Source organism: Physella acuta, unplaced genomic scaffold (genome assembly GCF_028476545.2).
Source record: "Physella acuta isolate Inbredline_101_S28 unplaced genomic scaffold, ASM2847654v3 ptg000809l, whole genome shotgun sequence".
NCBI classification, from domain to species: domain Eukaryota; kingdom Metazoa; phylum Mollusca; class Gastropoda; family Physidae; genus Physella; species Physella acuta.
Window position 1 is genome coordinate 324 of NW_026732327.1, and position 72089 is coordinate 72412.

Sequence of the window (72089 nt, forward strand, 5' to 3'; positions counted from 1 at the left end):
TCAACAATTGAAGCCACGTTCCATAGAAGGCAAGGGGGGGAGCTTCGCATTTTTATGATTGGGTTACTTGCGGGGGGGGGGGGTATAATGAAATATACCATTGATTCTTGGAAATGAAAATATCGAAAAATATATATTTTTTAAAACCGGTTTTGGTTTTGTAAAGGACGAGGGGGGGGGGGGGGGTTCATGAATTCATTTATAGACAACCCCCAGGTAGTTGTTGTTCAATATCAATTGTTCATTGTCAAGTATATCGATATGTTCAGGTGGGATCGATATTGTGAAATGTTTTTTCTTTAGTAAAGCTGACACTATAATTCGGTTGGATTAGGTCGTGGCTTAGGTTAAGCGATATGCAAAGGTTAGCTGTTGGCTTAGGTTAGCGATATGCTTAACGAGATGCATAGGTTACCTGTAATGCCCAGGTTAGCAGTGCTTCACTATGAAATAAGTCTGTTTAATGATGGCTGTTGTTTAAAAAGAATACCTATTGTTGTCTTTATTGTGTTAATAACTAAACGGGATAAATCCGTTGGCTATTTTAAGCCAGCACATTTTTTTTGTACCTCCTTTGTGGAAAGTAAATTTCATTTCCCGTCACTCCGCCATGTCTCGTCGGCCATGGGCGACAACTGACTGGCACCAAACAAGAGCAAATAACCCTGACACATCCCAGTTTGTCAACAAACCCTCAGCCTTCTGCGTGTGGGGCTGGCAAACAACCAACAACACAGGGACCACAGACACTCGTTGGAGATTTTTCTAACCCCCTTGCCACAACCCCTCCCCCCACTTCACATCCCTTCCCCACAATTCCTACCACAACCCTTCCTTCCTTTTTCAAACCCCCTCCCCCACTTCACATCCCTTCCCCACCACTCCTCCCACACCCTCACCATTTCACATCCCCCCTCCCACAGTCAGACTTAAACAAGAGTTGGCAGTGCACAATGACCTTATGCTATTTTCTTGGGGTGGGGACATTTCAAGAAACGTTTGAAGTTTCAAAAAACAAAGTTAGTCATTAAAATATCTGAACCAACACTTTGGGTGGTCCGTATCTGACTAGGATGTGAGTCGTGGTAGGACATTAACCCCCCTAACTGTGGTCCAATGGGCCGATATAGCAGGTAACTTCTGTTCACACACACACAGCTTAGAGTTTCTTTCAAACATTTAGCCTCGATGGAGGGAAAGTGAATAGGAATATTTAAAGTGTATATTTTCTATTTACGTTTGACATGCTTCATATTCGTCCGGTGTGTGTGGGGGGGGGGGGGGGCGTGTTTCTGAGAGATGCCTGAAAGAAACCCTGCCAGCGCCTCGCCCCAGTGCATTCCCCCAGTGCCTCTGCCTCTGCTGTTTACTCTAAGAGGGCGCGAGTTCAACCACCTCCAAACAATTTGTTTTCTGATTTCCGTGTCCTGTTTTGTTTTGGGGTGGCTGAATTGTGGCAATATACGATTGGCCTGTCGAACATTTCTTTTCGTAGTATTTTTTAAAACGGATCTTTTTTAATCGTTTGGTTTTGTTGTGTTAGGGTGTTCTCACTTTGGGATATTGGGCAGCCGTCAAACTGGGATATTGGCCGCCGTCACATTGGGATATTGGCCGCCGTGACAATGGGATATTGGCCGCCGTGACAATGGGATATTGGCCCGCCGTGACAATGGGATATTGGCCGCCGTGACAATGGGATATTGGCCGCAGTGACAATGGGATATTGGCCGCCGTGACAATGGGATATTGGCCGCCGTGACAATGGGGATATTGGCCGCCGTCACATTGGGATATTGGCCGCCGTGACAATGGGATATTGGCCGCCGTGACAATGGGATATTGGCCGCCGTGACAATGGATATTGGCCGCCGTGACAATGGTATATTGGCCGCCGTCACATTGGGATAACTGGCCGCCGTCACAATGGGATATTGGCCGCCGTCACATTGGGATCATTGGTCGCCGTCAAAAACTGGGATATTGGCCGCCTTCACATTGGGATATTTCCCGTCATTTCGATTCCTGGTGGCGTCTTTATAACTTGATGTTTTTGAGCTTTTCTTTTAGTGTGAGATTTTTTTTAATGGATTAGCGTGACGTCATCTGTTTGTTTTCTCCACAGTTCGACAGGTTTCTCAGCGCCAAGGGCGTTCACCCCCGAGCACGGGGGCCGCTCCTTCTGTCTGCTGACCGATGGTCAAGCCCACCTGCGCCAGTGCATCCACCACGAGTGCTGCAAGAAGAACATCCCCCCTGTCCAGCTACTTCTACAAGTTCTTCGACCTGAGGAAAGAGTTCAAGAAGTTCTACAAGACGGAGCCCATGCCATGCTTGAAGACGATGATTGATTGTATCCTTTCAGCTCAAAGTATGGGGGGGGGGGGGGGGGCACGGGGTGACACGCCCTAAATTTCTGATCACTTTGATCTTGTTGTTTTTTTATTTGACGCTCTACCGGCATTACATCCTGCTCCCAGTTTTTAATTTTCAAATATTAGCATAATATTTTTTTTAACTTTTTGTTTTTTATAGTTTTTACATTTAAAGGGAAACTATTTTTATAGTTTTTTACATTTAAAGGGAAACAATAAATATTTTGTTGGTGTGGTTCTCTCCCTCTAGATGAAGGGCAGTCTTCGCAATTGTCTAAAATTCTTCATGCGTTTTTTTAGCCCTGTGCGTGTAAAGAAAATAAAGTCTCTTAAACACATGCCCCTGACCCCGGAACTTGGAATGTTTTTACTGCACCGGTTAATTCGGATTAAAACCCGGGGGTGGGGTTCGTCCTGGTGGTGATTGAGGGGGGGGGGGGGGGGTGCTAGATTTGGTGAGGGGGGTTTAACAACCTTAGATAATAAAATAAAGCTTAGCGTTCTTGTTATAATTTAGTTGCCTCAGTGTTATATGAGCTCATACACGCCAATTGCTAGAACATATAACAGTATAGGGCTTTTATATGGATATATATATTGCATAAAAGGCTGTCAGAAAGAATATACCTCAATTCATTGTGACAATAAGGACTCGCCCTTTAAACATTCAAAATCTGGCAATATATTACTCTACAAAGTTATAATTCTCGCACAAAAAAAAAAAGATTTAAATAACAATTTTAAAAAAAAGATAACCCCATATAGATCCATTAAAAAATCTCCTTTTTACGATACATTCTACATTCTTGTGTGTATGTGCTTGTAACTTAACACAATTTTCAAAATTTGTTTCAGAAAAAGTAAGTTAACTTTTTAGTCTCCCCTACTTTAATATATGCTTACACTTTTGTAATAAATCCATGACTAAAAATAAACATGCATGTAAACTGTTTCCGGGGTCGCTGTATGCACATGATGTATAGTCGTAGCGGTTTAAAAAAAACGTCTACTTGATCTTGTTGTTTCATCTCGGCTGCCCACCATCTTTCATCAAACTGTCATATGTCAGCGTGCCTTATCTGTCATGTGATCCCCGTCCCTTCCCCCTGGGGGCGGGGGAGGTGTAAAGGGTCATCTTTCTTCTGGTCACATGTTTTTCCTACCGAAATTACCTTGACCTACAATCTGGGACCTTGACCTACAAAATGAATTATCTAAACGTTTATGTAATGGCCCCTAAATTACGCCTTACCGCCACAGCCCCCATCTCCTACTCCATCTACGTCTCTTGAATGGCCCTCACTGTCCATCATCTACGTCACTCCGGTAGCCCGACGGTCTAGACTTGATTTATTAACCTAATCAACTTTCTGACCGTTAGTCAATATCGATGTATGTTTGATGTTTTCTTAACTCTTCAACAACCCCCACCTCCCCCCCCCCCCCCCCACACACACATACACACATCGTCCGAAAAATCTGGAGACATTTACTTGATCGCCACCTTTTAATGCGAGGCTGATTTGTTATAAGTTTATATCTTGATTCTTTTTGGGTGTCTATCAAAGGTGACCCCTTTATTTTGAATGACCCACTCGTATAGATGATGACCCCTGTATATTGTATGACCCACTCGTATAGATGATGGCCCCTGTATATTGTATGACCCACTCATATAGATGTTGACCCCTTGTATATTGTATGACCCTCTCATACAGATGATGACCCCTGTATATTGTATGACCCACTCATATAGCTGATGACACCTGTATATTGTATGGCCCACTCATATAAATGTTGACCCCCTTGTATATTGTATGACCCACTCGTATAGATGATGACCCCTGTATTTTGTAAGACCCACTGATATAGGTGTTAAAAAATAAATCTTCGCCACATAGAGGTCTAGATCTCAATACAAAATTCACATCTTTGGCTCAACATATGACATACATGACATGTAATAAATGACATGACATACAATGACATAAGGAAAGCTTGGTTTTAAAGCTCTGGCTCAAATCATGGCACATTTGGTGTGAAAATAGATGATATTTGGTGTGAAAATAACTGACATTTGGTGTGAAAATAGATGAACACTAAAACCGGATGACAGATCTTATTTTTTTTCGTTGCCCGTCCAAATTCAGGTTTAGTTTTTTTATGTTGTCACGTCTAAATGCAGAAACAGGTTTCATATTGTATTTCCTAAATAGAGAAATGCCTATAGATTTTATCTTGTCTATTCTAAATGTAGATGTTTTTTGTCCAAATAGACGTATTCAATTTTTTAACCTGTCTATTGAGAAGAGTAATTATTATGTACCATATAATGTTTACATATAAATGTATGAAGTTTTCTGTGTTTATGTGTACGTTGTGAACAATTGATTTTCTATTTGTACAGTATGTGTGTACGCACATGTCTGTGTACACGCACATGTCTATGTACACGACCATGTCTATGTACACACACATGTCTATATACACGCACATGTCTATGTACACACGCATGTCTATGTACACACGCATGTCTATGTACACATACATGTCTATGTACACTCACATGTCTATGTACACACACATGTCTATGTACACACGCATGTCTATGTACACATACATGTCTATGTACACTCACATGTCTATGTACACACACATGTCTATATACACGCACATGTCTATGTACACACACATGTCTATATACACACGCATGTCTATGTACACACGCATGTCTATGTACACACACATGTCTATATACACGCACATGTCTATGTACACACACATGTCTATATACACACGCATGTCTATGTACACACGCATGTCTATGTACACATACATGTCTATGTACACTCACATGTCCATGTACACACACATGTCTATGTACACACACATGTCTATGTACACGCACATGTCTATGTACACACACATGTCTATATACACACGCATGTCTATGTACACACGCATGTCTATGTACACATACATGTCTATGTACACTCACATGTCTATGTACACACACATGTCTATATACACGCACATGTCTATGTACACACGTCTATGTACATCATGTATCCTAACGGGTCTCCCAGCCACATTCCCCCCCCCCCCCCCCGGTGTCTATAAATAACCCGCCCATCGATCAGATCAGGTGATGACGTAGACAGGTCTTAAGATTTCATATGTGATCATCTTCTAATGGCCGGCCTGGGGCAGGGATACGACATTGGTGTGATGGACGACCTGGGCATGCAGGTTTAGGGTGGGGGGGGGGGGGGGGAATGTGGGTTTAGGGTGGTGGGGGGCTAGATCATTTTGACTGATGTCTCGGTGATGTGAAGGCTGATGTGATGTACATTTATTGATCTTATATGGACATTTAAAATCACGTGACCAGTTACCAATAGCCTGGATTAGTTCAATGTATGTGTTTAGATACTTCCCCCCCCCCCCCCACACACACACACATACACTCCCCATCCCCATCGATAGTTTAAATAATCAGTTTCTATCTCATAAAAGCCCTTTTGTGTCCGTACCTGTCACTAACTTTGCTTTCATCTTTAGCCTTTCAATGTGTCTCGCAATCTGACAATAAAACACAGCTGCCTACCACCACATCCGTAAACTCATTTCCTTACATTAGAACGTGTGTAAACACCACCCTAGCCGCATCTTCTTACATCGAAACCTTACTGCCTACCACCACATCTCAAAACCTCGTCACCGTTTTTCTTCTAATTAATATTCCGCGCATCCCAAATTCTCCACCCCCCCCCCCCCCCCCCCCCCCGTATTTGCTGACGTCTACTGCCATTTGGACAAGTGCAAGTGACTGAACCTTCCAGTTCAAAGCGTTCCAGGTCAACTTGTTGTCCGGGGTCAACTTGTTGTCCTTGCACGTCATTGTCTGTTTGCCTGGTTCAAGTCCGGCCTACCGTGAACGGGCCAACGTTCCCCCCAGAGTGGCCAACTTTCACCTTTCTGGCCATCGAGAATGTCTTCACGCCATGACAAGTTTGCTCGCCCCCCCCCCCCCTTCCCCCTCATGTCAATATTTAGTCGGTCTCGTGTTTTTTTTTTCTAGTTCGCCAAGACTAGCCGATACCTCCCTGCTCAACGTTTTCATCATTCGGTCGTGGTGTAGGGGATGTAGGTTCCCATGTATGTAAGCAGGTGACTGGGGGAGGGGGGGGGGGGTGATGGGAAGAAAGTTTGACACTCTTGTTTCTGTAGATTTGGGGTGATCGACAAACAGGGCCATATATGGTATGGATGAGAGAGTGGGCGGAGCCTAGGGCATTTAACGTTACTTATATACTTAGACCTTTAAACATAAACGCAATGATTATATGTATATGTATATATATATATATATATATATATATATATATATATATATATATATATATATATATCTTAAACCTTTGTAAGTTTTTGTGCCCGTTTAAGAATTTGACCCAAGTTTTACCTATGTCATTTTAAGAACCGTCTACCAGACTATGGGTGGCCGGAAAGAACCGCAACGGAAAAAAGCGCAACGGAAAAAAGCGCAAATCAAAAAGCGCAACGGAAATAAGCGCAAACGGAAAAAAGCGCAAAGAGAAAAAAGCGCACACAGAAAAAAGCGCAAAGAGAAAAAAGCGCAAACGGAAAAAAGCGCAAAGAGAAAAAAGCGCACACAGAAAAAAGCGCAAACAGAAAAAAGCGCAAACGGAAAAAAGCGCAAAGAGAAAAAAGCGCACACGGAAAAAAGCGCAAAGAGAAAAAAGCGCAAACAGAAAAAAGCTCAAAGAGAAAAAAGCGCACACAGAAAAAAGCGCAAACAGAAAAAAGCGCAAACGGAAAAAAGCGCAAAGAGAAAAAAGCGCAAACGGAAAAAAGCGCAAACAGAAAAAAGCGCACACGGAAAAAAGCGCAAACGGAAAAAAGCGCAAACGGAAAAAAGCGCAAACAGAAAAAAGCGCAAACGGAAAAAAGCGCAAACAGAAAAAAGCGCACACAGAAAAAAGCGCAAACAGAAAAAAGCGCAAACGGAAAAAAGCGCAAACGGAAAAAAGCGCACACAGAAAAAAGCGCAAACGGAAAAAAGCGCAAACAGAAACAGAAAAATGCGCAACCAGAAAAAACACAACGAAAAATGTGCAAAAGAGAAATTTAGCACAAAGACCATATGGACTAGATGTCACATTTATACATGACTGTTAGGGCTGCTGTGAGAGTGTCGTGTTTGATCACGTGATCTACTACCATTTAAAGCGTACCACTACCATCTGCATTCCCATCACCACGATACAGGCGATAATCACTTTACACAATGCCTATTATTTTCTTGGTCAATAATTATTCAACTACTATTCTCGTATAAACATAAAACTATCGACATTACACGAAGTATCTTTCACATTCTCCCTAGTCCGAACTACCTAGCTTGCATACTATAACAACCCGTTCCTATGGCAAAACTTCACTCTCTTTCATCCGCGTCATCAAACATGCATTCATCATATCTCTCGTAACAACATTCATTCGCACCAAAATAACAATTTTGTATTTAATATTTTTTCACATCATGACGCACCTACCTACCTACCTACTACCCACCTACCCACCCACCTACCTACCTACCTAACTACCCACCTACCCACTTACCCACCTACCCACCTACCCGCCTACATACTTACCAAACTACCCACCAAAAAAGTATCGGCGAAGTTCCTAAGTTTCGTAAACTGTACTAGACATCATTTTTTTAATGAAAATTCATTGACATCATTGACATATGTTACATATATGTTACATTTTGCGACAACCTTAATTAGTGCGTTGGGCTTGTATGAAAACTCACTTCGAACTATATATATACCGAGGGGTCTATTGGGGGGGGGGTTATGACCCCCCATAAACCCCCCCCCCCCCCCGCCTACGCCACTGCATATAAGTATTCGCATAGATTTAGAGTAGCGTCCCTTTTGTTTACATGTTTTCATTACCCTTCAAACAAAAGTCTATTTTAGATATATTGAGATTAAAGAATGTAAATAATTAATAGTATACACAATTCTGTAGAATAGGAACGATTGGGAGGGAAGTGACATTTAGCGCAGTAAATTTAGAGGTTAGGTAGGGTATAATAAATGGTGGGGTTAGGAAAGTTAAGGGGTCCATTCTCTAATAGGCAATCTATGTCTCTTTCGTACTTTCGTGTTGGTTTATTGTCGAACCTGTCCTCACCTCACATCACAACAGTTGGGTGACGCTTACCGTGTAATGTTAAAATAAATAGCATGTAATTGAGTTAGTTCGAAGTGAGTTTTCATACAAGCCCAACGCACTAATTAAGGTTGTCGCAAAATGTAACATATATGTAACATATGTCAATGAATTTTCATTAAAAAAATGATGTCTAGTACAGTTTACGAAACTTACGAACTTCGCCGATACTTTTTTGGTGGGTAGTTTGGTAAGTATGTAGGCGGGTAGGTGGGTAGGTGGGTAAGTGGGTAGGTGGGTAGTTAGGTAGGTAGGTAGGTAGGTAGGTGGGTAGGTGGGTAGTAGGTAGGTAGGTAGGTGCGTCATGATGTGAAAAAATATTAAATACAAAATTGTTATTTTGGTGCGAATGAATGTTGTTACGAGAGATATGACGAATGCATGTTTGATGACGCGGATGAAAGAGAGTGACATTTTGCCATAGGAACGGGTTGTTATAGTATGCAAGCTAGGTAGTTCGGACTAGGAAGAATGTGAAAGATACTTCGTGTAATGTCGATAGTTTTATATTTATACGAGAATAGTAGTTGAATAATTATTGACCAAGAAAATAATAGGCATTGTGTAAAGTGATTATCGCCTGTATCGTGGTGATGGGAATGCAGATGGTAGTGGTACGCTTTAAATGGTAGTAGATCACGTGATCAAACACGACACTCTCACAGCAGCCCTAACAGTCATGTATAAATGTGTCATCTAGTCCATATGGTCTTTGTGCTAAATTTCTCTTTTGCACATTTTTCGTTGTGTTTTTTTCTGGTTGCGCATTTTTCTGTTTCTGTTTGCGCTTTTTTCCGTTTGCGCTTTTTTCTGTGTGCGCTTTTTTCCGTTTGCGCTTTTTTCCGTTTGCGCTTTTTTCTGTTTGCGCTTTTTTCTGTGTGCGCTTTTTTCTGTTTGCGCTTTTTTCCGTTTGCGCTTTTTTCTGTTTGCGCTTTTTTCCGTTTGCGCTTTTTTCCGTTTGCGCTTTTTTCCGTTTGCGCTTTTTTCTGTTTGCGCTTTTTTCCGTTTGCGCTTTTTTCACTTTGCGCTTTTTTCCGTTTGCGCTTTTTTCTGTTTGCGCTTTTTTCTGTGTGCGCTTTTTTCTCTTTGCGCTTTTTTCTGTTTGCGCTTTTTTCTCTTTGCGCTTTTTTCCGTGTGCGCTTTTTTCTCTTTGCGCTTTTTTCCGTTTGCGCTTTTTTCTGTTTGCGCTTTTTTCTGTGTGCGCTTTTTTCTCTTTGCGCTTTTTTCCGTTTGCGCTTTTTTCTCTTTGCGCTTTTTTCTGTGTGCGCTTTTTTCTCTTTGCGCTTTTTTCCGTGTGCGCTTATTTCCGTTGCGCTTTTTGATTTGCGCTTTTTTCCGTTGCGCTTTTTTCCGTTGCGGTTCTTTCTGGGAACCCAGACTATGCTGTGAATTATCTTTCGCGAGAATATTTTAGCGACTTCACTGTGCTGACTTATCTCCTGCAACTAGCTCATCCTGTGGCCAGGATTTTCTCCCGTTGCCGGTGAAATCCTACGAACAGAATCGGTTTGCACTGGGTCTGTGATCGAACCCAGAGAGCTGGGTGACCTGATCAATACTAGGCTGATACAGGTGGGGCAGGTGTTGAACGTTTACAAATGTCGTTATGTTTTAGTTCCGCATCATTGATCCCAAGAAATACGTTTACACACGATCGAATTGGTTTGGTTTCGCTTCACTGGCTATTGACAAATTAGTTCATGTTCGAAAATGTTATTTTTAGTATCATCTGGTTATGTTAAGTATATCTGGAATATATTCACTTAATCTTTTTTTTAAGTTAGGGATTAAGTGCAGTAGTTGTTTTTTTTTAAATAAATAGACTTACAGCAATCATTGGTAGAGAATAGTTGATAGAGTAATTTAATAGTTAGGTAAAGTAGATTTAGTACCATATTCACGACTGGCACAGACTGGATTTGATTTGATCTGGGACTAGCAGACTTCATGGTTACCTGACGATCACAGTGTCAACTTTGTTTGTCGTCTCCTAAAGACGGGATTCGAACCCACGAGATACGCGAAGAGCTGACCATCGCTAGTGATCAAATGTAGGCTTAAACAGACGCTGAATTAAATTCTGATCTCGCTGTGACGGACATTACAAAGTTTCCATTTAGCTCTACTTAAAAGTCTTCTCAGAATTTGACCAAAGCCTCCATTTCACCGTCTTAAAAAGTCTTGACAGACATTGATCGTCTCGATTTATTAACCCGACTTCATTAACCCTAACCCGTGTTACGCTAATCCCAGTCGGTCGATACAAAACCAGTTTTCAATCCTCGCACGGCGATAAAAAAGCAAAAGTGAATAGTTGACTGTCGCAATTAACCGTTTCTGATACCCGGCCCGAAATCTTTTGTCTCGCCGCATTCATTCAGCCGTGGACTGCCGGCGTGGGTCACGCTTCACTGGTTTCCCCTTTGTCTTGTGTGTACAGTGTGTCAACGACTCGGCCCTCTGAAGAAAATGTTCGAATGTCTGAGATTTTCTTTTTGTGTATGTAGGAAATGGTTTGACATACCCCGATCACAAGCAAACGATGACAGGTCCTTTGAAGGGACGGGGGGGGGGGGGGTGTCGTGTTTACGTCTGGTAAAGACATGAGAATCTCTTTATTGTGACTTAAGTTTAGGCCACTTGACAACTGTAACATTGAGATCGATGCACCTGTGGCGCAGGTGAAGTAGAGTAGACGAATTTCAAGTATATGAGCTTGTTTTGTGGACAATTGAATCAATATATCTGACCAGACGGGACGTAGCATTTAGGATTTGAACCGTCCGGGTACAGTTGAGAGCTTTACAGCTTGACCACAAACATTTGAAAAGTTAAAATATTTGAGTGAATGTTTTAAAAAGTTCAAAAAAAATATTATAGTGAATGTTTTAAAAAGTTTTAAAAAATATTTGAGTGAATGTTTTAAAAAGTTAAAATGCTTTAGTGAGTGGTTGACTAGGTATGTCACCGCAACTTAGTGTGTGAAAATGTTAGCACCTGTAAAATACCTACTACCTGACAAACTGGTTCTAGTTAAGTGCCAGTGGCGCGAGCCACCACACACACACCTCCATCCCCCCCCCCTCACTAACCAACAAGATGAAAACGTGCACTTAAAATTCCCCACAGCACAAAGTGTGTCCTATTTAACAGAAGTGCGTGTTTGTATGTATGTGGGTTTAATATGTTGTGTTTGTCGCTCACGCGTTACGGTGTTCGTATGGTGGATGTATTGTGGATGATCCTGTAGTGTGGATGTTTTATGTGTGGTTGTGTGTATAATAGGGGGTATGTGTTATTATATTCACTGTATAATCATTGACGCTGACCTGCGTGAAATCATTGCACTAAATAATCGAATATCGTGCCAAGTTAATTACAACAAATTATGTGTCAATGCTTTGAAAAGTTATCGAATTTCCATCGGATCTATTTCAGTTTTAAAGAATATGCATGATCTATCTTCAATTATCATTTTCAGTTGTTGTTTTTTTTTTTAATATTCTTTTAGGAAACCCTAAAAAAATACTCAAAAAGAAAAGTTGCTTCCCTTGTATGTTATACAACTGATGCCCTCAGTTATCTCCCTGCGCAAGACGCGTCTCAATCATTAAAAATCTGGCCATCTGTAAGTAGCCAGTTTGGGCGACAGCTCCCTGATATTGACGTCTCTTGCAAAAAGTAATAACACAAACGAAAATCTGGCCAGCGGAATAATCCGTGTCACAAATGTTGCACGCTGAAACCAAATTAAACCGAAGCCGTGGTTGTCCGTGGTATTTGTGGAGACCAGCTTGGCATTTCTGCCTGGTCGCATCGATTCCTCCTCGTTTCATGATGACCAACAGTGCACGAGCATTTCTAAGACTGGTCTCATCTACAATAGTTTCATATCGTTCAACTTTTCTTTGCCCAAACATTATTAGTTTTCTTTTTTCTTTTTTTTTTGTTACTGAAATGAAAATATTTCAAAGATAGTTTTTTATTGATTTCAGAGCTTGTGTTTGATTAAATTGCTGTGTTAATTTTAGAAGAGTAATTAAATATATTAAATCTTGATGACCGCTAGGCATTTGATTTTTTTAAACGCAATGTTCTCTTAACCCATTGTTTTTACTCTCTGTTCTGTATTTGTCATGCTTTTTAAAATTAGTAAGGGCCCTTTCATCACACCGCGGCAACAAAAGCCCCTCAACCACACCATCAACCACCATAACCAACTACCACACCACCGACCATATCACCCCCACCAACCACACCACAGACCATATCACCCCCACCAACCACACCACAGACCATATCACCAACACCCCCACCAACCACATCACCAACCACACCATCAACCACACCACCATCCATACCATCAACCACATCATCAACCACATCACCGACCATACCATCAACCACACCACCAACAACATCACGAACCACACCATCAACCACATCACCAACCACACCATCAACCACACCATCAACCACATCGCTATCCTGCTTTAAGCTAACCAGCTCGCCTAATCCCCCCCCCCCCTCCCCACCCCCTGAATCGATTATTATCCCTGCAGACACACGCACGCACTCACACATACACCAAACCCCATCGTCTTGGCGCCCCATCTCTATCCCGTTAGCTCCCCCCGTAGCCCTCCTCCCTATCCAGCTGTTCATCCCATAATCTCTCTAATCGGTAAAAAAAATCACGTGACATCTAACTTGATTGAAGACCAACTACCGGAGATTTCTCCATTACCATCCTTGTTTGTCTTTTATATTCTGTTCGTTGTTTTCCCCGTTAGTTGTCAACACAATTGTTGTTTACAAGTCTCAGATTGTCTTAAACACAATTTTAGGGTCATCTCCCTCATTTGTGTTTTCCAAACGTTATAATCTACTTAGTTTTCTCCATTGTTTCGGCTACCTCATCTTGTCCCCACTTATTTTGTCCCTCCCCCTCCCCCTCACTCATCTTGCTCCCCCCACCCATCTTGTCCCCACCCATCTTGCCCCCCCCCCTATCTCATACAGCTTAAACACATATGTCACAGGCTTATATTGATTTGTCTACCCCCCCCCCCATTGTTCAAACTACCACCATCCCCTTCCTCACTCACCAGTTACCTACCTTGTTCACGTGTTGTCCTGTTGCTCTCCCTCCCCCTCCCCCCACTAATATATTCTCTACATTGTTCCCTACCCACAACATACCCTCTATATTTTCCACCCACCCCCTGACCAATACCACGTGTCTCACCCCCACCCCCAATTCACCGATATCCTACTATGTTCCACCCCCCCCCCCCCCCGCCTTATTGTATCGACCAATCTGTCTAACCCAACGAATGTCACCATTACACGTGTCATCACCCTCCCTCCACACACACACACACATAAGAATGTATCATGTGTTCATGCCCCCCCCCCCCCCCCACAACCACACCAGTACACGTTCCACCACCACACCCAACACACGAATGTACCCTGTGCCACCAACCCCCCTCCACCCTCCCCAACCCCACATGTCGACAAATCTCACCCCGACTGATGTGCTTTGTGCAACAGCTGGGGTAAATGTGGATCCCTAATAGACGTTCACGTCAGTACTCACCAACACACGTGCACACCAGCACATTCCTTCTTTCCTGTTCAGACCTGTTATAATATTTACACTTTGATCACATGAGATGCCTTTTTAAATCTTATGAGCATATATGAGTTTAACAGCCAAGTATTTAAATGGTATAATATATCACATGTATGTGTGAATAGTAACGGGTTTCTTCTATTTATCTGGGCATCCTATTTAAATTATCGACATAGGACATACATACTATATTGTAGCGTCAAGACTTGCTATTCCTACATTTAACTATCAACCCATATACACCCATCTTTAATAATGTAAGTAACTCTCATAAATATGACATAATAAATATAACGGGTTTCTTCTATTTATCTGGGCATCCTATTTAAATTATCGACATAAGCGTCAAGACTTGCTATTCCCATACCTATCAACCCATATACACCCTTCTTTAATAATGTAAGTAACTCTCATAAATATGACATAATAAATATAACGGGTTTCTTCTATTTATCTGGGCATCCTATTTAAATTATCGACATAAGCGTCAAGACTTGCTATTCCCACACCTAACTATCAACCCATATACACCCTTCTTTAATAATGTAAGTAACCCTCATAAATATGACATGGCGCCACTAAAACACCTCCTGTTTTTACACAGTAAAAATTATTGTCTAACCTGCCACAGACCTGATATATCAACAGACTTCTTGTTTTTATGATGCTATCTTGATGTAAGTTCCTTGACCTTGGTGCCTAGACCTGGCCCTGGAAGAAGATGGTTCCGTGGAGTATGGCGTCAGACAGTGCCAGCAGATGGCCAAGATCCTCACCAGACTGGTCAACGATGGTCAGTATGTTAGAGTAACATAATATATACATAGTAACATACACTTACATGCACGATATGTTAGAGTCACATAATATATACATAGTAACATACACTTACATGCACGATATGTTAGAGTCACATAATCTATACATAGTAACATACACTTACAGGCACGATATGTTAGAGTCACATAATATATACATAGCAACATACACTTACAGGCACGATATGTTAGAGTCACATAATATATACATAGTAACATACACTTACAGGCACGATATGTTAGAGTCACATAATATATACATAGTAACATACACTTACATGCACGATATGTTAGAGTCACATAATCTATACATAGCAACATACACTTACAGGCACGATATGTTAGAGTCACATAATATATACATAGTAACATACACTTACATGCACGATATGTTAGAGTCACATAATATATACATAGCAACATACACTTACAGGCACGATATGTTAGAGTCACATAATATATACATCGTAACATACACTTACAGGCACGATATGTTAGAGTCACATAATATATACATCGTAACATACACTTACAGGCACGATATGTTAGAGTCACATAATATATACATAGTAACATACACTAACAGGTACGATATGTTAGAGTCACATAATCTATACATAGTAACAAACACTTACAGTCACGATAGAAGCTATAGCAAAACTTCATTATTTTTTTTTTTAATTCGAAATTCTAAGCTTTGTTTACCCGAGTCCTTAGCCTTGAATGTTTTAATGCCCTTTTAAAACAAAGAGTTAATCGAGAAAATATAACTAATCATCGATCTCATTGAACCTAGGCGACATATGTTGGACGTACGTTTATGTGTGCTTGTTCTTCCTGCTAGAAAGATGGTCTTGTTGGCGTAGGTACATTCGTGGTTTAGATTTTTTTTAAACGTAATATGCTGCTGCTGTGTTGGTATACCAGTTAGGTTGATGGTGTTATAGGTACCATTGTTGTGTTATATGTAATTTTGTGTTTTGGGTAACAGTGTAGTGTTTTAGGTACACCAGTGGTGTTTGGGTTTTAAAGTACTTTTGTAGTATTTTACATATACCAGCAGTACTAAATTTCCCGATTATATATAGCAAGTTTTGGAAGACACGTGTATCTCCTAATAGGATGAGCTACCTAAACATATCATGTATGACATCTCAATTTTTTAAAAAGAAAAATGGGACTTTATTGTAAAAAAATATAATTAACAATTGGATTTTATTGAAATAATCATAAAATATTAAACTTCATTCACAATATTATTACAAACGGGACTTCATTCAAATAATCATAAAAATATTATTCAAATAATCATCTAGAACCAGTGAGGGATAACCTTAAACCTTTGTTGCGAGTCCCCTGTATCGGTGGTGTACCTTGTTTGATCCCAGCCTTAGCAGGGGCTTTTTTTTTTAAATCAATAAGAACATAATTACTTAATAAATGAACTTTGAAAAGAATCTGATTGCAGCAGAGCCAGATAAAACATTTGAATTTAATGACTGCGTCCAACAAAGCGTGACACCTAATTCTTTTATTTAAAAAAATTAAAAAAAAAAAAACAGCGGCTATACTGTAGGTTGGGGCTTGCGTTCATTTTAAAAATTGGGTCAATAGGGGCCATAACTGTTCTTTTATTTTTATCTCCAATCCACCCGGTGCCGCCCCTTTTCTTTGATCATCCACCCAGAACGTTCTTCAATTATTTTTTTTCAACGGTAAATTGAAAAGCTATTTGTTGAGTTTGTTGTGTACGTTTGAAATGGGGACATAGATTTGGTACGCTCTAGGCTGGTTTATAGAGTTGAAGAATGTTGAACAGTTACCAAAAAAATACAAGCTTATACTATGTTGTTAACATAGGCGTTTCCAAGGTGTGGGGGGGGGGGATTTCAAAACTTACCCTGCCTGTCCCTCCGGTAAGAAAACCCGTGGACTTGAAACGCTCGCCGCCTTTTTAAAAAAATGTTTGATTACGCCCACGAAAACACACCTCTCTCCCCCCGCCTTCCTTTGTAGGTCTCCTTTCGTCATTCTCTGATCGTGGAGGTAATGTTAAGAAATACAAGACTATTAAAAATAGCATGGCGGTCTATATGATACTATAATTAGAACTAGGCGGCCTAAAGAGAGGCCTGATATCACACGTGTGTTATGGGGCTACGTGTAGCACAGTGGGTATGTTGATGTGTTGGTGAATCACGCTATGTTCTGTCGGTGAATTATGCAGCATAAATTGGGCAGTCGGTGAATTATACAGCATAAGTTGAGCTGTCGGTGAATTATACAGCATAAGTTGGGCTGTCGGTGAATTATACAGCCAGCATAAGTTGGGCTGTCGGTGAATTATACAACGTGTCGTGGTCTATTGGTGAATCCCATTAGTAGTGATGAGCTCAAATAACGATGGTGAGTTTATCTTTACAATTAAATCTGGTGTTGAAATCATCTATGTATGTTAGCTACCTTACTGTGTCAGACGGTTGGTTAGTTACCTCAGTAGTCTCTATATGGTAGTTACCTCAGGAGTCTCTATATGGTAGTTACCTCAACAGTGTCTATATGGTAGTTACTTCAGCGGTCTTTATATGGTAGTTACCTTAGCATACTAGTAGGCTACTTTTGCCTACAGATTCGTTAGCTCAGGTTAATTTGTTTCCTCAACAGTGTGTATATGGTAGTTACCTCAGCATTGTCTATATGGTAGTTACCTGAGCAGTGTCTATATGGTAGTTACCTCAGCAGTGTCTATATGGTAGTTACCCCAGCAGTGTCTATTATGGTAGTACCTCAGTAGTCTATATACGGTAGTTACCTCAGCAGTTTGTATATGGTAGTTACCTCAGCAGTGTCTATATGGTAGTTACCTCAGCAGTGTCTATTATGGTAGTTACCTCAGTAGTCTATATACGGTAGTTACCTCAGCAGTCTCTATACGGTAGTTACCTCAGCAGTGTCTATATGGTAGTTACCTCAGTAGTCTATATACGGTAGTTACCTCAGCCTACAAGTAGGGTACTTAGCTCAGGTTAATTTGTTTAGCTCTGCAAGCTATAGCCTTGTTATACACTAAGATCTGCTTACGTTTATTACAATCCACTGGGGAGTATAGAGAAGTCAGGACCTGAAACAGCTCTAGCACTCGAAGAATTCATGTTGATATATTTACATTCCAATAAACTATTGCTTCATTTTCAAGCTGCGTATTTACAATTTCACAGTTGTTTCTTTTAAAATGAAAATAGTTCTTTTTTAGAGAGTTCAATTTATAAAACACTCATCCCCCCCCCCCCCCCCCCCCCCAATCCATTAGGTGTCAAATCGCCAGGTTTTGTTCCATAGCTCTATTGAGAGTAATTTAAAATTCTATCAGTCAACAGCCCCTCACTCCCCTAGCCCTGAGCCGCACTACATTATAATATGTACATGGCTAAAACCCTTATATATTGCTATCTACTGGCTGCTCCATTATGCTAATGGGCTTCATTAACATAGAAAACAAAGGAACGTTTTAAAATTATTCTGTTGATATATGCGTGGAATTAAAGGGTGACAATATCTACTTAATTTCTGGCGTTTTGAACAGCCTTGTATGATTTGATCTATTTTTAGATTACAATGTTACCATAACAAACTGGTTGGTAAAATTCCGTGTGAACGGTTTGCTATACTTTACCAAAACAAAACAAAAATTTTAAGGTCAAGAGAAATCCTGCGTCGTCGTCAAGGACTTTAAAATAACTTTGTCCGTTTTTGTCGTCTGCTAAAATATTTTACCAGCTTAGTGGCACGAAGGTTGCGGATTTAATTTTAAAAATATCTTGTTGTCATTGGCAGAACTAGTTTTCAAAACACTACTTCTTTAAAAATATCTTCAAAGGGGGGTAATTAAAACAACGCCCGCTTGGCAATGTCTTGTTTGTGTATAAAAAGACAACTCATTAAATGGGTCCAACAAGGGGAAGAAACTGGGCTTATGGAATAGGAAAGAGGAATAATTTTTAAATAAAATGTCAATTTAGTAAATACGTTAATCTTTTTAAAAATCACACGTGGAGGCAGAAATGCCGGTTATTGCAGCTCAACTCATACATTCGGTCACATGATCACTCACATGACCACTCAATGATGATTGGATGAAGTGCTGGAAATTTAAATAAACTGGGTGGTGGGGGGGAGGGGGATAAAATTATCATATACGTTATGATAACCATCAAGTGTGCAATAAAAAAAAGGGCTGTTTAATATGCATAAGGTAAATAGGTAAATTTTGTAATCGCAATCTTGAACGACCGAGCTTTTAAATTATTTTAATTTTTTTTAAAGGGTGTAATGCTGTTTCGGAAACATTTTCTTTTTTTTATGGGGTAGGCCTAACTAAGGGGTGGTAATAAAATGATGTCAAGGTAGACAACCTAGTAAGTATCCGAATAAATTATGTAAAAACTCGCGACTATGACGTTGTTTAGCCTAGCGGTGTGACAGTGTAGTGGAGGTAAAGTACATGACAAGACCGGATGTTGATTTAATTTAGTGCATCTTAAAGTGTGTAGGGCCTACTGCTCTACGTCATGGATCATTGTATTCTTAACCCACCCTACGTTTATGTATAGAATAATTACAAAATGGCAGCTATAGACTCAAAGAGCTAAGCAGCTTATGAAAAAATAGTTGGACCATATTCCGTTGTCATTATACATACATACAATCTCTAACGTCATGATTCTAATTAAATATTATAAAGTATCAAATTATAACAATTATCAAATAATAATAAATTAAAATATTAGATCTACATCTTACTCAAAAAACTTTTTTTGTTATAGGTCATACTTTTGGGGAGCCAGAAATCATCAACGAAAGACTGGAAGGTGGAATATGGTAGGTCTAACTTCTAATTGCACATTGCAAGAGTTGTATGGTCTACTTTTTGTAAATAAAGGGAAGTAATTACGTTTAATATGTGTAAACTACTGTGCATTGGCTGAGCTCCCTTTGTAATATAAATCTGATGATACTGTATTTATTTCTATATGAATTTCTTATATATAATTTGCAGTAGTAAAAGTGAATACGTGAGTGATGGCCTTGTAGTTAGAGCAAGAGGACTACCCTGGCAGTCTTCAGATCAAGATATAGCCAGATTTTTTAAAGGCTTAAATATTGCCAAGTAAGTAGATCCACTTGTTGGCCAATGAAATTTTTGTTGCATTTAAAAAAAAATTATTCTATTAATTTTGTTGTAATCTCCCTAGGGGCGGAGTAGCCCTGTGCCTGAGCCCACAAGGCAGAAGAAATGGTGAGGCCCTGATAAGATTTGAATCAGAAGAACACCGAGACTTAGCCTTGAAAAGACACAAACATCACATTGGTCAACGATATATTGAAGTGTATAAAGCTTCAGGAAAAGATTTTATCAATGTAGCAGGAGGTAAGTGAAATCATTTATCAAAATGATGACTCACTATATTTTACCAAACTTCTAAAAATTAACTTATATTTGCTTTCTATTTTTTTTAATAATATTAAAAAAAATGAATTAGAAAGTTAATTACTATTTCATTGCTTCATTTTCACTTAGCATTACTATTACTACTAGGTGTATATTATTATGCAACAACACAAATTTTAGCAGTAAATATTATTTTTTGTATCTAAAACAAAATATTAAAAAATGTATCAAAATTTTGTTTTTATTGAGCACCTAAAAATTCAAGTAGCAACATTAAGCATATGAACAATTAAAAGCTTTGTTTCCAAATGTTTGAATCAGGTAACAACTCTGAGGCTCAAGCTTTCCTGTCACGCGGTGGTCAGACCATCATCAGGATGAGAGGCTTGCCGTTTACCTCCACCACCCAGCAAGTTGTAAGTTGTTTTTTATTAATTCACCAACTTTCATCCTATAATTTTTCTTCTCTCATTATTTCAGGGTTCATCTCATACGACCCCTACTCCAAAAAAATCAATGTACCAAACACATGTCATCTTGCTTCAGTAAAATGTAATGAAGTTGTATTTTTATAATTACATTCTTTTTTCAATGATTTTGGTTGATGATATCAACTCTGAACTTGGGCTAATTTGAGAGTTTTCTTTGAGAAGTTCCGGATGATCGTGTAGATATTTTTTCTTACCAAAACCAATAGTAATTGTCAATGAGTTACAGTGTTTTTCTTCACTTGTTGACTGATGATGTGACTGCAGTTTTCTGCTAGTAGCTTGTACAATTGTATCTGGTACCATCTACGTGAGCTTTCCCCATTGTAAAACACACCACAAAAAGGCATTATATAATCATAGCTGTCCCAGGTTCAGTTACATCTTCAAAGTGTAAACAAACAAGGATTTTTTAATATCCTTAACAAACAAATTCCAATTTTATCTTGTTGAGAGCATCTTAAATGGCATGTCTCTATAAAGAGCTGTGGAGAGCTGTGCATTGATTCTGTTTCAAGAGCTTTAAAAATTGTGTGGTGGAATATTTATAAACCTATTATTTCCATGTTAGCTGCATTTTGGGCAAAAAGAAAAAGTTTGTCAATGTAATGCTTGTGCCTCCCCAAACTAGCAGCAAGAATGTAGCAAGCATTTACAGGTTTTTCATGTTTTCAGCTCAGTCTACCATTCACAAATTTGCCCGTAGTTGGGAGCGTAATTAAACAGGCAGGAAGGTAAGTGTACCATTGGACAGTAACAATTCAACTTGGCCTGTGGGTCTTATGTGGCGGTCGCATCGGGATTGACAGGTTTATTCTTTCATCCAATTATCTTGCAGGTGGATTAGCTGGTTCGGGATGATGGTTTCTGGACTGCATATATTTACATATCATTATCTCCTTCTTCATTACACCTCAGGCTTCTTTGCTCAAACTACAAAAAAAATGGTTGTTTTTTTTTTCTCCCACAATCAAAGAAAAAAAACAGACTTTAATTTGTCATACTTTGTTTATTAATTTTTAACAATAGTTCTATGTTTTTTTTTTTGGATATTTTATTTTGGTAAAGGCTTATATATGTACACTTTACTTGGGGCTCTGTGCATTGTAGGTGCCCAAATCTTAAACAAGCTGATACCCAGTAACTACAACATGTATGTGTATTAAAAAAAATACTCACATTAAATGTGATTCTTTTCCAACCCACCTTTTCTGTCCCAATTAATGGTAAAAGGAAAACTACTTTCTAAAATCAAATTATCTTGTGCTTTTTTATATTGTTGGAGTATTTGAAAGTATAGAGGTGCAGTTTGGCATGAGTGGGTGTGGTATATCAGGATATGGGTGTGGTCTCATCTGTTGATAAACATTTCCATGCAGAATGTAAATGTTCTTTTTTTTAAATTAAACTTTAAAAAATGGTACTGCAAAAAAAAATAATTCTTTTTTTGTAAAATTTGTAGTGTAGTATTGTAGCTAATTGGTGATGGATAAAAGTGGACATGAAATTAACCAAAACCAATTTAAGCAAAAACATCTTTGCATTCTCGTGAGTGGTAGGTTTGTGAATGTCATAATGAGATATAGAATTTGTGTACATTCTGTCAGTACTGAAATTTTTTTCAAAAATTTACATTTAATGTAAATTTAAAAAAACGAAACCTTTGAATTGGCATTAACCAAGCTTGTGTTGTTGCACCCTGTAAGAAATAATGTTCTTTAATAACCTGCACCACTATTAACAAAAAGGTTAGGGGGACCAAATAACCAGTCAACATGATTGAAATCTGTGTACCTTTACAACCACACTTAGAATAGCTGCTAGAATTTATATGCTGGCAAAGTTCAACACCAATGCCGTTAAAATCATCCAATGCATGTACTAAACTGGCCATTCAGTCACAATTTGAAACATTTTTTTTAAGACTTCATTCATCGAAAGCACCTTGTCTTAATTTTTTCCCTTTTTTTACATTTTATTAAAAAAATTACCCAGAAAACATTAATCCTCTTATTTTTAACTATGTAATAATGAATTAAGTTTATAAAACTATCTATACTTTATCAATGACATCATTTTCTCTCAATCTCATCAAAAAAACTTAGTATACTTTATATTTGACTCATGATCAGTGCCAAATTTTAAGTGATCTAAATGAGATTAACCTCTAATTCATTGCCTTAAAATTTTATCTTTCCCATTTCTTTATTTCCACAGTTGGAGTTTTTTACCCGTGAGCCCAACTCTTCCCAAGTTTTAGATGGGGAGGAGGGAATCCTCTTTGTTCACTACCCAGATGGGCGCAGCACTGGCGATGCTTTTGTTCTCTTCGCTACAGAAGAAGAATCTGCCAAAGCCTTGAAGAAACACAGGGAAATGATGGGGTCCAGATACATCGAGTTGTTTAAAAGTACAACAGCTGAGGTCCAGCAGGTACGCCATCTTTTCAATTTTGTTTTCATTCCAATTTTAAAGTTTAGCATTGTTGAATTAATTTTAATTTTAATCTTGCATTTAGGCCCAGGAAAAAATAGCGAATTATCAAAATGAATTTTATTTTGACATTTTATACTGCTACTTACAAATGTGCCCCTTTTTGTGTCCTCTGTTCACCCAGGTGCTCAATAGAAGTATGGATCCACGCAACCCAGAACAACCAGAGAGTCAGCTGACTCCCTTAATTGCACAGATACCAGCAGGCATTCCCATCATCCCTCAGAGTCTCATCACAAGTGGCACTCGCAGGGATTGTATCCGACTCCGGAACCTGCCCAGTGCAGCTCAAGTCACAGATATACTCACATTCCTTGGGGAGTTTTCCCAGTTTATTATTTATCAAGGTGTACATATGGTTTACACTGCAACAGTAAGTCCAACTTTTTATTGACTTGGTTTAGTTTAGTACTAGCCGTTATATACACTTTTTATTTTTTCAAATAAAAATAAAATTTGAAAATCTACATTTTACAAGCAAATGACCAAAGTTTAACTTTAACCATTTACTTTTATGTAACATGCTTAACTAGAAAAAATAAATTGTATTTATATAATGTAATTCATCAGAAAAAATAAATTGTATTTATATAAGGTAATTCATCAGACAAATAAATTGTATTTATATAATTTATTCCTACTTAACTAGGAAAATAAATTGTGTTTATGTAAATGTCCTTGACTAGAAAAATAAATTGTATTTATATAATTTATTTGACTAAAAAATAAATTGTGTTTATATAAAAGTCCTTTACTAGAAAAATACATTGTATTTATAGGCTATAATGTGCTTGACTATAAAAATAGTGTGTTTATGAACAGGGTGAGGCATCAGGAGAGGCCTTTATACAGCTGGATTCTGAAGATGCTGCCACTCTGACTGCTTTAAACAGAAACAGGCGGCACATGATCTTTGCAAACAAGAAGCGTCTGATTGAAGTCATTCAGTGCAGCGGAGAGGACATGAGCTATGTTTTAACTAATGGGATGCCCCAAATGTCCATCACAGTGCCCTCTGCCCTCTCTGCTCCTGCAATGCCTCCTCCATCACCGCTAACACTACAGAGACCCATCTTGTCACCAGGTATAATCAGAATTTGTATTTATCTGAATTTTTAAAAAAATGAAACTACCTTTTCAAGTACTGCGCATGACACAAAAAGTCTTTAGATTAATTTTGAAATGTGTTAAAGTTAGTGCATTTAAATAAGTTTATTCTATTAATGATTAAGTCTGATTGTATTTTTTTAAGAATTTATATTAGTTTGGCTAAACTTCATTCTGTAAATTAGTAATAAGTTTTAATCTAATTATTGTGCTGATATTCCCAACTATTTTTTTTACTTTCACAGTGACACCACAGACCATCATGACTTCAACAGCCCTAACAACAGCGGGGACCTTCCCCTACATGTCACTCACACAGCCGATCCCGGCCGCCTTCACCCCCACTGTGGCGCCTATTCAGCAGAGGCCAGCCTACTACCCGCCAATCCTCTACTGGTACCCGAGCCCTCCAGTGTCACCTCCTACACCACAAACTCCTGCCATTACTTACTATACCACCACCACAACAAACACTGCAGTGGGGCCGTACACCGGCCCATGCATGATCATAATGAGAGGCTTGCCCATTAATGTAACAGTTCAGGATATAATGAATTATTTTCAGGGTTTTCCTGAGGTAGGTCTAGGATTCTGTAACAAGCAAGCAAATATTGAAAAAACTAGTCTTGATATTATGGTGCTTGTGTCATTAAACCTTAAAGTTTTGTTATTCAGTCAAGTACTTTGCTACATTTTTTTAAGTGAGCAATTTCTTGAAAATGGGTGATGGAGATTAGATTTTATTTTTTGTTTCTAAATTTCAAAATACTAGCATTTTGATAAAATCCAAAATATATGTGCATTTTTATATATTTATTATTTTATAAAGGTCATTATTTTAAAAATATAGGCCTATATTTTATGTTATTGATTGTTTTTTATTTGCACGCTACAAAGTTCAACTTGGTCAGATCAATTTATGCATGCTAATTATAAAAAAGTTTAAATTATAATTAAGTATAAGCATAGAGTTGCATGTTGGCTTTATAAAAGAAATACTATTTTGATATACATTAAAAAAAACTTGCTTGTCTGTGGATTAAGTTTATATTAAGTTTTATTTTTTTATATTTTGGCTTGGGCTCTCATTATGTTCATGTGCTGCATTTCAGTCTCTCCTCATTTCTTTTCTGTATCCTATTTTGTTTTGTTGCTGTTTTAAATTACACATCTAAAATTTTAATTTTCTGTAATTTTTTTTTCAAGTTTAATTTTAGTTTCTTACATTTTTTGGTAAGTCAACATCATGTTAAACCTGAACTGAATATTTTACTAAATATTCACAATGCTTCAATGGACTTTAAAGTTGAAATACTATAAATATATTAAAATAGTATGAAAATACTATGGAAACTGACTGGATGAAAGAACCAATTATTTAACAACATTTATACACATCATCCTCTGATCATGAAATATGTGGCTATGGGTATGGATATGACATTGCGCTATAATCTTTACAGGTATGTACCTGATGTTGAGAACATGGCCTCAGACGGGAACTGGTTTCTGCGGTAATGACCCACAATTATGTCATCTCACGTCCTTGAACTCTTGCCTTACCCACAAATTTAAGAGGAAGAAATCCATTTTTATAGAAATTAAATTTTGATTCTTTAAATACATTTTTTATTGTGAATGTACTTAAGGCAACAGGTGTGCTATTAACTTCAGGATGTAAATCAGTTCAGGTTTGACAAAAAAAAACTGTCACCTCCCTAATAGAATCTAGGTTCATTCACCTACAGACTGATTTCAGCTTATTTATTTTCTTTTTTTTTTACTATTTATTTAAGTTTAAGAATTATAAACCACAAATAATTAAAAGCATTTAAAAAAACAATTTGAAGTGTTTAAATATATCTAGATTTTAAAATATCCTTAAAAATGAATAATTGAATTTTCTGCAGTATTTTAAGATGACCTAAAAAACAATTTTTAAATAACCCTAACATTATTATTTATTACAGATTGCATTTTTCAAGGTGAAGGGATAAAATATGACATTGTGTATGATTATTTTAAACTTCATTTTCCAATTTTAATTGCAGGTAGGACCAGAGACAATCAGCATTCAAACAAATTTGGAAGGCAGGCCAAACGGAGATGCCTTAATCTCATTTGCATCCAGATTAGAAGCTGAACGAGCTATTGTGGAGAAAAACAGACGACACCTAGGAAACAGATTTATTGAGTTGTTCATGGCTTAGCATCATTAAGATTTTACTATGGAAATATTTATATCGCTTCAAATATACATTTTTTTCTAGAATATTATCGACAAAAAGATCAGAAATTTCTGAAAAAATAACTAGAAAATCAATAAAATTATTCAGGTTTAGAAAACTTTATTTTAAAAGTTGTAAAGAATCTTTACTTGGGTTAATAAATAGTTTATAAATGTTAGGTTCAAATAATATTCTAAATTACATGATAATTGTAACCGTTTTATTCAAAGTTACTCAATGAGCTCATGCCATTTTTAATTTCTCTCGTAAGAGTTTCAGTTCTTACCAGCAGGTTGACAAATTATTTATTTTTTCAATGTTGAAAAAAAAACTTTATCACTTCTTTAATCTAAGCAATTTTGCTTTTAGAATGATCTTTATTCCATGAACTTTTAGTATTTTGTTGAGAAAATTTTTTCTTAAAGTGCCTGAACATTTGATATTATTTAAGTGCTTTAAGTAACGCATTTTTTAAAAATTTGATTTTATTCAAAGAGATGACTCTTAGCTGGGCACCATTTGCCTATAATGAGCTGCTTGGGCCTATAGCTGAGTGCCTTATGCCTCTGAGAGCCACTTGTGCCTCTAGCTGAGTGCTTTATGCCTCTAGAATCCTTTGCAACTTCTGTTTAAAGCTAAATAGCTTGCCGTTGTCTGAAGATTTACACTATTGCATTTAAATTGTTTATTCTACTCATGATGGCTTTTTCTTCCATTCAATAGCAAAACTCATATTAAAGCCATAATATGTTAACATTGCTTAAACTCTTGAAAGTATCAGTTAGTATGACATTATTACATATTTTAGTTAATGTAATGCAATAAGTTTTAAAGTACTGTGTTCTGTAAAGCAATAATTTGTTATAAGCAATTAGTAAATTCCTGAAGGAATTTTGCAATTTATACTTAATAACTAACAGTACCATAGGTGCCTTTTATTGAGTGGAGCATTGACAAGAATCAATAGCAACGAATGAAAATTTAAAAACCAATTTTGAAATCTAGCAGTTGTATTTACAACTGTCACTTATTAAAAATCATCTTTTTTTAGAATGATTCCATTCTAAACAATAGAAAAATATGACAAGAATTGCTCCAGCTGTACATTTTCTTGAAAATGAAATTAAGAATATACTGTATAAAAACCTTTAAATTTGATGTGATCTTTTTGTATCATGTGCAATGTTTAAAGTGTGGGGTATTTATAAAACAAAAAATTATTAACAAAGCCATAAAAAAGGTAATTAAATGAAATTGCTAAAAAAAAATTTAAGTTTGATATATTTTCCATATGCTGGAAATAGTCTAATAACTTCAACTGGCTATAGTTTACTTTTAACTTTATGAAATACATATTTTAAAATTTCCCTATATATTTTTTTAAAGATTTGAACTGTTTTAATGATCAATATTTTCATGATCGTAGCAACATTCCTTTATTTACTAGATCTATATACATTTCAGAAAGTTGTTGTAAATAAATTTACGATTGGACCTGTTAATAATATTAAAACTTTGTACAGTTATTTTATTTTTTAATACTGTCATGTATTAATATTGATCATGTAAGTTGGATATTTAATAAAGGTAAATTCTTTATTTTTTTCCAAACTTATGAAGAAAATGGTATATTCACCTAAGGTGCCTTATTATTGTATAAAATGAAATGGAAGTGTATTTGCATGAAATATGTATTTTAAATTATAAAAAGATTATTTTTAATTAATTTTAATTTAAAATTGCTTTATATCATGTGCACATAAAAAATTACACATTTTAACAGTTTAACCAGATCTCTTTAAAAAGAAAATTTAAAAAATCAACATACTGCTGAAGCATGTGATAAATTGTCTGTCTGCAATAAATGCTCACCATTGTTTTAAAGCAAACTTTTTACCATTTTTATTTGAATGGCAAGCAGCTATTTAATGTTTACCTAATAAATGAAGAAGAAAGATTTTTTTTAATGAAAAGTGTGTACACTCCTTATTAATTCTTGCTGTCGTTTTTCCTTGCAGCTTAGTGTATGGCTATCTAAATTTTCTTAGACTAAAGAAGACAGTAATCATTAGATTGTTTGTATGGACTATTCTAAACTCAGCCAAACAATAAATGTTATTCATAGTTTAGTATCACTCACGTTTTAGATATTAGGACTTGCCTAACATACAACTGTTGTTAACGCTATATTTTAATTGTAGAGTAACAACTTTAACCATCATTAATTTTCATTAAAACAAACCACAATGTTCATGTTTTATTTACTGCTGCACTCATTCCATGTGATTATGGCTAGTTATTTTTATAATCACATATTGTTTATAGAATTGTAATTCTTATCATATTGAAAATGTATAAAAAATGTTACATGCTTAATTTTATAAAGTATAATTATGAACTAAAATATTTCAGCAATGAGGTTTTAGAATCATTCCAATAAAAAAGTACTTTTTTTTATCTTTCAGGAATTGTGGTTTAGATAATTTTAGAAAACTTTAAAAAAATATTTTTTTAATGAATCAGAAATATATTTTGATTCAAAATATTATCTGAATGAAACATTAATTACCTTACACAAAATATGTAATGTTTTAATTTGTATTTTTAAGTAAGGCATTACATAATCAAAAGGATCAAGTTCATAAAAAAAAATTCAGATACTAAGATGATACATATTTTACATTACTATAAAAGCTTGTTTTTATTGTCTTTATATTATTTAAAGAAAAAGAATTTCTATTATTTTTCTATGTAAATACCATGTCATTTTATAACTAATGCATTTCAACAAAAAATTGTAGATTTGCAAATGAGTTGTAAAATAGTTATTATTCTTAATATATTACTTGGTTAATCTAGTCAAATGTTTCTTGGTATAACCAGTTGTGTTGAGCCTTAAAGACGATGCACTGCTTTCTTGACAAATGTACACACAATAGACACCATAAAAATGTTTTATTTTATTTCTTTTTACTCAGCCTCATCTTGGTTGTGAAATTATCATAAAAAGCTGACAGAAATACTTATTCTTGTATTTGTTTTTAAGCTAGTGAAATCATTGAAATCATGTATTGAAAATTGAAAATCTTTAATTGCTCATAAAGGACAGGTTTTTTTTTTTAGATCAGTGCAGCAAAAAATCCTTTTAAGCGAATCTGTAAATAAAAACATATCATGAATTTTTTTTTTTACTAAAATGTTTGTTGTTTTCAAGATCACATTCCAGCACATCTCCCTCAACTGGAGCGTATCTGACTTCATTCTGTTATTATATCATTGTATTATTTATTCATTATTTACTTTTCTATTGAAATTTAATCTGTCCTCTTGATACAATTTTATTCTTCGGTTACTAATTTTATTTTCATTTTCTTAAAAAGTTTTTTAAAATTTTAATTTAACAATCCTTAATAATAATTTTTCATCCCTCTTTTTTTTTTTCCTTGCTAAAGCTAGTTTTTTTTTTCAATCAAATTATGTCAAGAAGTTTATCAAACTATGATGAAAGAAGATTGACTTTACATGCTCACAATATATAGCCTTCAGATATTACTCTGTGAAATTTCTTGTTTAGCCAGTTTTAATGCTGTCACCATGTCTAGCCTTGAGTTTTCTACATGGTGTTCAGTATTCTGACACTGTTAGGCTTATTGCCAACAACCATTGTGCATTAAAACTATAGGGTGTTGTTCTTTTATTCAGAGCTTGTGCATTTCCTATTCAGGTAGGGATAAAATAGCACTGATCTAGCTAGCCATTGATTTAAAGGCTTAATTCAATCTAACTTTACAAAAATAACTGTCTTTGGATCTGACTGCTATTTTTTTTTTAAAGACCATACACTATCTTAAATTTGATATTATGTAATATCATACATGAATGTTAAAATTTTCATTTTCTTACCTCCCCTTTTTAGATATGTACAACTTCCAATTTTGTGTGCCTTATTTATAAAGCTGCTACATTTCATTTTAAATGTTTTAAAATTTTGCATTATATTAATCTAATATCAATTCATTGAATTATCACTCATGTATAAATTTAAGTAACTTTTTTTTTCAAGAAATGAATGCTTGTTATTGAAAAGTCTGGTCAGTCATTGTAGAAATCTCAGTTCAAGCAGTCAAAAAGTGTTTTCTGTCTCATTGTTTCAAAGGCCTGGCTGGCTTACTGGCTTGTTCAATTAATTTTGCAATAATTTGGTGCTGGGTTTAACTGTGTCCAAAAGCAGTGCTCCACAAACTTCTAAAAATAACACATACTGTGCCTGAATTAATTAAAAGCTATAATAATAATGGAATACCTTAATTATGATGATTTAATAAAATTGTATAATTTAATATTTATTTTAAATGAGCATTAATAGCCTGAAACAGCTGGAATAATATCAGTGCTGACTGCTGCTTTTGGATACTAAGCCATTTGAAGCCATCATAGTTTTCTGTATTTCTGGCAAAGCTTTTGAATGAAAAAATAATTTCTTAAATAGATGAATTTTTTTGTGGGTTGTAACATACCATTATTTTAATGTATGGAACTTTGTGGGTTGCAAATCTGATTTTTTTTTTTCTTAAACTTTTCTTTACATTAACATGTTCTGCTCATGATAACAAAAACAGACAGATCTAAGATGGAATGTTGCATGTAATTTAACACTATGCAATTTGCAGAATAAAAGACATTTTCATTTATTTTTGATTTGGTGGTGGTGCTTTATTTACCTTGTGTTATTTCATTTTCTTCCTAACATACCTTTCTCTTCAAACATGTGTATTATTTCTAGTGTTGCCAGGTAGGCCAGAGTTGATTTTATACACTACTAAAAATTACTTCTAATTAACATACTGGGCTGTGACTACCTTGCAAGCACTTGGTGTGGGATACTAAACTTTCTTTTAAATATATCTTCTTGTATTTAATATATATTAGCTGCTCCCTACAAATAATACAAAAGGGATGTAATCAGTGCAGTTCCTGCACATGTCTAGGCATTATTTATCATTATTTAAAATATTTATTAAATTTAACTTGTGTGTATGAATGCAATATTGATAATAATACTCCTTGTGAAAGCGTGTTATTATATAAAATAAACAGGATCTTTTAAAATTGACGGTTACTATAGTAAACCTAATACATAAACCTGTAATTATTTTTATAGGAAACATTTCAACACTTAATTAAAAACCGGTTCAAATCTTAAAAATGATTCCACCATGACTCTACTTAAAAATCAATATTATTATAAGTACTAACTTAAAAAGTAAACTTATAGGCCTACATAACTTCTTTTAATGAATGCATTTTAAAATAATTGACACAGACTACAGATTAAGTGGGAAAATTTAATTGAAAGAAATAGGATAGACCTAGATCTATATTTTAAAAAACTACCCAAAAATAGCAAAATAACACATCTTATTAGCAATGTGTACAGTGTACAGTATTCTTGTGTAAAAAAATTATACATCATGTTTTAAAATTGCAAATAACCACATTAAGAAGATGCATCTAGCCTCTCTTTAGGGTTGTGTAATTACTTTGTAAATGAATAGTAGATATATTTCATTTTAACATAATATATGTAAATTAATTCATTATATTGCATTCAACTTTGATTCACTCACTGTGTCATCAGTTTATAATTTATTTATACCAGTTACACTGGAGTTTTTCTTTGGTATCACATGTGCCTTTAATAGGTTTTAAGCTAATACACTTTAGCTCTTAACAAGCCTTAAATCAGGTGCTACAAAGTACATTTTTATTGCATAAGCAGTCAAAAAAGAAATTGATGTAGGCTTATGCGAAATCTACAATTATTCACTTTCCTAAGTAACTATTCAAAGCATTTTATTTTAAAAAGAAAAATCAGGATAGTTTGATATAAATTTAAAAAGTGTTTAAGGCTATTGAATAATATTTTTAAAATATATTTTTAAATTTTATATCTGTTTTAAAATTATTTTTTTAATCTAAAAGATAGTTATATCAAACAAATATTTTTGTGACAATATAATCTTTATAATCGATTTCTGTAAATTTTTAAGAATACAAATTTATTTTATAAATGTAAGATATTCAACTATAAGTACTCTTACAAAGTTTATTTATCCCTACGTTTGAATAAAATTAACATATGTGAAATAATATAGGAAAAAGGTTCTAATAAAATAAAAAAACAAAATTTAAATCTTGTAAAAACATGCACCAATACCAATCACACTAAACTAAATTCAGTGATGGACCATCCTCTGTGTTAACTGATTAAACTTCGGTAATTTTATTTTTAAATTGTCTGTAACTTGTACTATTATAACCAATGAGGACTAGTTTCAGTGTGGTTAGAAATGAAAATTTATAGGGTTTTGTTTTTCAAATAAAGATATCTACCTGATCTTTCTATATTTCAGCAATTTTAAGTATTTAAAATGTATTTATACAGCTATATTGCAACATGCAGCATATGCACAAGTGTTATGTATTTTAACATTACCTGTTGTATGTCTCAAGTATGCTAAAATAAGCTTTTTTCCTAGTCATTTTGTTGCTAAAAGGCCTCACCTTTAATATTTTTTGTTTAATTATAACTAGATCTATACCTATAATAGTTTGTTAAAGCAATTCAGTTATTGCTGTTGTACATACATTATTTGTGTCATCACCACATGAATTAGAGAAAAAGTAATTACAAGACAAGACAAAATACTTTTTTAAATTTAATTTTGGATGTAGCCTCATTTGCAATGATGAGTGTGTAAAGGAAATCAAGCTTACCTGTATCTTAGTTAAATGAATTATTTATTAAAGATAGCCATATTGAATATATTTTTATTGTAAAAAAAAAGTAATATCTAGTCCAGTTACATAGCAATGTAAGCATTTAAAAAAAATTATTTATTTATCTTTTTTGTTTTACATTCTGATTTAGAAATTAATGGAGTGTGATCTCTATTTTCAAAACAAATATATTTTATAGACTATGTCCTTTTAATGATATCCTATTGTATATTCCGTTCACTATTAATCACATCAAGATATCCATGACAGACAAAAATAAGCTTTTCTCCTGTTATAGTTTTTTTTTAATTATTCATCCACTTCTAATTTATTATGATTTGCCTTTTCTCCTTTCATTTTACTCACTTGTTACTAGAACCATTAAATCAAGATGAAAAATAAGTATTATAATTAGTTACATTTATTCATTGAAAAACAAAAAAATCATGCTTCAATTACTGTATTTAAAGGTACTACAAAATCAACAAGTACTTTACATTCAGTTAATAAATCTAATATTGATTGCCTGAGTTATATACTGAATGCCCCTAATTTTGTTGTTAAGCATACAGACTTTTACATAAGATCTGACAAATTCTTAATTGATTCCTTTATTTTTAGGCATGCTCATCCACTGCATTTAGTTTATTAAAATAAAACAGCAATGTTTGCCAAGAGTTCTATGTCTCAACTCAATATCTACACTGCCTTAATAAATAAAGTAGTGCCACACTATCAATGTCATTTATTTATTGTTTTCACCATTTTACATAAAGCTTACAACTCTTCTGAATGTGTAAGAATGAGTTTAAAAAAACATTCATCTTCTGCAAATCTTGAAGGGTTGTATTTTTAATGAACATAATCCAGACCTAACATCAGACAAGTTTGATTTGGCAAGATTAACACTTATTGAAACTAAGTTTGTTTTCTAATTAAGTGGCTTACTCAACTTACTGTGACAATTTATTAATGGTTTAGAACAGGGGTCTCCAAACTACAGCCCACGGGCCGGATGCGGCCCGCGATGTACTCTCATCCGGCCCTCGGAAATCTTTTTGTCCACGGAAAAAAACGTTTGTTGATGATGGCTGAGGAACTTTGCCCAGAAAAATCAAATACATGCCTGAAAGAACCTGCCCCCCCCCCCTCGAACTAAAATTTGATAGTTAATGCGGCCCTCGGACTGAAAAGTTTGGAGACCCCTGGTTTAGAATATCAGCTTTTCAGAAAATACATCTATTCATCTATTCAAGGTACACTTAGAAATACTCCAAAAGGATAATTGTCCTTGAATATAATTTTAGGTCAGAGAGTTTAGTTGGCCATACATTAACACTAATCAAATTACAGATTAAAAATTAAAATAGTGAAGTTCGGGAAAGCACTAACAATGGAAACTTCAATGGTTTCCTGCATGGAGTAGATAAAGCTAACTAGACATAGTTACTTGTCTGAAAGTAATCCACCCTGCCATGCTATATTTCATGAACAACAAAGCCAATACCCTTTTATTTTTATTTTATTGTTCAACCATTGAAATAAATAAAATGCTTATACATGTTATATAACTATTATATATTTCCAATACAATAAAGGCATTTTGGCAGCTGTTTACATTAACACTTTCTCCTGTCATAATTTAAGTAGTCCAGCATTTGTTTTCAGTCACTAAACCTTTTTAATTAATAATTCTTATTTAAAAACAAAGTTTCATGTTAATGGATAGTTTAATATTTGCCGAAATATGGTGTGTAAAAATTAAATTATTTGTACCAAACAAATACACTTGTGTAAAAAAAAAAGTAGTATATTCTAGAATAAACATTGTTAACTAAACCTTCAAAATGTGTAATATACATATGCAAGTGAATTAATAATTTAGTCTTAATATGAGACTAACACATATACAATATACATCAGTAAAAATAAATAGCACTTCATGTCTTCAATATCCTAACCAAACGTGGGTGCATTAGAAAGACTCAACTGAAAGACATCAGCTACTATTCATTGGAGTTTGATTAAGCAACAAAATTAATATTTGACATTTTCACACAATGTACATTCGTTAGTTACAAGTAAAAAATATTTGCTAATGAGCACTGTACAGAAAGATTTGCTCAGTGGTTATTTGAAATAGCACTGAGCCCAATTTTCAGAAAACTATAGCCACCCCCAAATATCAAAGATTGGGCCAGCCATAAAACACTGCACCTCCAACACAATTTGTTAAGGTTCCTAAAAGTGAATAACTTAAAATTCTTATTGATAACTTACTAATAAAAAGCACATGTTCATATCAATAGGTTTCAATTAAATATCCATTTAAAGAACCAACAAATAAAAGAAACTATGATGCAATTAAAACAAATTTGTTAATTATCTGTAACATAACTTAGGATAACAACCCATCCATGGTTTCTAATCAACTACAGTATTCAAACACTGCTGACAATTTTGTAGATATGATTTTTCTGCACTCAGAATATTTCTCATCTCAGCCAAGAACAAAACAGTAAGTCATTGTTCTCTCCCCCACCCCCGTAATGTTATCTCTAGACAAAATCTAAGTCTACTGGTATTATCAACTAATTACATTTAACAAGGCCAACAAATGCATTTATAACAAGTTTTAATATTTAAATTGGTGTATTGAGTATAGAGGTATTGAATATGTACAATTGAATCATTTTAATAAAAATCTATACCTGAAAGATAAAAGAAACTAATCATGCAATACTTAAATGTATCACAATCCTCTAGTGCTATTAGTTCCAACATTTGTTGGAGACCAATTAAAAAAAAACCTGTACATTACTGCACAAATAAGGCACCATAAATCACAGTTTTATTGCAGTCAGGCAAGTAGACAAGAAAATAGGGTAAAGAAGTCAGGTGTTTGAACTAATAACTTCTAATTGAAAAATCAATACAAAAAACAAACCAACATTGGAAATTAAAATGGAATTTTTAGCTGTGTCAATTGACATAAAAAGCATTGATAATATAAAAACAAATTATGAATTAAAAGACTAAGAAATCAGTTTTAACTTCATACTTTATTGTAAAATATTTGTTTTTTAAATACAAATCATACTTTCAATAGGGATACTAGTAAAATAAAAAATTTAAAATGTTGTTATGCATTGTATAAAAAAAACTTTGAAAGAATACTGAGATGTTTTAACTTTGGAACCATACTAACTTCAACAAATATCAATGGAACTTCAGACAGGTACCTGAAAGAAATAAAAAATCTTTGTCAACTTTTTAAATCATAAAAATTCGAGCAATACACCTGCCTTCTCAGTAAATTACTTTATGCAACATTAAAAAATATTACCAAAAAAATTTATATATATATATATATATATATTTTAAGGTAGCCTCCACAATTTTTTGCTGAGAAATTGAAGGAACTGATCTACTGCCACTTTATCAGACTTAACTGTTTTCATATGATCTGATATATTTCTTTAAGTGAATATTAAATTTATCAACTCCTCTAACCCAACTTTTGAAAACCCTTGACACCATACAAATTAAAATACCACTCTAATTTGTGCGAAATAAAAAATATGTGGTCCACAATTACTTATCAAGACTTCATTAAGTGCGTAACACAAGATAGTGGGGCAACTGGATTATAAGGCTATATTGGGGGGGGGGGGGGATTGGTGAATTTAATAATAAGGGTTGAGCCATATACATGAAAAGCATGAGATTGAAAGTTACTATATTACAAATTTTTTTTTTAAAAAGATTATTAACCTTTTTACTTTTCACTGAAGGGGCAATTTAGAAATAAATGACTATTTTAACCAAATAAAATGCTTTGATAATCAATCATGCTTCATTTTCAGGACAATTAGTGATAATTTTTTTTAAAAGCAATGTGTGGCAGTGTTGATATTTTATAGTAATAGAGAATTGTTTTTTGTCTCAAAAAGGAATACATGTAACTTTTTTACTTTCTCGTATACACGAAGTATAGAGAAAGTATTGTAATCGTGCAAAAATAAAAATCGAGATTTGATTTTTACAAATCTCGACGTGACGTTTTACACCTCACTGATATGGAGAAACAATTTTGCAATCTTGTCCATATGTCTGTGTGTGTGTGTGTCTGTGTGTCAGTATGTAAACACGATTACTTAAGTACTGTTACAGCTAGGTTGATGAAATTTCATATATAAGTATTTTATCAAAATCGTAGATCCGTATCAACTTTTGAGCGATTTTCGATAACCGGAAGTGGTACTTTTCCTACTTTGAATTTTTCAAAAGCCTATAACTTGAGTACTATTTCAGATAGATACATGAAATTTTACATGTAAGTAAAAGATCTAATTCTCTACCTTCTGTTAAATTTTGAGTAATTTCCGTTGACTGGAAGTAGTAATTTACGCTACTTTCGATTTCTCAAAAAACTAATGTAAATTTTAGAAGTACTAATAATATTGCACACTATTATGCGCTTTTTTATTTGGCGTTCACTTGGTGTGCAATTAATTTGTCTACGAGATTTTATTCTATTTTTAAAACTTTAAGTATTTAAAATGGATCCCCTGTTATTTTATATAAGAATATTCGAGAAAGTTTAGGGGAGATCACACCCGGTTTATTTAAAATCATGGTTATATATACCATGGACTGGCTATATCAATTTTTTTAAAAAAAAGGCTGAAAAAAACTGCACCAAACAAACTTGGACTATTATTAATCTACTACAAGTGCCTCAAAATATCTTAACTATAATATAAAAAAACTAAATGCGTCCTACCATATCATGATCATGTGTTATTTCACTTCCAGGCTGTAATGTAGCAAAATATCGAACATCTTTATCCACATCAGACTGAAGTTTTTGCTGAGTTTGTACCAAATCTTCATGGTAAGGATTTTGTTGTGTTGTAAAGTAGTCTGAAATGTAATAATAGTAAGCATGTCAGAAATGTAGGTGCATTTAATTATTTTTAAATTAATTTTAACATGCATGACATAAGATAGTTACCTAGAGGCATAATTCTCTGAGACATCACCTTCGCCAAGGAAATTCTAACATTGGGTACAGGGTCTAAGCTAAGTGCTAGCAAACTTGGAAGAAAATTTTTTGCAAAAACATCAGGAGGAAGACTGTTTTCTTCTAATATCACATAGCATAACTGTGCAAATCTGTAAGAGAAGATATTTTTCTATTATTAAAATGCTGTTTAGTAGCTGATTGATCATAATCATTATGATAAAAAATATTTATTGGTACATGTATAAAGTAATACGTTTTTTTTTGTAGAATATAAGACAAAATTTTCATTGTCATGGTGATATTGTCACCTTAATATCAAAATATTTTCGCAGAATTTTGGCTTTTGAAGTCTTGTCTAATGCTTCATCCGATCAATTTCAGTGAGGAGATAAATAGATGACTTGCCAATCATGTTTGTTTTCTTTGCTCCACCGACATTTTCAACAAAAATTGGATTTTGTTTTTAAATTTATATTTACAAATTTGTCTTTTTTAAAATACTATTTTGGGAAAGAATGCAGTAAATAAGGAAAAAATGAAAATATAGCGTTTGTTTTGACAATATTCTAACATTTCGACATTTTTATTAAGTCCAGTGGATAAAATGGGACTAAAATGGGTAGAGCGCAAGATATAAGATAGCTAGTGGATTTGACATTGAAGTTTATTACTCTGTCCAAAAGCCATGTACGCTGTTTAAACTCATTAAAACGATTTTTTATGCAGTAAGACATTTTATTATTCAGAAAATACAAGCCCAATACTCTGAAAATGTCTAAATCATAGGGTCTCAGATTTAATTACATATACAATAGATATTTTTAACAAGCATATGGGACGGTGTGGTTTAATGGTGGAGCTTTCGGCTACTACTTCGAAAGTTCTCTAGTTCAAATTCAAAAATGTAGGACATTCCTGACCAGCAAAGTTCTAGGGTTAAAATTCCCAAAACTATAAAAAAAAATTGTATGAATGCATGATCACTTACGTTTGCCTTGACAGCCATCGATAATCATTAGCGAATTGTTCAATAATATTGTTGCACACTGAAGCAAGCAATTTTTTTTCATCATCTTGATAAGTCTTCTTTAAAATTGCACACAACTAAAACAGAAAAGTTTTTAATCATTAGGAAAAATTTACACCAGACAAATTTATTTTCAGATTAAAATTTATTTCTTCTGATCATCTGATTTTACCGATTCCAAATATTAAAAAACTAAATTAAATTCACACTGACCTAAATCAACCTTCAGATTTTTTTTAGGCAAAAGATTAAAGTAATTGAAATTTAACCATTTAAAATTTAATGGTTATATAACAAAGTAACTTTAATGATAACAAGGAATCATTTATCAACAAAAGCACAGGTTTATAAAGAACAGCTTCGTAAAAACAGTACTTGCCAGTCGTAGAGTAACAAGCCGGACCTGAGCTACCTTGTCTGTAAGCATTACCATGGCAAGTGGGACGATATTTGTAACAATGTCTATACAGTGGAAAAGGTCACACACTGGTATAAGCTGCCTATATAAAAGAAACAGAAAATAGAAGTTCTTGTTCACACAGTCAACATGTTCAACTAATATTAAAAAATTTAAACATTTAAACGTACTCTGCCAGTTCTTCCCGAAATCTCCAATTTCGTTGATTATCTGTCTTCATAAACTCCTGAGTTCTTGCTAAATATTGCAGTCTTACTTCTGGCCTGAGTAACTAAAGAAAATATTTTAGGTTATAAACAATTCCATCAACTGATGCAATCAGTTAACAATGGCTTAACATTTGCAGAACTAAAGCTTACCCGAAAAATGTCTGCCAAATGTTTTAACACCCCAATTCTCACTTCATCTAGATCTTTCAAAAAGCCATCAAATATAGGTACTAAATCTTTATGTGTTATTTCTTCTCCAACAATCATTGCAAGTTCATGCATAGAAAAGGCCAGAGTTCTGCGAACTTTCCACTGAAAAAAAAAGTGTGCTGAAATTCAGTTTCGCATTTTTTTACAGCACTAAATCGTATTAAAAAATTGTTCAATTTTTCTAAGTAAAAATTATAGGAAGTTTAAAAAAAATAATAATTTATTGTTACATTTTGATACAACAAATTATAAAATGTATTTAATGTTATATCCAAAAGAAAACTATACCCTATGCTGTTACTTCAAATCAGAACTATTGAATACATTATTTGCCTAAAACTAAACTTAAGACTACATGTATATCATCTATATCAGAATGTAACTAATGATAAACATATTGTTAATGTCACAACCCATATTTCAATGAGCAATTTTCAGCTAATAGAAAATCAAGACTTTAAAATCTTATTATTTTAATGTTTAGTAGACAACTATAGTGCCATTGAAGCAATAAAAAGTTTTAACAAATGCATAGTTGTTCCAGGAGTTACATATTTTTTATAAACCTTTTGTTAAGGTGGTTAATGTTTGCATCTTTGACAAAATTGACTACCTGCATGTCTTGTGCCAGTGTTTCGTACAAATTTTTAATGCAATGCCAGTTCTGTCTTCCAAGAGTGTATGCAACAGCCGGTAAGTTATAGGCACAGTGTTTAGTGATCTCTCCATCAACTGTTTGAGCACGAGAAGGATCGACCATACCCAAATAATTTTCCAAAAGCATCTGTGGGACAATGCTCTAAAAATAAAATACAAAAATAAGATTAGGTCTGCTATCTCTGCACTAAAATTAATTTATCAAACACCCCATAAGTGTATATAAACGTGGACCATTTTGTCATCAATTTTAATAAAATATTTTCACTTTTTACTACCTCTTATATTCAAAGTGACATCTTTAAGATGTAAATTTACCAGCTAGGCAAAAAATGCTCTGACATGTAATGGACATCGAGTTGAAAAGAATCCTTTCAACATTTATTTTGAAATAACTTTTTATGGCTACATTGGTTTTCATTTTACTTTTGTAAGACAAGAATTAATGGCTGTACTGATACACCATGATTGATCTAAAATTGCAACTTTCTAGCGATATGTACTTTAAACGGCGATAAATTTGTGAAAAACATTTTACTTTTTTGAACCACTTGGCCATATTTATGTCCATTTACTTTAACAAATTAAAAAAAAATATTTTTTATTTTGTTTGTACTAGGAAAAAAAACCAGCCAATATTAAGATAAAAAAAAGTCTCTTTAACTATTTAAATTCTTAATTCAATAACATTGTGCATGATTTTTAAAATATTTAAGGGACCTATTGGTGTCTATTACATATTAAGCCAGGGCTGCCCAAAAACATTCAGTAATAACAGATTATATATTCCCTAATTATTCGCTTTTAAAGAATAATACTTTACACACTTTTTTAATTTCAGGGTTAATTTGTATGTATCACAAAATGTATCAGGAAAAAGATAATTACACATGACTGTTTATATGTGGGAAATGGAACCATAGTAATATTGATTGCTAATAGCTATTAAAAAACCAACCTGAGCCAAAAAAATTTAAAATTATAATTATTGTTGCCTCAACTTAAAATATGATTAGATCTATGGGAATAGTGTTTTTTCTAATGGCTAGAACATACGGTAAAAAAAGTACATTTTGAATTAATGGAGAAACATGTCCATGTCGAAAGTGACCTACAAAAAAATTATTTATGCTGGTGATGATTTCAATTTTACTATTTAGCCATATTGTGTTTATTTTAAACTCAGTTGTATGTCAAAATTGAAAAATCAACGCCAAAAATCATACATGTTAATGGTGCTGTTTACTCTAAAAATGACCTAACAAAACTTAATCACTGCCGCATAATGTAAAATACCCTTAAGTTTAATTTAAAATTATTTGGACTTTATTCAATACTTAAGCACAGCTATGACACAGGTGAAAATATGGTACTAGAAAAAGTAAAATACTCGTCAGCAAACTAGCTTCAGCTAGATTTGTTGTGATTTTAAAATTTTTTTATTTGTTAAGTCAGTTTATCTATCCCAAATAAATACAGCTGAACAAAAGCAATTACATAAAAAAAGGTGTAACTGCCAGCTTAAGCATACCTGTTGCTGGGCTAATGTAGCATCATCTACGCCAAAATCCATTGAAGGCAAGTCATCCATGAAATTTATGCTACTACTGCTTAGATCTGCAAAAATTTTAATTTAAGATTTTTAATTATTTTCATTTACAGGGGCAATGTTCAGTAACCAATTTATTTGCTAAAGCTGTATGCTTTAGCTTTAGAGGCATTGTCAGACATGTCTACCCAAGGCTACCAAAAGTAGAAACAGTCATACACAAAAAGAGTAATTGGAAAGGAAAAAAGGAATATGTGGACTGGTACTACTGTGTTTGGGGACGGAATGGGATCGAATCCAGTTTCAAGTCAGTAGATGGTCCCTGAGTCCACCCAACTTTGATGGGTACCTAACTCATGTTAGGGAAAGTAAAGGTGGCTAGGCATAGTGCTGACCATACTATCTCACTCTATTTCACTTGCCCTATAGACCGTCAGGTTTGAACGGGAACTTTACATTTTCTTACTGTGTTCAACCTAAAAATAAAATCCTAACACTATACAAAGAAGTACCAGATATGAGTATATGTATAGTAACATAGTTAAAAATTGAGCCTGGATCTAGGTCTGTATACTGCTTGCTTTAAGTTTAAATTATATTCAAAACCCATCCCACCCTCCACATCAAACCATAATTACAGCTGTTAAAGCACTATCCACAATTGGTTTATTTACCAAAATATTTAGTTCCAAGGTCATGTTACTGACTCTGACTTGCTATGTACTAGATAGTAGTAGGTCACATGAACGACAAACAAAAGCTAACTTAAGCTTCCAATTGAAAATTTCTTAGAATATCTCTAAAACATTTTATAGGCTTATGCAATCTGGGGAGCTAATATTTTCTAGATTATCAATATGTAGCCTAAGTATTGAAAGTAAATATTGAATCAGAAAAAAAAAAGGAAATGATTGTATTTTCCCAGCTCTTTTTCTATTTTATTGCAACATTCATTTTTGACTTAGCAGGACTAACTTGGAGGAAATCAGAATTGTCGAAAGAGACACTTGCAATTTTGTTGTACCATTTGCTTTTAGCATGTCTGCATTGTGTTCACTGATCACTAAACGAAAGACCTGCATGACATTTTTATGTTCCACATCAATGTGTTTTTAAAGGAATTTTTTTTTACTAATCATACATGGTTTAGTACTATTTGAATTTAATAGTGACAAAAAGACTACTGTCAACTTAGTTAAATTTGAAAGGCACTAGTTAAAACTTCTAAAAACTTGTCTGAACCAGTATTAAGCCTGTGGCTATAAAAATTTTATTCCCTTTTCCATACACTAAAGCCCAATATGTATTTTTCAACCTTGGAATTTGTGAAACTTCCACTTGTAATAAAACAATACAGGAAAAATTGCCATGAGACTAAAAACTGCTCTACAAATAAAACATTAAAACCAAGAAATAAATTTTGAAATGCCAGAAGATTTTCTGGAAATTGTGATTCCAGAAGATTAGCAGTAGTGTTGTAACTAGTGATTCTAGAAATAAGTTGTCAGCAATGTTGGAACAAAATCTTTGTAAGTCTGCCATATTTTAAGTTTTGGATGTATTAAAATTAATGTAATATACATAGTTGAAGAGCATCTGACAGAATCTTTTTTTTAGCATGAGTGCAAAAAGATAGTAAAAGGGTTAAATAGTAGAAAGTTTATTGAAGATTTTCCCATTACACGTACAAAAAAAATGTTTTTACAAGTAGGCCTACCACCAAACCTTTTTAAAGCATTAAGTATAACAAAAAAACTTACCTTGCACTACACCATCTACTATTGCCAAGTGCTGTTCACCTAAATGCTGTCCTAATACATGAGTGCTTCCAATGTGTGCTACAGTCTCATCTGCAACATCACTTACAGTGCTGACACTGGCAGTGTGAATCCTAACTCCTGATTTTTCTATTTCAGATGTTGCATATGAAGAGTTAGAAAATGATTGGGTTATGCTGCTTCCTAATGATAAACCAGATAAGGAATCTACTACATTGTCAGCTCTAGCTTTTAAAGATCCTGATATGCTTACATTAATTTCAGAGGCATAGACCTTTTTAGAATCTTCATCCTTCACTTTTGCCACCACATGTATATTTGTTGGCTGTCCGTTGATAATATCCAAATCAATGTTTACCTCAGGAAGGGGAGATCTCCAATATTGGAACGTATTAAAGTTGTTGTCAAGATGTACATGTACTCTATTAGAAGATGGATCATCGCCAGATCCCAAAGAAGTAACTGCTGCATTTATTTCCTTGGTGCTATCCAAAAAAACACTATCAGAATCAGACTGATCCCCTTTGTCTGAATAAGGCACAAAAAATTTCCCTTTCCCTGTTGTGTCACCACAACCTGTATCTTTAACACTTTCACTAGATTTTGTGTCAGGTATGAGTATACTTCTACAGCTAGGGCTGCTATCATTACTAATATCACTATGACTAGATTTAATTTTAGAAGATACTGATTCATGATCTAAGTTCTGACTGCTGCTATTACTAATATCACAAAGAGAAGATTGAGCATTTTCAAAATCATAATTAGATTCCAGATTTAACTTTGCTTGTTTGTTACCAATGTCAATTCCCAACTGTTCTGCACGGAATTCTTCCACTGACTTATCATTTAAGTCAAATACTAGTTTTCCTGTGCATGTTTCATCTTTACTAGAATTATCATCTGCACTGCTATCAATTAGCATTGCTTGAATTTGCATTTCACTATTGTTGCTATAATCAGTTGCACCTAAACATTCACTTGACTGAAAATCTACGTGCTCATCAGATTTCTTAGCTGGGTGGGCCAAATCTGACTCACTTTGTAAGGTACTTTCAGAAAATGTATTTATGCCTTTCAGTTCTGTTCCATGGGAAATATTTTCACTGACCTGTTCTGCATTGAAGCTGTTAAAAAAGTTTAAACTACTTAATAACAATTCAATTTAAACACAGGACTCAAATATAATACAAGCTTCCAAACCAAATCTCAAGCAAAATGCAAATACTGCTAGTGTAAGTTATACACAAAATTTTATATATAAAAAAAAAAAACAAATCATTTTTAGAGAATAATCTCCTTGCTAAAAATTCTTAAAATTAGAACTTATATAGTTTAGTATCCATATTTACATAGAAAAATAGTGATTTGTTAAAATAACTAACCTATCTAGTGTTCGAAAGCTAAGACTTCCATCTTCATTTACATAAAGCCCAGTTTTTTCTGCATCAGCAAATGTAGAAATAAAAGGGCCTAGCTGCTGGAAAGCTGACATTCGAACCTGTTGGTGTGAATTAAACCAGAAATTTTAAACACACAGGATCGGATAGAAAAATCTGGTTAAAGCAGACCAATCAAGTCATTTTTTATATAACCATACCAAAGACATCCCATCTTGTTTAGATATTGAAAAATCTTGAAATGCAATGTTTATTAACTTTGACATTTTTGAAAAAGTAGTCTTAGTACTGTGATAAGTATTTAATTTGTACTGTGATAATTTAATACCCATAATAAGAACCTTTTGTAACATATATCATAAGCAATCTATCAAAAGAAAAATTGAACTACTTAATAACATCAAACTGGACAATTTAAGCAAGAAATTTGTGGTAACTTTTAAGTTTTCATGTTTATTTAACTGTGTAAACTTTGTCATCTTATGTAAACTTAACTGCAAATAGGTTAGTTTTTATATTTTGTTCTGATAAAAAAAAAGTACATCTCTTACATTAACAACCGATGATTTTTCAATCAATACAAAGGCCTTGTATTTAATTCCACTTAATGTTCAAAACACATTAAAGTTCAGCCCAGGCACAACAAAGTACAAACTTACCCATCTGGATGAATCACATAGCAAATTAACAAATCTCTCAGCAAGTTCATTTCTACGGGTCTCAAGAGAACAAGCACAAGAAACAGTCATGAAACACTCTGCGCAGGCTTTTCTTACTCCCCAAACACCATCTTCGCAAAGGTAGTAAAACTGAGGCAGCTAGGAAACAGTTATGTACATTTCAATACCAAAATATATCTTAAACATGAATTTAAATTTTACAAATAGTTTTACATTCATGACAAAATTAGAAATAAAACATTCTCACTGAGCAAACTACTTGTACCCTACTTTTTATAAAACTGAAGACCAGGAATATTTCAACAACAGCATTATTAATTTAAAATGACAGCTACAATTATTTGGTAAAGAAAAGTGGCATGTTTATCTTAAAGCATAATATTTAAAAACTGAACTGTGCTGGCTAAAAATCTTTTAGTTTAAAAATTAACCCAGTTAAATAGTAAAATTGCTATAAAACTTAAAAATAGAAGAAAAAAATATTCAGCCCTAAGTGATACTTACTAAAACATCTTCACAATTCTTTACACCTACAACACTAGCCACTTCTCCAAAATTAGCAGCACACACCTATCAATATTTCAAGAGGAACAAATGTAACTACTGATACCACACTATTGAAATAACACCCCAAGCACTTTTTATTAGGTTGCAATTAACTAAATATTTACATTTAAATTAGGTTATTGATAAAGTATTGATTTTTTTTTTTAATTTCAAATGCTTTACGAATAAATATTATTTCTTTTATTAATATTGATTCTCGATTATCAGTTTCCAATTACACTAATTACAGGTTATTAAGAGGGTTGTGTAAATTGCTATCTTCCCTCTTAATAACCTCAGCATAGCTACAAAATTTTACTCCTGATAAAAAACTTTAGGGAAAATAAGTATTTGCCAACAACTTAGTTGAGATTTTAATATATTATCACCTTGCGAACATGAAATAAAGGGTCTGTACACATCTCACTAAATCTCGGAAGAAACAAACGTTCAGTAATGTCTTTGCCCAACAATGGAGCCATTTTACTCATGAGCTGAAAATAAATGTTTTAAAATAGTGCTCAACAAAAAAAAAAAATTACTAATTAAACAGCCATAATAAAAATCAGGCTTTTAAGATTGATAATTACACAAAGACTAAAATTCACATGAAAAAATCAGAATCTATGTTAATTTAGAAGGGGTGGGGGTGAGGTAAAAATACCTAGACCAATATTCCAACCATTTAAAAAAACATTTTCAACAAAAATCACAGAACAAAATGTATTACGGTTAAATACCTTAAAAGCAATAGTAGGTGATGTTTCTATTTGTTTAAACATCTCTGCAGCTCATAGGTATCCCTGTCATCAAAGCTGGCTGTGATATGTAAAGCATCATCACATCACAACCGCCTTGACGTCAGGGTAGCCTGGTCTTGACCTTGTCAATTCAGGCTCTTATGACATTTAGCATTTAAGATTCTTAGGCACAATAGCAAAACATTCAACACACACACAATATTACAACTAAGAAGAATTGTTCCAAATCCTGAGCTCATCAAAGCTGACTGTGATATGAATTCAACTGTTAGCACATCACAATCACTATGATGCCTCAGAAAGTAGTAATTCCCAAGAAAAATGTGTTTCTTTTAACTTGCTCCATCTGTTGTTGACATAATATTACCATAAAGCTCATCAAAGCTGGCTGTGATATGATTTTAGGCAACAAATCACAGTCACTCTGACGCGCCTCAACGGCAATTGTGTACTAAAATTGAAACTGCGCGTGGCTCATAACTTTGCCTCTATACTGATCCAAGCAGGCTGTGATATGGTTTTAATACACATCCCAACCACCTGGTCAGTACAGAATGCAAACATTTAACATTTACAAATGTATTATCAGCATTAGCCTCCAATGACTAACAACGCTCATCAAAGCTGGCTGTGATAGGACCAAACTGATTTGTGAACTAACATTTACAAATGTATATTAGCATTAGCCTCTCGTTACCAATGCCACAAGTCATAACAACGCTCATCAAAGCTGGCTGTGATAGGACCAAACTGATTTACTATAACATCCAGCATTGATGGTGTTGGCTTGACAATTAGCAGCCATCCATACGTAACTGGAAGTAGATTATGCAGCTCTTTAATGCAAAAGACAGAGTAGTAAGGTGATCTGACACTAACATCTCACTACCCATGTCTTTCACACCATAAAGCCCAAAATCAAGAAGATCATACTGGTATCAAAAAAAAAGATTCTACACAAAAGTTTGACTTATTCCACTAAGAAAATAATTAACACCTAAAACTAAAGCTATTAAAAATCAGAAAATCATTAATGTAACCTAAGCATGAACTCTCTCATGAGCAACAACTTACTGCTGCAGCCTCTGATCTATAATCATCTAGACTTTCAGGAGATGCCAATTCTAGAATAACTTGGACAACTTGCTGTTCTACATCATATTTTTCAACAAGTTCTTGTTCCAATAAAACTAAAAGAGCTGCCTGGCTGGTCTTTCTCACCTGTATTGACATAAGGAAAAGAATAAGCTATAATCATATAAGGGCTTAAGGCAGTGAGAGTTGGAGGACGCATAATTCACATTACAAAGTACATTTATAAATAATATATTTTTTTTATAAATAAAATAAGCTCACTTGGCTGTTAGCATCGTTGAGATATCTCACAACCATGGGAAGAATATAACGTGGTATTGCATTTTCAAAAATGTGCCGATTTTCTTGACAATATACAGCAATATGAGGAACTTGCTCCATCAATTCAGATCGCACAGAGGGTTCTGAAGAAGAAAAAAAAACAGCAATTGAGGAAAAAGTAATAATATTTCATTACTAATTAAATGGTCTTATCCTTTCAAATTCCTTACATAGTATGGATAGTGATTTTTTTTCACACCACTATCTGATTGTGATTATTAAAATTTTGACTAATGTTAGTGTTGGTCCAGATGCTTTTCTTAACACCCCATAGTGTTATTAAATGGTAGAGTACCTGTTCAGAGCAACAAAAATCTGCAATAGTCAAGTCAATATAAGAGCTACAAAAAATATTTTTTTTTTAAAAAACCTGAAACCTACCAGGATCTTCTGACAATCTAGACATGGCATCAAGGACTGCAACACAAATATCTTCATTTTCACTAACAGCCCGAAGTGTGTCAAGTAGACTTCTTGCCAACATTTGTCTAGATTAAAATTTGTAAAGTTAAATAAAATTGGCCTGAGAATAAAGATTGTATTAAATAGATCTTAAGTCATAAAGGGAATAATTGGAAAAAACTGCATCAATAACCTGTTAAATATGTTATCACTATCCAAGTATTTCTCAAGCCTTTGAAGAGGTGTGAGATCCTCCACTTCTCCCATGCCACTGTCAAATCCATAATCTTCATTTTAAAAAATACAAAATATCAATGTTGTAGCATGGATCTAAATCTATGACATTGTAAAAAAAAAAGTTATATAGATCTAGATTTTTCTAGAATAGATCTAGAATCTAGACTCTAGTCTAGATTTAGAGATTCTGATTAAATCAATCATCGGCAACCCCTGGAATTTAAAGAGGGCATAAAAATTAACCCTAGAATCTAATCTAGAATCTAGAAAATTAATTATATCTGAAATATTTTTCCTATGTGATCTTGTTTAAATTTAGATAATCTAGATCTAGATTCTAATATTTTAGATCTAGAATCTAGATCTAGTCTATCTTAATTATTGACAATTAAAAAAAAAATTCCTTTAAAAAAAAAGTCACATTGGAGACAAAAAAAAAAGTTGCTTAGTAAACATTTTCAACGTAAATAATTTTTCTATTTCCAAACTTACGTTTATATAAAACGAATATTTACAAGTCTACATCTAGATCAGCAAACATGTTGAAGTGTAAATTCTAGTGCCGATAGAAACTGATTAAAGTTCATCAAATTGCAAAAGCAACCCTTGGCGCTTGTTTAGTTTAAAATTTAGCAGAGTCAACCACGCCGTCGACTTTGGAAATTTGCTTAACTTTTTCACAAAGGAAATTATGACAAAAGTTTAAGTTATTAGATCGATAAAACATAAAGTACTTACTAATGTGATATGTTAGAAATGTGTTTATCTACTAAACAGAGTAAGAATCACTTGTAGATGTTTGCAACTCCAAACTAAACCGACTGACTTATTCAAAACAGCAGCAGTGGCGGGAAAAAGAAAAGCGGGCCAAGTTGAAAAGGTCGCGGAGGATTGGTCACATGACCTCGCCCCATCATGAAATGGAGGATCAGTCCCACTACAGCACATTACACGAATTTTAACGAATACGTAATACTCAGTAGCCAGTCGAAAATAAACGTTATATTATTTATGCACATACAGAAAGAGAAATTACTATTATCCTAGAAATACACATGGAAAAAAACACGATTACGATAGGGGGGAAAACATGGACGGCGCGTAAGGGCATAATGATCGTTCATAACGGCTCATACTGGGGAGCACATTTTCTTTCATTCTATGGGGTCGTGACTATTAATGAAATAAGCAATGTTTATATTTTAAAAACAACTTACCATCCTCCGTATTTTCGTCGGAATCATCTTGATAAAATTCCAAATCTGAAAAATAAAGAAGTAGTTGTGATATTGGCGCAAAAAGTTCAAATTTTTATGAAACAAAGTAAATGATGTGAGGTGGACTCACCCGCCATGTTGGAAAAGACCACGAGGTGTTGTTAGAGCCTTTTGATTGGACGGTTTGATGTCAATATTGGATGACGATTGGTTCTTTGAATGTGTTTCAGCGGACCGACATACGGAAAATGCCGAGAAAGGCCGATGACTCATGTAGTAAACTAGTCTCCATGCGTAAACTTCATTGTATGTATTTTCGTGAATGAATCGGGATTTGTTGAGAAACAGTAGCCACGTGTATCCGGACAGTATTTTTATTATAGATATATTCCTCCGTTAAATTTTAAAGAATACATTTTAAGAAAATTATATGTGCACCATGTTATTGAAGATTTCTAACGATTCCTTTGTCCTACGAAGGTCCGAGCGACACACAAAGAAGGGAACGATGAGTCGATCAGCTGGGTCCCCGTGCTTCTCTTAGTGTGTGCCCCCGTTTTCTCGTGGACAAAGAGAGTTTGATGAAAGAAAATTCAGACCAGCTCTGCGTAGTCTAGCTTGTGTTTCGATGCACAGACATTTTGGGCCTAATCGATATTTCAAATTATTAGAGACAGTAGTTTAGTGTAATGTAAAATAAATAATTTCAATACAGGCATATAAGCGTAAAATAAAAAGAACACACCGTATAAACTATACCTAAAAGATTATTTAACGAATTATCCATTCATTGGCACACAATAAATCACTTCTCACTTAAAGTACAAATCCAATTTCGAAAATTAACAAAAATTAAATTTGATGCATAGTTAGCACAATAACTGTAATAACTTAGATCTAGATTTATTTAGAATTATCTTTAAAATACCTTGACTAGGGTTTTAATGTCACATTTTGTGAAACATAGTAAAATTATTTGAATAGGCCTAGGCCCTAATTCCATTTTTATTTTGCCTGAAGAAATGACTTGATAATCGAGATTGGCTGAAACACAACTGAAAGCTTCGGTCTTTGACTCAGCGTCTCCCCTCTCTTACTTCTTGCTGTATTGATCCAACATCAGACCGGTGTAGAGTCCGTGTCTTTTTATATTAGAGAAATTGCTCATCTTTTTTTCCCTGGGACTTGAGATTTTTGTGGGCCATTATACTCGCATTGTATTTTGATAGAGTAGTAGAAATCTAGTTCTAGTAGTAGTATGCTATAAAAAGAAGTGATTACGCTATCACTTTTGTATTTTAAAAAGTAAAATGGCGATTATCATTTAGTTAGGGTATAGATCTATTTACTTGAAATTTTCGGGGGGGGGGGGCGGACACTGTAAAAAGTATATATTTTCTATATAAATTATATAAATTTCATTTCGTTCGGGGGGGGGGGGGGGCGGTAAAAAATTTTCCCCGAATTTTCTCCCCGAAGAGATGCCTGGAAGAAACTCTGATTTTTTTAATGATACAGATGCATGAATGTTGGCGAGATTTGATATCCGTATTTAAAATGGGAATCGCGTTTAATATTTAAATTGTTTAGTTTAAAGATAATTTGTTTGTGGTTTATTATATTTATAAATTGACCTTTTTGGTATTGATGAATGATTACTATCAATTTCTCTCCATTTAGAAGATATTTTTAAAATCGTTTAATTATAGTTCGTGCTGTGTAAGCAATAGCACTAATAGACCAAGTAATTGAGAGTCACTATTGGTCCGTCAGAACAGGCCTGGTTACCTTGATTCACCAGTTACTTTTTCCTGTTAGATTAAAAGCCATGGGGTAGTGTGAACTCAAAGGTCACGGTGAATATGTATCCTGTACCTGTGGCGGTACATCATAGACCTGGTTTTATACCGCTGACTTGTCTTTAGCCTACGAGATAAATGGGCGCAAGTTGAGCTTCGTGCATGACTTATATTATTATGTTGATTGGGCCTTTTAAGAACCATCTGAGTTGTTTATGAAAATTAGTTTGTAGGTCTACCAGTCCTAAAATAATTATCTATTTTTTTAAACTATTTACATATGCATCTTTTTGTATCTTGGAGTCAAGGCTTATGTGTGTATGTTGTGTATGATCTCTAGTGTGCCAGTAGGGCCTAATGTGCTTTGCCCCTCGTTTTTGAATATTCGTCTCCCCCTCCGCCAACCAATGACCTATAACTGGGTATGCAAATATTCAGCGTTCACGCGGCAATGTTGACGTGCTGTAAACATCCCTGTAGTGGGCCAGTGGGCTTGATCAGCACGTGATAACACGACACAAATACGCCAGTGTAGGTTGTGAATGGCCAACTGTAGTGTAAACTATTGCATACTATTTAACCCTATCTCTACGACAGTAGCGTAGCCAGGATCGTCTCATGGGGGGGGGGGGGGGGGGGTTCAAATTTTTTACCCGGGGACAAACTTTCGATTTGCATCCCCCCCCCTCTCAAACTTTTTATTTACACTACACCCCCCTCATACTTTATATATATACCGAGGGGTCTATGGGGGGGGGGTTATGACTCCCCCTAACCCCCCTTGCCTACGCCACTGCTCTACGGTAGCCTAAACTGGACGTTGTTTTTTATCATTGAATTTTAATCTAAAAAAATTACATTTCTTTTGAGGAGTTAAATCTCTTACATTAATAATTAAAAATACAACACGGTTTTGTTCAGTAGATTATGCCATACATGTTAATTTTTTTTTTTAAACTGCATCACATGATCACCATAAACGTACTTAAATTAGAACTCAGGGATCAATGGTACTGTATTAGAAAGTATACAGGGTAGCTGAGTGAGTTCTTGGGGGGGGGGGGAGGATTGTTTGTATAAAAAGATCATTAAACCTGTTTACAGAAGCAGAAAAACGTTATTTGGGTGCTGAAGTGGACTGACCAATTATATTTCTACATACTGTTCAAAATACAAGTCAGTTTTTTATCACGAGCAAGCCTCTGTGCGAATTAGTCCCCCCCCCCCCCCACTGTTGTGTGTGTTCGTCTGCTGTAGGCCTACGTCTTCTTACGTCATTGCCCTGCTTTTGTTTTTGGACTTGTCAGTACAGAATGTTCGAGAACTAAGCTGACATCTTTCTTGCAGCTTCAAACTTGTAAACACGCTGTTATTACTACATTTAGGAAATAATTTAAAAAAAGTATTTGTTTCACACAAGTTAATGAGAATTTAAACTGTTTTCCTTAAATATTATAGCACGAGTCATGTACGCTTATTTTGTCAACAATTTTTTTTTAGCCAACAGAAGTTTACCCGAACGAAGTCTAGGGGTATGTCTTAATATCCTTCAGTACCAAACGAATGACATCGGTTACACAGAAAACTGTACCTAGTTCTCTTACTACCCACCCCCCCTTCCCCCCCAGTACCAAACGAATGACATCGGTTACACAGAAAACTGTACCTAGGTCTCGGGATATGTCACACTACCCCCCCCCCCCCCCAAGTACAAAACGAATGACATCGGTTACCCACAAAAAATGTATCCAAGTCCTGGGATATATTTCTAACCACCAAGCGACTTAGATTCTTCCATCAGTGCATGGGGTAACATGGTATTTAAAAACCCCATGTCGGTTGACCCAAAAACTAGCACGCACTCTGGAGATGAATGGAGCCACCGTCCTCGCTGGGCGTGAGTCATGCCATGCTAGGAACTGGTACTCAACTTTTAGCCACACACACACATGCACGCACACACATGCACGCACACACACACATGTAAATACACTTCAACACACACGCACTTGTGATTTGTTTAACTCAAACTTTTCTAAATTAAACTGGATAAAGAAACAAAAAATAAACTCCATGTTCGTAAATACTTTTTTTTTTTAAATCACAACCTAAATTATACACGAAAGTGGCTCTACTTTTAAAGTTCGCCGTCACTGTGAACTACTGTATAAATATTTACATAAGTGTCCTACACACACATTCACCATCATTTTGCTTACTACCCCCGCTATTAGTTGTCAACATAACATTTTCACATCGTGAGCTACTCAAAATAGTTTCTCGTAGGATTTTTTCTTTAACTTAATGTCATGTCAGTTAATAAAAATAATTAGTTTCATTAAATTTAATGCAGCAGTTTAAAAAAAACGTTTTTTCTTTTCATTATTTAAGTTAGAAGTTGAGATCTGTAATAGTAGGCCTACATTTCAAGGAAGTGGAAGTTCTACAGTGCATTAGTTTTAAAACAGTTAAAAATTTATTGTAATGACAATAAGTTTTCTTTACTTTTTGGCGAGCTTTAATGTAATTACTTTTTGTAAAATAGTATTAAACGGCCTACAGTTAGCTTTAATAACGAGAGATGTAATTCGATGTATTAAATAAGATCATTTAAAGAAGTTTTTAAGCTACCCGTTTTGGTGCCTCCTTACCAAATAACGATTCTACTAGATCTAGTCCCCACTGTCTTGTCTATGTTGTTATTACGACGAATGATGCGACATGTACTGGCACAGGACGACTTCTAAGATAGCCAGTATATATCTGGCATCAGGGGTAGAGCGCTAAAGTGCTAACAAGCCTACATCCGCTACTAGGCCTACATCCACCAACATGCCTACATCCACTACCAGACCTACATTCACTAACATGCCTAGATCCACTACCAGGCCTAGATCCACTACCAGGCATATATCCACTAACATGCCTAGATCCAATACCAGGCCTAGATCCACTACCAGGCCTAGATCCACTACCATGCCTACATCCACTACCATGCCTACATCCACTAACATGCCTAGATCCACTACCAGGCCTAGATCCACTACCATGCCTACATCCACTACCAGGCCTAGATCCACTACTAGGCCTACATCCACTACTGGGTCTATATCCACTACCAGTAGATCCACTACTGGGCCTAGATCCACTACCAGTAGATCCACTACCATGCCTACATCCACTACCAGGCCTAGATCCACTACCATGCCTAGATCCACTACCATGCCTAGATCCACTACCAGGCCAGGCCTACATCCACTACCAGGCCTAGATCCACTACCATGCCTAGATCCACTACCAGGCCTACATCCACTACCAGGCCTATATCCACTACCAGGCCGAGATCGACACAGTTGAACAAAGCCAACGTGCTGGGCTGTCATGATGATGCTCCTAGTGACCCCGTGGTCCCCGACACCACGTGATCACCGTAAACTCAGGTATGTAAGTAATGTCGATCTCTCGCCATCATTTAACATTCCTTCAATCCGCTGTGTCGCCCCTGACGACACCTCCCCCCCCCCCCCCTGACGACACTTCCTCCCATCTATTTTTGGACACATCCTAAAGCAAGCGTGTCTGCTTTTTATTGCGTTCATCGGGGTTGGGCTTAAAAAAGTCGCGTTGCAATTTTTAAATTTGCTTCTACAGCACTCTCTAGATGAAATATTTCCCATCAGAGCGATTCAATATATATAACTACACCATGATGTTGCAGTAGCAATACTTCACGCGGATCTAGTTTAACTGTTGTTTGATTCATGGTTATATTTTTCTTTACCGTTTGATCTATTATTACATACGTTGTTTTATAAATCATCAAGACAAAACTTTGGAAAACACTGGCTGATCTAAGTATGTTAGTAGTTATTTTTCTTCAGCGATGGGATGGACACGAACTAGAGTTTCTTTCAGACATTTTTCCCCTGCGAGGGGGGGGGGGGGGGGGGCTTGAAACTTTTGGGGTATAGCTCTCCGATTGTAGGAAAAAAAGTCACAGGAAAAAAAAACACAGGAAAAAAAAAACACAGAAAAAAAGTCACAGGAAAAAAAGTCACAGGAAAAAAAGTCACAGGAAAAAAAGTCACAAATATATATTTGCATGATATTTGTTAATACTGTTATATATTAAATATTGAGAGAGTGCAAATTAACTTAGGATTAATTAAATGTAATGTAATGTGTGTAGGCTGTATACGCATAGGAATTTTTATAATTCATCTGAAAATAGTTATTATGAAGTATGTAGATTTTAATTATTTTAAACTTAAGATTAGTAGCATTTAATAGAATGCCCCAAAGTCCACGTTTTTCATCGTGTTTTTTTTTAATACCAATATTAAATTACCGTGAAATGGTAAGTTCATCTGACTTGCTGCCCTCAACTCATCGCAACAATAGCTATATTTAGTTCAACCACCTTTACTGCCCACATTTATCACGCTCATTACATAACAAAACTTAAAGCCGACAAGGTTCAAAGGCTGTTATTGACGCATAACGTCAACAACACAAAATATGTTCGGACAATGACTACCGAGGAGAGGCCGACCAGAGAATAGCCTACGGCAAAATGTGCCTAAATTTCTTTTATAATTAACATTTCTACCGCGTATTTAACTAAATATGTAACAAAAGTTGAGATTGTTGTGTTAATTATCTTAGAGTATTTTTTACTTACAATTGTTATAAATCATAATGCTTTTAACGTCTGTAAATAATTTATGCTATCAAAAAATACAACCCACAACAATAAACACACAAAGTTTTACAATTCTTAACAAATTAATAAAAATATTTCTAAAAAGATTTTTGTGACTTTTTTTCTGTGACTTTATTTCTGTGACTTTTTTTCCGATAAAATTTTTCCACTGTGACTTTTTTTCTGTGACTTTTTTTCTGTGACTTTTTTTCCTAGCAAAAACTGTGACTTTTTTTCTGTGTTTTTTTTTTCCTGTGACTTTTTTTCCGTTTACCTAGCTCTCCACCCCCATCCCCAAAAAGATGCCTAAAAGAAACTGCCACGAACGTATATTCACAAACCAAATTCACTGTCGTCTTGAGCAATCTTAAAATACCATTTTGAAAAACTACCTTAAGCTAAACTTGAATGCTAAGCAATAAAAATAAATGTGTGTGAAAAGAACCAAACGTTTTATGAATATAAAAAAAAATTAAAATATGTTATTTCGACATTAACTTTGGCCAGCACTTAACTATATTAAAACATAATAAAATCTTAATTGAAGGTGCTTTATTTCATATTGACAGTAACTTGTATTTAAAACAAATAAAAATAATTATTTAATCAATATATTTTTTGAGATGAAAGTAACTTGTTGTATTTAAACAAATTCAGTAATTAGTTAATCAACGTATTTTATTGAGATGAAGACCAAAGTCTGTCTTTTTTTTTTGCGTCGTGTGTGTTGTTCCCCAAAGGTAATGTCCTTCCTTGAAATCTAGGCTTAAAACAGTCCCTCGCTAGCACGCGTCCTTCACATGGGGCACAGTTCTATAGTAACCCGTGTGGAAGTTTCTCTCAGATTTACAAGTCCCGACCTGCCCCGTTCTGGAACTCTTTAATGGCGGAGCAGGAAGTCGGGAATTCTTTGCATTGGGGAAAGCATATCTGGTTTCCCGAGAAAAAAAATGTTGATTGACTACCCCCTTGTGCAGACGGTGTTAAAGAAACAATGAATTTAGGGGTCAAATTTTTCAGAACTTCTTGTAGAACAAAATTTAATGATGGATAATTATTTTTTATACATCAACTAGGCATACTGCCTAGCTTCGCTTAGGTTTTCAAAAACATTAGATAATTTTAATACTAATTATTTATTGAAGGATGAGGTGTGGAGTGCTTATATTTTAATCAGTAATGCTAATTTTAGAGAAGATGTTGTTGTATGTTGTTTACGATTTGTTGTCAGTGAAAATAACTGAAAGTACGCAATGTATGACTAAAATGGAATTAGAACTACAGAGGTTCCATGAACAGTATATCTCATAATTTATATTACGTTGACTTTTAAAATTAATTTTTTTATTTAATTATGATACTTAGCTGAATTAACAACTTAAATGTTTACTAAAACAAATGCTATACTTTGTCATTTTCTGTTTCTGTTTAAAATAGTATACAATTATTTGAAAAAAAATTATTTAAAAAGGTTACCTCCCTTGAAAATGTCCTTGTTTACTTTTTTTTAAAACAAACAGTTGCTATGCTTATATTAGAAAATACAATATATGAACATATTTAACGACTACAATGGCTTTTCCCGACGGGAATAACGTTTTTTTGTTACCCTCCAGGGTCGGTCTACGACCTCAAATAATATTAAGGGGATCGTTCGTCAATTTATTTATATATATCTCAAATAAGGAGAATGTCACTCGCGGTCATCTTTTAGCCCTGGTCGAGGACTTTGAGTCTGACCAACAGTTTTTCCATACGGCCTAGTCATCAATAAAAGTGTATGCAAAACATTAGCATGATGTACAGAGGTTAAGTAACCTAAAAATTGTGTTGAAATTACCCTGTTTTTCCCGTAAAATACAAAGATTATATAGGGAAATACGACTGGTCAGTTTTGACCCATTTACCGAATTTTCCCGGACATGGCGAGTTTTTTGTGACACCCCAAGGCGTTCTCCTACCACCTCACAAAATTTCAAGGGGGGTCGTCGGAGGAAATTTTTTTTCGTAATAGAGCTCATATAAAGAGAATTTCACTCGCGGTCACGTTTTAACCCTCGTCGAGGGCTTTGAGTGTAACCGACAGTTTTCCCTAAAGGTCAAGCCATTGACCTAGGAGCATGCAAAAAATTAGTCAGATATAATGAGCTTAAGTACCCTAACGTCTGCGTTGAAATGACCCTCTGTTTTTCCCATAAAATACAAAGATTATATAGGGAAATACAACTGGTCAGTTTTGACCGCTTTACGAAGTTTTCCCAGATATGCCGAGTTTTTTGTGACACCCCTAGGTGTTCTTCTACCACCTCACAAAATATCAAGGGGGGTCGTCGGAGGAAATTTTTTTTCGTAATAGAGCTCATATAAAGAGAATTTCACTCGCGGTCACTTTTTAGCCCTCGTCGAGGGCTTTGAGTGTAACCGACAGTTTTCCCTAAAGGTCAAGCCATTGACCTAGGAGCATGCAAAAAATTAGTCAGATATAATGAGCTTAAGTACCCTAAAGTCTGCGTTGAAATGACCCTCTGTTTTTCCCATAAAATACAAAGATTATATAGGGAAATACGACTGGTCAGTTTTGACCCATTTCCCGATTTTTCCCGGACATGGCGAGTTTTTTGTGACACCCCAAGGCGTTCTTCTACCACCTCACAAAATATCAAGGGGGGTCGTCGGAGGAATTTTTTTTTCGTAATAGAGCTCATATAAAGAGAATTTCACTCGCGGTCACTTTTTAGCCCTCGTCGAGGGCTTTGAGTGTAACCGACAGTTTTCCCTAAAGGTCAAGCCATTGACCTAGGAGCATGCAAAAAATTAGTCAGATATAATGAGCTTAAGTACCCTAAAGTCTGCGTTGAAATGACCCTCTGTTTTTCCCATAAAATACAAAGATTATATAGGGAAATACGACTGGTCAGTTTTGACCCATTTCCCGATTTTTCCCGGACTTGGCGAGTTTTTTGTGACACCCCAAGGCGTTCTACTACCACCTTACAAAATATCAAGGGGGGTCGTCGGAGGAATTTTTTTTTCGTAATAGAGCTCATATAAAGAGAATTTCACTCGCGGTCACTTTTTAGCCCTCGTCGAGGGCTTTGAGTGTAACCGACAGGTTTCCCTAAAGGTCAAGCCATTTACCTATAAGCATGCCAAAACTGAGCCAGATGTAAAGAGGGTAAGTGCCATAAAATCCGTTTTGAAATGACCCTCTGTTTTCCCCATAAAATACAAAGATTATATAGGGAAATACGACTGGTCAGTTTCGACCCATTTCCCGATTTTTCCCGGACATGGCGAGTTTTTTGTGACACCCCAAGGCGTTCTTCTACCACCTCACAAAATATCAAGGGGGGTCGTCGGAGGAATTTTTTTTTCGTAATAGAGCTCATATAAAGAGAATTTCACTCGCGGTCACTTTTTAGCCCTCGTCGAGGGCTTTGAGTGTAACCGACAGTTTTCCCTAAAGGTCAAGCCATTTACCTATAAGCATGCCAAAACTGAGCCAGATGTAAAGAGGGTAAGTGCCATAAAATCCGTTTTGAAATGACCCTCTGTTTTCCCCATAAAATACAAAGATTATATAGGGAAATACGACTGGTCAGTTTTGACCCATTTCCCGATTTTTCCCGGACTTGGCGAGTTTTTTGTGACACCCCAAGGCGTTCTACTACCACCTTACAAAATATCAAGGGGGGTCGTCGGAGGAATTTTTTTTTCGTAATAGAGCTCATATAAAGAGAATTTCACTCGCGGTCACTTTTTAGCCCTCGTCGAGGGCTTTGAGTGTAACCGACAGGTTTCCCTAAAGGTCAAGCCATTGACCTAGGAGCATGCAAAAAATTAGCCAGATATACTGAGCTTAAGTATCCTAAAGTCTGCGTTGAAATGACCCTCTGTTTTTCCCATAAAATACAAAGATTATATAGGGAAATACAACTGGTCAGTTTTGACCCCTTTACGAAGTTTTCCCAGATATGCCGAGTTTTTTGTGACACCCCAAGGTGTTCTCCTACCACCTCACAAAATATCAAGGGGGGTCGTCGGAGGAATTTTGTTTTCGTAATAGAGCTCATATAAAGAGAATTTCACTCGCGGTCACTTTTTAGCCCTCGTCGAGGGCTTTGAGTGTAACTGACAGTTTTCCCTAAAGGTCAAGCCATTGACCTAGAAGCATGCAAAAAATTAGCCAGCTATACTGAGCTTAAGTATCCTAAAGTCTGCGTTGAAATGACCCTCTGTTTTTCCCATAAAATACAAAGATTATATAGGGAAATACAACTGGTCAGTTTTGACCCCTTTACGAAGTTTTCCCAGATATGCCGAGTTTTTTGTGACACCCCAAGGTGTTCTCCTACCACCTCACAAAATTTCAAGGGGGGTCGTCGGAGGAATTTTTTTTTCGTAATAGAGCTCATATAAAGAGAATTTCACTCGCGGTCACTTTTTAGCCCTCGTCGAAGGCTTTGAGTGTAACCGACAGTTTTCCCTAAAGGTCAAGCCATTGACCTAGGAGCATGCAAAAAATTAGCCAGATATACTGAGCTTAAGTACCCTAAAGTCTGCGTTGAAATGACCCTCTGTTTTTGCCATAAAATACAAAGATTATATAGGGAAATACAAGTGGTCAGTTTTGACCCCTTTACGAAGTTTTCCCAGATATGCCGAGTTTTTTGTGACACCCCAAGGTGTTCTCCTACCACCTCACAAAATTTCAAGGGGGGTCGTCGGAAGAATTTTTTTTTCGTAATATAGCCCATATAAGGCGCCGGTCAGTCGAGGTCAGTTTTGACCCACTCTCCGTAGACTTTTTGCCGAACCGTCACCGGCCCTCGTGTTCTATCGCCATAAGGCACCTTCGTGCCAAATTTGACGCGCCTGCGGCGCCGGGAAGTGCCCTATCGGGCACCCGACCACTTTGCTTTATATATATAGATTCATTGCGTTTTATATTTATTTATTTTTTTATTTAAAAAAAATTATCAGTTCTCTATAGGCTATAATTTTAATAGGATGGCATAAAATAGAAAATTAAAAATGATGTTTTATTTAAAGGAGTTTTTTTTTAAATATTCGAAATGTTTTTGTAAGCTAACTCTGGACAAGCAGGCCTCTGGTAGCGCATAGGCAAACAATGAAACATCCCACTGTCTAAACTAAACAATGAAATTTCAGGTTTCTAAACTAAGGAATGACCCCCCCCCCCCTCTGTCTGAACTAAACAATGAAATCTCCTTTTGTCTAAACTATACAATGAAATATCCCATTGTCTAAACTAAACAATGAAATTTCAAGTTTCTAAACTAAAGAATGACCCCCCCCCCCCTGACTGAACTAAACAATGAAGTCTCATTTTGTCTAAACTAAACAATGAAACCTTCCACTGTCTAAACTAAACATTGAAACCTTCCACTGTCTAAACTAAACAAAGAAACCATCCACTGTCTAAACTAAACAAAGAAACCATCCACTGTCTAAACTAAACAATGAAACCATCCACTGCCTAAACTAAACAATGAAACCATCCACTGTCTAAGCTAATCTACAGATAATCGCTCGGGGTAGTCATATTACAGCGGCGTGAACTGTTGTAGTGGAAATACAAATTCTAGATAGCAGGGTATATATAGCTAAGTTAGTGGCTAGCGGCTCGTATGCTACATACAGGGTTGCTGGATAATGGTTATAAAAATTTGAGGCTACTGGCTTCATAAAGTGGCCATTTTGCTTATACAGGAATGGTTGTTACATATACAGGGTCGTCGCCAGGTTATTTAGCGCCCTAGGCAAAACTTATTAAAAGCGCCCCCCACCCCCCGCAATTTTTTAGTGCCCCCGTATTATCAGAGGCGTAGCGACCATTCCCGGTGCCCGGGGACAAACTATCAATTTGGACCCCCCTCAAACTTTCAATTTCTTTTTCCAACCCATTTTGGCGCCCCCCTACGGACAGCGCCCTAGGCGACCGTCTAGTTCGCCTTATAGGTAGCGCCGGCCCTGTACATATAGTGTTGCTGGCTAATTGTCAAATAACCAACACATTTGTAGCTAGTTGATAGTTAGCTTAATACGACGGTGGCTACTGTCGTACATGTGGTTGGTGGTTAGCACCAGTATACAGGGATGGCGTCCAGGCAGTGGCGTCGCTAGGTCGGGTGTCACCCGGTGCGGCACCCATATACATGGATGGCGTCCCAGAACTAGTACCACGGCTTGGTGTCTTTTCTCTATGTAGCGCGGTCTTCGCCCGTTATCCTACGTCACTAAATGACCAACTCATTAACATTTTGCTAAAAATAAATCTTGACCTCAAGTGCGAGAAATTCGATGTGCAATGTTTATAGCGATTCCGCTCAGTGTTTGAATGTGTTGAAGTATTTTTTTTTAGACCGAATGAAACGCAACACTAACAATGTATGACAGCCTCCCCCTCCTCTTTATTTAGTTTCCTAAAGAGTAACAGTCTCTCGTAAGCCGAACAATACCAGGCTAACACAATCAGATATGTCGATAAATATTTGGGTTAGCAAACAGGAAAACACAAGATTTCTACTGACAAATTACTTTAGTTACAGAAAGAAAAAAAAGTGTTTTTTTTTTAACTGATCAAGACACAGACCTTTAAAAAAATTATCCCCCTCAAAAGTTTGAAAATATTCCCCATAATTATTTTTTTAGTATTTAAAAGTTATGTTTGTACAATGTAATTGTTCGCTTCATTACATCCTAACAGCTGTAATCAATGTAAGCTTACCAAATCACTCATCATCGCCCCTTCTCTCGCTAAAAAAAAAATTCTCCAATTTTCTGAAGCCTTTAAAAAAAACTTACTGTTCAACGCAAAGCGGCTATTGTTATTTGAACCAGCAGATTTCACATCAGTGTTTCTTCCAGGCATCTCTTCGGGGGGGGGGGGGGGGCCGAAAAAATTTTACCGCCCCCCCCGAACGAAATGAAATTTATATAATTTATATCGAAAATATATACTTTTAACAGTGTCCGCCCCCCCCCCCCCGAAGAAAGTTTACCGCCCCCCCCCCCCCCCCGAAAATTTCAAGTGCCCCCCCCCCCCCCCGGAGAAAAAAGTCTGGAAGAAACACTGTTTCACATCTTAAGATATCTAAAGGAGGCTGGCAAGTCTTCAGGCTGCACGTATTGTGTAAGACGACCGGCTGAGGAGTGGTTCAGCCTCGTGGTATTTGGGGTAAAACTGGTAGAGAGAAGTATTTTATAACGATGCTTTTTGTTTTTCTCCAAGTTACATTGGCCTAAATTCTTTATTTTGGTTTGTTTGTTTAACAAATCGTCGTGTTTTTATGAAAACAACTTGATGTGATTTGGGTGATTTAAAGGTCATCTCTTTGTATTAACTTTACAGTGGATTTTGAGTGATTCTAATGTTATGTGTCTGTCTTAACTTTGGCTATTGAGTGATTCTAATGGCATGTGTGTTACCGTCAGAGGCTTAAATGTCACCAGAGTGTGTTACTGTAATTAATATGCACATGATCCATTTTGTTGCCGATTTACTTTGGAATACGATGAGATCATTTTATTACCCTCCCCCACCTCACATACACCCCCCCCCCCCTGCGAACTCCCCCTAATCTCGTCGACAATGGTGATGTTGTTAGCGAAAGTGTGAAGAGAAATCTAAACATATAGCAGAGGAGGGGTGAGGGTGGGGGTGGAGTTCAAACCATGGCGCCAAAGGTAAGAAGGGCATGAGCCGGAGTTATTTTGCTTCCATTCGCTGTAACCCCTCCCTCCCCCAGCGAACGGAACCGACTCCAAAAAAAATAATGTAAAATTTTTTTAAAGAAGCCACACAAGTTTTCAATCAAGCATTAATGAGCATGTAATCTTGGAGAGTACATTTTTTTCTGTATCTGCTGAGGGTGGGGGGGGGGGGGAACTGTGTGGCGAGCTAATTTAACTCCAATATATTTCCGGTAAATTTATTCCGGTAAATTTCTCTCGTTGACCGCTTGTCCGAGTCCAGTTATTTAGAAGGAGAGGGGTGGGGGTGGGGGTGGATACCACATGCGATGGAGGCCAGGGGTGTAAAACAGGTGGTACTTAGATAACAGCAGACGATATTTACAGGTATTGATTTCCGGATTTTTTTAAAGGTTACCATTTTTTTCACCAAAAGCACGTTTAAGAAACGTGGCTTATGATGATAAAAGCGTTAGTTATAACGTAACCATTTCTATAAGATTATATTTTTATTTCCAATGTGGCATGCGCGTTTAGTGTGGATGCCTATATATTTTCTTTTGTGTGGGTGGAGAGAGGGTGGGGGGGGGGGGCGGAGGGTTACGGTGGTGTCCAATGGGGAGGACATTCGCGCAGACGTGTAAATGGAAACTGGCACCGTTCAACGGGTCACACACACACGCACAACGCACGCACACACAGACACAACACACAGGCCATTACCGCCATACTTACCCCCCTCCCCCCAACCCAAAAAAAAAGAAAACACTACACAATCTGGGTCACATGGTTGATATGTATCAGGCTAGCTGTGAATGAAATTCTACAGCCTACCCAGAAGTTGAGGGGGGGGGGGAAGAAACGATTCATGAAGGTGGTGTGTGGTGTGAAAGTATGTTGGGGTGGTGCGGTTTTTTGGGAGGGAGGAAGGGGAGATGGGGGAGAGGGGATAGCTTATAACACGCTTAATTCTGGTCTCATTGCCTGAGAGCCGATTACATAGGAATGTTGGCTTAATGTTTCAATTGGACCTCGGCATGATGCATTAAATTCCACTGCGCCCGCCTAAGTCTAGTATTTCTAGTTTCTCACACTAGTGCAGTTTGTGAACCGTTTTTAATAGCAATAAAACATTTAACGCAATACTTTATGTAATGCATTTTATCAGTGTTTCTGACTTTTCTCGGGGGGGGGGGGGGGGCGGACACTGGCAAAAGTATATATTTTCTATGTATAAATTCTATTTCGTTGGGGGGGGGGGGGTGTGCCGAAGAGGTGCCTCAAAGAAACAGTAATGTCTAAATGCTTTAGTATGTGATAAAACACACTTAACGTACATGTAGAATTCAATTTTACTTAACAACCCTACCCTATTGAACGGTACTAGACAATCTTCTGTAATATATAGCAATTGATGAAGAACCGCCCCCCCCCCCATTTTTATATATATTTAAAAAAACAACAATAAACTAAAAAAAAAAAAAACAACGTTCGTTCGTTTAAAAAAAAATTTGCAGATCTTCAGGAAATGAAACATTAAACAGGAAACAAGTCGCGGAAATTTTTTGGGAAAAAAAAAAAACAACTCTTGACCCTCACCATCCCACCCATACAATACGATGTAATAACATGCACATGTATGTATGTGTTAAGTAGCACGCTGTCGTCATACAATACTATGTAATAACATGTGTGTATGTGTTAAGTAGCACGCTCTCGTCATACAATACAATGTAATAACATGTGTGTATGTGTTAAGTAGCACGCTCTCGTCATACAATACAATGTAATAACATGTATGTATGTGTTAAGTAGCGCGCTGTCGTTGATTTTATTTTCAACTCCAAATATTTTTTTTTTCTCTTTGAAAACAGAACCGACCGACCATCTATGTGGTATATGACCATCACGTGACACCCAGAGGTCAACACAAGCGCCAAAGTTCTAGAACGTCGCCTGCGGCTAGCCAGCGTTAAGCGTGGGGGGACGACATCTTAAGTATGAGTCTGCGGTGGACGACATCTTAAGTAAGAGCCTGGGGTGGACGACATCTTAAGTAAGAGCGTGGGGTGGACGACATCTTAAATAAGAGCCTGGGGTGGACGACATCTTAAATAAGAGCCAGATAGTGGGCCGCGTTAACTAGCTCGTATGATAAAATAGTTGATTCTTTAACATAGGCCTAACCCCTCTTAAACTTCACACGTGCAATCAGACCATAACAAAACAATACACCAAATGCTAACTGTTAGACTTGATCAGTTACGTAGCGAGGGGGGGGGGGTGGCGTGAGGTGCGGACCGCACCGGATGACACCATTTGGGGGGGGGGTGACACCAAGGCAAAAAATAGCAAAATATATAGAGAAAAATGATAATTCCACTTAATTGATTAATTCGAGTGTTAAAAAGTCTTTTTAGAGCAAATTTGATAAATCTCGACAAGGGTGGATGGGGGGGGGGTGCAAATTGAAAGTATGAGGGGGGGGGTGCAAATCGGAAATTGAAAGAATGTCCCCTGGCGCCGGGAAGGGTCGCTACGCCTCTGAGGGGGGGGGTGACACCCGACCTTGCTACGCCTCTGGACTTGATTTACTTAAGTGTGTCAGGGACGGATGATAGAATAAAGTCCCTACAATTACAAGAGCTGAAAAGTAGTACATTGACCTCAAACAAGGGCCAACAAAAACTGAAAGTAGTACATTGCCCTCAGACAATGGTCAACAAAAATCAAAAAGCAGTATATTGACCTCAGACAAAGCCAAGAAAAACTAAAAGTAGTACATTGACAATAGACATTGTTCTGACAGTCAAAGGGCAATAAACTGCCCACCATAACCAAACGACAGACATACATACATACAATACAGCGATGTTGGCTTTGCCTTTGTTCATCAAATATTGCTGTCTATTAACCAACGTTAATCAAATTAGAAAATAATGTGAAGCATTTTATAGTAGAGTATTTCTTGCGGGTTTTTTTTTATGTTTCTGATCACACATTTTTATTAGATACACATACATATTTACGTGTTAATTCGTCTACATAAAAGATTCATAGATTTTTTTTACTGCAACTTTTTTTTTTTTTTGCTACCCAAATCAGCTTCTTGTGTTCTGTAAGATTTCCACTTTTACGTGATATTTTTTCTGTACTTATTTTCAGCGAATTTTTTGTATGCGACTTTTCACCTCTCCTCTTTGAAAACCTGATGTTACAATTCGACAACGTGTGTACTATAAATCATCATCACCACACCATGATGTTAATAAAATCTCTGGGTGTCAATGTCCCATGTTGTGTAGGCAAAAAATGACTCTCCCGACCGCCCCCCCCCAACCACCCCCTGTAGTCACCTGCCCCCCCCCCCCAAACAGAAGAGAAGACACTACCCAGACACGTATCTCATTAAGTCGCTGGTCGCCTACTATGATCGCCGGTTATGACGTCGGCCGCTTTATCCAATCAATTATTAAAAGACGGCTTCCAAGCCATGCATATACATAGCTATGTCCTGGTGTTTGCTTGTTTGGTTTGGCCGCTTATTGCCATTGGTATTCGGGGATTACATTGGTTTCTGGTTAATGGCCGCGGTGTTTGGTGTCTATGTAAATAGGAAGAAAGTAGAGTAGTGGCACACGAATTGTTAACAAAAATTTCCTTTTGTGCTCAAGACACATGGGGCAGATGTAGTAGAGTTGGTCTGTTTTAATGACCTCGGCGTACGAGGGGATTGTGTGGTCGGCACTATGCCCAGCCGCAATTGTTTCCATAAAGTTAGTCAGGTACTCATCAGAGCTGAGTGAACTCAGAGGAATCGAGCCCGGGATCCAAACTCGAGACTTTCGGCTTACGAGTCGTAAGCTCGAGAATATTTATTATTGGAGGAAAAGTATTTTAAGAAATTATAGCAAAGACAGTTCAAATTAAGAATAAAGCAAATTCCTCCTATTTGTAATTTTAAAAAAACAACATATTTGTAAAAGAGCACAGGCAGTCATGTAATATCGGCATAAACCGACTCTTTTAAAAATTCGGCCAACTAATAAAAAAAAAATTTACTGGCTTGATATGTCAAAACATGTTATAGCGTAAATGGAAGTGTATTTGTGTGTATGTTAGCGTGTGTGTGTGTGTATGTGGATGTGTTTGTGTGTGTGTGTCTGTGTCTGTGTGTGTCTGTGTGTGTGTGTTTGTGTGTATGTGTTTGTGTGTGTGTCTGTGTGTGTGTGTGTGTGTGTGTGAAGTTGTAGAACGGGGTGTCAATTTAGTTTCATGCTCAAACCTGCCTTTGATTCGAGGGAAAACAACGATAAGTAGGGAGGGGGGGGGTTGCTGATTCAACATTATTTTATTACTACTCCAGAATTTTAAATTTATCCTTTAAAAAAATATTTTCGAAAATGTTCTCTCGAACAAATGCTAGCAATATTTTAAGCTTAGGTGGATTGTTTTGAGACATCCAGTACAGCGATCTCTGAAAGGCGTAAAGCGAAGCGTACCTAACACATTGTTTCACGGGTTAGTTTTATGATAATGTCAATGTCTTCGCTTTCTACTACTATTAATACTGTTATCATTTTTAAAATGTAAATTTACGTCTAATCTGTTTGTGTTGAGTATCGGTACAGGGAGGCTATTATCATAAGATTAAACTGCAGATTAAGTCATAACATGATCTGATAGCTAATCATAATTTTAATCCTTATTACATGAGATTGTTTTAGGACCCCACCCTTCACCCTGCCACTACATACATATTATGTCAATCCTCTAAGACCACTCTCGTCATGTAAGTACCTCCCCCCCCCCACCACCTCCCTCCCTCCCCCACACGACAACCATCCTCCACCTCTCTAGCCAAGTGAGAGTATAACTCCCACAAGATTCGAGTGCCGATAACGTCACTAACTAAGCCGGTAATTAGTCCTAATTCCTGGTTATCTCTCTGTTGTTTTATCCCTCTGCTGGGCGACGGTAATCAACAGAGATGTCACAATTAAGTGGTTGATTAATTGCAGGTTGAGTCGCGCTCACTTACCTGACACTCCGCACGTTTAAATCGGACACCCTACAGCCACCCTCCAGCCAAAATATGTTGAACGGTATTTATTCATAGAAGTAAATACACTGTTCATTAGTGTATTCGATTTATCACCTACTAAAACAAGCGAGATGTCATTCATCTGATCATTTCAAATGCAGACGGAGGGGGGGGGGGGGGCAAAACTTATTTTTTTAGCACTGACCAAAACTAAAATATATAAAAAATATTAAAAAAATGTTAAAGCGTTCGACTGTTAACCGGGAAGCCTCCGGTTCGGATCTAGGCTCTCGGCAAACTCCGCTCCCTCCACGGTATAACTAGATGTAACACTGATCGTGTCTATCTCGTGTCTCAAATACCCCCCCCCCCCCCCCACGGGTGAAATTGTAAATTACAGCCTTTGCGATGCTGTAACCGAATTCACCGTGAGAGGGTGGCAGTGGCACAAATTCCAGAACCTCCCCTCACCCCCCCCCCCCCTCCCGACTGTATAGTTACCATCTGGAGCCGCTAGAATGTGGTCTACATGAATCCTGTCAACATTGGTTGTGTTTGGTGAGAGGAAAAATACAAGTTGCTGTGTGCGTGGCTGTTGGTTGGAGTCAAATGTGACTGGGTGTGACTTATGTGAAGCATCTTCTTCTTTCTATTGAATGAGATAAGACAAACAAACCAGTAAATAAGACAAGTAAAAAAACACAGTAAATTTTTTTTAAAAATTGATTGCAGAACAGGTTTGTGACGTCTGTGACAGGAGATGGTGCTGGTTGAAATAGTTTATGCTCGTGAATTGACTTTCATAACATACGAGAGAATAGTCTCCATATGTAAATCTTGTTGAAAGTATGTTAAAACTGTGGGCCGCGAAGGTGCCTAATGAATGATTTATGTTTGAGTGTTATAAATATAATAAGGAGGACCATGTGGTAATCTTTAAAAGACGTCATGTTTTTGAAATAGTGTTTACTTTCCCCAAACTGTCGTCACACATGGTCACCAAAAAGCCAGACTCTCACCAAACTATGTAGTACCTCAGCCACCCCCCCCCCTTTCCCCCGTTTCAAAATTTCAATTTTTGTTTTACAAAACAGTAATTCCTGTTACAAATATTTATCGAGCTCGGTTAACATTATATACAATACTGAATCTCCATTATAATTGACATTTTTAAATTAAAAAAAAAACAACAGTCTTTTAAAACGCGAAATAACGATTTAGATTGAGTTTCTAACATGACCTTTTATAATGCAAAGGTGTGTCGTCACACTTTCTGAACCCCCCCCCCCTCCCCACGATTTTCCTCGTCACACATCGTCATGATCCCCTCCCCTCTGAGTGTAAAGTTGTTTATATACGACCCCCTTACTAGCAGGTATTTGAAATAAATTAACTCACACATCACATTCATCCTAATTATTTGAATCTGGGCGAAATTAGCTGTGTGTGTGTGTGTTTGTGTTTTATAGTAAAATTACATGTATTTATTTTAAACGTTTATCGGTTATTATTTTTAAATTTAAAAAAAAAAAAACAGTATTTAAATTTTATTCCTGTCTTAAGAAAGTGCACGGAGTTGTGAGAAGGAGTAAGATCTATTTAGTATTTAACCAATCAGCTAGTCAAAATTAAATTAGATACTTCTTTAC

At 35.8% G+C, this 72089-nt stretch overlaps 2 protein-coding genes across 2 annotated transcripts; one reads left to right on the forward strand and one right to left on the reverse strand.

The window, feature by feature from the left end:
• The first annotated feature begins 1299 nt into the window (after positions 1-1299).
• Positions 1300-34376, forward strand: LOC131951383 (epithelial splicing regulatory protein 1-like). The gene is given in 14 exon segments (XM_059313774.1): positions 1300-1347; positions 2126-2158; positions 2160-2252; positions 2254-2353; positions 14984-15073; positions 19922-19976; positions 20155-20265; positions 20351-20526; positions 20869-20963; positions 23253-23468; positions 23653-23901; positions 24351-24612; positions 24881-25212; positions 26687-34376. Coding segments are annotated over 14 exon segments (2019 nt in total). The 3' UTR covers positions 26846-34376.
• Positions 34377-35155: 779 nt separating this feature from the next.
• On the reverse strand, positions 35156-51643 carry LOC131951372 (serine/threonine-protein phosphatase 4 regulatory subunit 1). Its single transcript, XM_059313761.1, has 20 exons — positions 51310-51643; positions 51180-51224; positions 49919-50012; positions 49705-49811; positions 49264-49406; positions 48982-49128; positions 47536-47640; positions 47105-47170; positions 46580-46738; positions 45906-46021; positions 44503-45647; positions 42725-42810; positions 41150-41335; positions 40477-40638; positions 40288-40388; positions 40079-40199; positions 39661-39776; positions 38661-38821; positions 38430-38569; positions 35156-36885 (listed from the first exon to the last, which is right to left on the reverse strand). Exons 1-20 carry the CDS (start codon positions 51314-51316, stop codon positions 36874-36876), a joined length of 3219 nt encoding a protein of 1072 aa, XP_059169744.1. The 5' UTR covers positions 51317-51643; the 3' UTR covers positions 35156-36873.
• Positions 51644-72089: the final 20446 nt, after the last annotated feature.

What these genes read in the sequence shown, in the direction of transcription:
- LOC131951372 (XM_059313761.1), bottom strand. An exon ending in AGTGATAACATATTTAACAG is followed by an intron (nt 49,812 to 49,918) that starts GTTATTGATGCA and finishes ATTTTAATCTAG; the next exon opens with ACAAATGTTGGCAAGAAGTC. An exon ending in AGAATTGTGAAGATGTTTTA is followed by an intron (nt 46,739 to 47,104) that starts GTAAGTATCACT and finishes ACTGTTTCCTAG; the next exon opens with CTGCCTCAGTTTTACTACCT.